At 38.5% G+C, this 72,089-nt stretch overlaps 1 pseudogene; it reads right to left on the reverse strand.

Moving 5' to 3' along the window:
* Positions 1-26,386: 26,386 nt before the first annotated feature.
* Positions 26,387-31,949, reverse strand: LOC129556605 (TNF receptor-associated factor 5-like; annotated as a pseudogene).
* Between the last annotated feature and the right edge of the window lie 40,140 nt (positions 31,950-72,089).

The raw sequence follows: 72,089 nt of genomic DNA on the forward strand, positions 1-72,089 counted from the left end.
TTGGGAAGATCCCCTGGAATAGGAAATGACAACTTACTCTAGTATCCTTGCCTGGAGAATCCTGTTGACACAGGAGCCTGATAGGCTACAGTCCTTGGGGTTGCAAAGAGTTGGACACAAATGGGCACTTCTATAATGTTTTAATGGTAAATGTAAGTCACTACAGGATTTTAATATATGTTTTGAAGTATATAATTTACATTCACATTTTAAACGGGTATATTTTTAGTTTGTATGAAATTGATACAGAAATTATACTAAAAACAAGACAATAAATATAGTAAAAAGTAATTGTATCCTACCCCATTTATCTCACCTCTACTCTATATAAAAATATATTTTAAATTATTTTATTATTTTCTTATTACCTCTATTTTACTAAGTAATATACTTTCAGTTCAGTTCCATTCATTCACTCAGTCATGTCCGAAACTTTGCAACCACATAGATTGCAGCGCACCAGGCTTCCCTGTCCATTTCTATTTCTCAGAGTTTGCTCAAACTCAAGTCCATCGAGTCAGTGATGCCATCCAACCATCTCATCCTCTATGTCCCCTTCTCCTCCTGCCCTCAATCTTGCCCAGCATCAGGGTCTTTCCATTGAGTCGGTTCCTTGCATCAGGTGACCAAAGTATTGGAGCTTCAGCATCAGTCCTTCCAGTGAATATTCAGGACTGATCTCCTTTAGGATGGACTGGTTGGATCTCCTTGCAGGCCAAGGGACTTTCAAGAGTCTTCTCCAATACCACAGTTTAAAAGCATCAATTCTTCAGCACTCAGATTGCTTTGTGATCCAACTCTCACATTCGTAAATGACTACTGGAAAAAGCATAGCTTTGACTAGACAGACCTTGTTGGCAAAGTAATGTCTCTGTTTTTTTAATATGCTGTCTATGTTGGCCATAGCTTTTCTTCTAATGAGCAAGCTTCTTTTAATCTTTTTTTAATAAAATCTAGTATACTTTACCATTATATATTTACTCTCTGTTATTATAAATAATTGGAGAAGGGAATGGCAACCCACCCCAGGGTTCTTGACTAGAGAATTCCACTGACAGTGGAGCCTGGCTGGCTACAGTCCATGGGATGGCAGAGTCAGATGTATCTGAGAAACTAACACATACATACATATACAATAAATAATAATTTAACTTATTCTAACACAATTTAGCACACCCAAGCAACACACATTATATGGTCAGTTCAGTCATAGTCGTATCCAACTCTTTGCAACCCCCTGGACTGCAGCAGGCCAGGTCTCCCTGTCCATCACCAACTCCCGGAGTTTCTCAAACTCATGTCCATCGAATTGGTGATGCCATCCAACCATCTCATCCTCTTTCGTGCCCTTCTCCTCTATGATAGATATATACTGAACTTTGCATCTTATGCTAACTCCTTTCCAAACTTTTGGAAAACATTCAAATTTGTTTCGTATGTCTACAAAACTGCATACTATCACTTTATTAAGCACAGAGCTGACTGTTCAAATAATTGCAGGTTTCAACAATTACATCTTTGGTAGCTCACTTTATGGAGAAGGCAATGGCAAGCCACTCCAGTACTCTTGCCTAGAAAAATCCCATGAACAGAGGAGCCTGGTGGACCACAGTCCATGGGGTCACTACTAGTCGGACAAGACTGAGCGACTTCACTTTCACTTTTCACTTTCACACATTGGAGAAGGAAATGGCAACCCACTCCAGTGTTCTTGCCTGGAGAATCTCAGGGATGGCGGAGCCTGGTGGGCTGCCGTCTATGGGGTCACACAGAGTCGGACACGACTGAAGTGACTTAGCAGCAGCAGCAGCAGCAGCAGTTAACAAGTGTTAGTTATTAGAGTTGCCACTCTCTTTTCGATTCTAATATGCACATTTACCTATTCCTGGATCAGGCTTTAGCTGCTAGAGTTTTCCTCTGTGGTATATAACACAACGCTGCATCTAACAAAAGATTGACTTTGAATTCCATTCTATAATGTTGTATATTACAGTTGATTGATTCAGTTTCTGTGAAATCTTTTGTCATTATTATTGATATCATTGAGCCTTTTTATTGAGTCAAATTTGAAAATGGAAAAAGCTATTCATAGTGTGAGTATGTAAATAAGGTTTATGTACTTTTGAACTGTGGTGCTGGAGAAGACTCCTGAGAGTCCCTTGGACTGCAAGGAGATACAACCAGTCCATTCTAAAGGGGATCAATCCTGGATGTTCATTGGAAGGACTGATGCTAAAGCTGAAACTCCAATACTTTGGCCACCTCATGCGACAAGTTGACTCACTGGAAAAACTCTGATGCTGGTAGGGATTGGGGGCAGGAGGAGAAGGGGACGACAGAGAATGAGACGGCTGGATGCATCACCGACTCGATGGACATGAGTTTGAGTGAACTCCGGGAGTTGGTGATGGACAGGGAGGCCTGGCGTGCTGTGATTCATGGGGTCTCAAAGAGTCGGACACGACTGAGCGACTGAACTGAACTGAACCGAAATTTATTTAAAGTACTATGATTGAATTTTCTTTTATCTTGTATTTTATTTTATTTATTTGGCCACACTACACAGCATGTAGGATCTTAGTTCCCTGACCAGAGATCAAATCTGTGTCCCCTGCACTGCAAGATACAGTCTTAACCACTGTACACCAGGGAGGTGCCCTTAACTTGTGTTTAAAACCCTTTATTCTTATTTCAAATTCTTAATCTTTAGAATGTCTTTTTCCTTGGGAAAACTTCCTCATGAAATTCCTCCATCATTCTGATATATATATATATATATATATATATATACACACACACACACACACACACACACACACACATATAATTGGAGAATAGGTGCTTTACAGGGTTGTGTTGGTTTTTGCCATATGGCAACATGAGTCAGCCATAGGTGAGCATTTGTCCCCTCCCTCTTGAACCTCCCTGTCACTTCCCACCTCATTCTGGCCTTCCAGGTTATCACAGAGCAGTGGGTTGAACTCCCTGCATCCTACAGGAAATTTCCACTGGCTATCTACTTTACGTATGGTCATGTGTATGTTTCAAAGCTACTTCCAATTTGTCTCACCCTTTCCTTCCCCTGCTGTGTCCACAAGTCTGTTCTCTGTCTGCATCTCTATTGCTATCCTTCAAATAGTATCATCAGTACCGTTTTTCTAGATACCATGCACCTGAGATCTTATTAGGAGCAGCAACAAGGCATTCTTGAAACATTATTTCACTACTGCTTTGTTGATTTGATCCTTTGTTACTTCAGTTCCATAAGGAAATTTTTGTATCACTAAAGGACATCACTCATTATATGCAAAGAAATAGATTGTGAAAGCTTTGTGTAAGGATTTCTTTATATGTATAAAAATGTCTTTATTTTGTCATTATTATTGAGTAATTTAACTAAATTTTATAAATCTAAATATCATTTTCTGATGTTTTTATTGTTTTTTATCATCAGTGTTGTTAATGGGAAGTCTAATTCCAGTTTAATTACTATATATCTTCACTAATTTATTTTATAATGGATTACTTGAGAGATTTCTTTTTTTGTCTGTTTTTGTTTTCTGTTTTCTTCCAGGATACTTTTATAATTATCCTTCTATTTGTTTTCTGAAATGCCACATTGCATGCCTAGTGATGTGTGTGTGTGTGTGTGTGTGTATGTGTTCCATGAACTAATTGACTCCTTTTATATAGAAGTTTATCTTTTGTTTCTGTGAAATTACCTTGAATTATCTTGGTATTTTTCTCCCTCTGTTTTGTCTTGTTCTTTCAAATCTGTCTATATATACAGACTATACAGATATATTTGTGTTCTACATATATTATTTTAAATATCTTTTCAGTTTTCATTTTACTGACTGTTCTGCATCAAGGAGATTTAATAAATCTGTGGGTTTTAATTAGAAGCAGACATGATCAAATTTGTGCTCTAAAAATGTAATTGGCTGCAGTTTAGCCCTTTTAGCAAAGAGTTTAGAAGAACTGAAGATAGCCAGAGCATAAGCTCAGATTAGTTTCATCCTTTATAAATCTTCCTTTTTTCCTTAACTCTGAGGATATTAATTCTTTCCCCATTGATGGAAACATTTCTAAATATACAATTTATATAAAGTGCTTCTGACAGACCTAGAAATAATATATATAGTTTAAGCTAAAAATATCATTTTTATACTATTAAGAATGTCACTATACATAGATGTGGAAGAAATGTGTGGCTGATAATTTTATCGGTTCAAATAACATTTTAATATACTACTATTTGAATGCTTAAGTAGGAGAAGGGAAAATATTTTATTGGAAATCTGTAATATAAAGTATTATGCTGGGAATAAAAGGAGTATGAATCTCAAGGAATTCATAGTGAATCGAGTCACTGGATATGTGAATGAAGTTTAATGCAATATTTAAGTGCCTTAAAGGAAATATATAAAAGTAATACTGAAGTTCAGGGACTTAATGCAGATGATTCCCAAGTTTGGCTTGTGGCGTTCAGTTAGGAGGTAAAAATATTATTAGTTTCTTAAAGGAAGCAGCTTCTGAATTAATTAATCCTTTATGGATTGATAGGAACATATATGAAGCTGGAAATCATCTACTATGGATCACACATATATCTTCTATGGTAATCATAACCAATATTAATTGAAAAAAGTATAACAAGCTCTGCTGCTGCTGCTGCTGCTAAGTCACTTCAGTCGTGTCCGACTCTGTGTGACCCCATAGACGGAAGCCCACCAGGCTCCCCCGTCCCCGGGATTCTCCAGGCAAGAACACTGGAGTGGGTTGCCATTTCCTTCTCCAATGTGTGAACGTGAAAAGTGAAAGTGAAGTTGCTCTGTCGTGTCCGACCCTTAGCGACCCCACGGACTGCAGCCTACCAGGCTCCTCCATCCATGGGATTTTCTAGGCAATAGTACTGGAGTGGCTTGCCATTGCCTTCTCCGATAACAAGCTCACTATTATTTAATGTTCCCAGGTTCTTTCACTGATGAGTTTTTAGAATATAGTGTTGTATATTATGACTGAAGAGTAAAGGTGAAATGAAATCTTAATCAGCCTTGAATGTCAGGCTAAAGACTAAGTTTGCTAAAGTGGAAAGTATTCGGATAAGTTATAGTAGTATCCTTTTGAGAAGTGTGGTATTATAGCTAGAGATGGAAATTAAGAATCTTCAAAAATAAATTTTCAGTTCAGTTCAGTTACTCAATCGTGTCCACACAGTCTACAGCATGCCAGGCTTCACTGTCCCTCACTAATTCCTGGAGCTTGCTCAAACTCATGTCCACTGAGTCAGTGATGGATCTAACCATCTCATCCTCTGCCATCCCCTTCTCCTCCCACCTTCAATCTTCCCCAGCATCGTGATCTTTTCCACTAAGACAGTTCTTCACATCAGGTGGCCAAAGTATTGGAGTTTCAGCTTCAGCATCAGTCCTTCCAATGAATGCTCAGGACTGATTTTCTTTAGGATGGACTGGTTGGATTTCCTTGCAGTCCAAGGGACTCTCAAAAGTCTTCTCCAACACTACAGATCAAAATCATCAAGTCTTTGGGACTCAGCTTTCTTTATAGTCCAACTCTCACATCCATACTTGACTACTGGAAAAAATAGCTTTGACTAAACAGAACTTTGTTGGTAAAATAATGTCTCTGCTTTTTAATATGCTGTCTAGGTTGGTCATAACTTTCCTTCCAAGGAACAAGTGTCTTTTAATTTCATGACTGCAGTCACGATCAGCAGTGATTTTGGAGGCCCCCCAAAATAAAGTATCTCACTGTTTCCCTTGTTACCCCATCTATTTCCCATGAAGTGATGGGACAGGATGCCATGATCTTAGTTTTCTGAATGTTGAGTGTTAAGCCAACTTTTTCACTCTCCTCTTTCACTTTCATCAAGAGTCTCTTTAGTTCTTTTTCACTTTCTGCTATAAGGGTCATGTCATCTGCGTATCTGAGATTATTGATATTTCTCCCAGCAATGTTGATTCCAGCATGTGTTTCATTCAGCCTGGCATTTCACTTGATGTAATCTGCATACAAGTTAAATAAGCACAGTGACAATATATAGTTTTGATACACTCCTTTCCTGATTTGAAATCAGTCTGTTCCATGTCCAGTTCTAATTGCTGCTTCTTGCCCTGAATATAGATTTCTCATGAGGCAGGTCAGGTGGTCTGGTATTCCCATATCTTTCAGAATTTTACAATTTGTTGTGATTCACGCTGTCAAAGGCTTTGGTGTGGTCAATAAAGCAGAAGTAGATGTTTTTCTGGAACTCTCCTGCTTTTTCAAAGATCTAGTGGATGTTGACAATTTGTTCTCTGGTTCCTCTGCTCTTTCTAAATTCAGCTTGAACATCTGGAACATCACAGTTCATGTACTGTCGAAGCCTGGCTTGGAGATTCTTGAGCAATACTTTGCTAGCATGTGAGATGAGTGCAATTGTGCGTTAGTTTGAGCATTCTCTGGTATTGCCTTTCTTTGGGATTGGAATGAATACTGAACTTTTCCAGTCCTGTGGCCACTGATGAGTTTTCCAAATTTTTGGCATTTTGAGTGCAACACTTTAACAGCATCATATTTTAGGATTTGAAGTAGCTCAACATGAATTCCATCACCTCCACTGGCTTTGTTCATAGTGATGCTTGTAGTGATGTTTCCTAAGGCCCACTTGACATTCCATGATGTCTGACTCTAGGTGGGTGATCACACCATCATCGTTGTTTGAGTCATGAAGATCTTTTTTATACAGTTCTTCTGTGTATTGTTACCACCTCTTAATATTTTCTGCTTCTGTTAGGCCCATAATATTTCTGTTCTTTATTGAGCCCATCTTTGCATTAAATGTTCCCTTGGTATCTCTAATTATCTTGAAAAGATCTCCAGTCTTTCCCATTCTAGTCTCTTCTTTCTTTGCACTGATCACTGAGGAAGCCTTTCTTATATCTCCTTGCTATTCTTTGGAATTTTGCATTCAAATTGTTATATTTTTCCTTTGCTCCTTTGCCTTTAGCTTCTCTTCTTTTCTCAACAATTTGTAAGGCCTCCTCAGACAACCATTCTGCCCTTTTGCATTTCTTTTTCTTGGGGATGGTCTTGATAACTGCCTCCTGTACAATGTCATGGACCTCCATCCACAGTTCATCAGGCACTCTATAAGATCTAATCACTTGACTCTATTTCTCACTTCCACTATGTAATCATAAGGGATTTGATTTAGGTCCTACCTGAATGCTCTAGTGGTTTTCCCTACTTTATTCAATTAATGTCTGAATTTTGCAATAATTCATGATCTGAGCCACAATCAGCTCCCAGCCTTGTTTTTGCTGACTTTATAGAGCTTTTCCATCTTTGGCTACAAAGAATATAATCAATCTGATTTTGGTATTGACCACCAGAAGATATAGAGTCTTCTCTTGTGTTGTTGGAAGAGTATGTTTGCTTGACTAGTGCATTCTCTTGGCATACTCTGTTAGACTTTGTCCTGTTTCATTTTGTACACCAAGGCCAAATTTGCCTGTTACTCCAGGTTTGTCTTGACTTCCTAATTTTTCATTCCAGTCCCCTGTAATGAAAAAGGACATCTTTTGGGGGTGTTAGTTCTAGAAGGTCTAACAGCTTAACAACTGAACACACAAGTGTGGACTGCAGTTTGTGCCAGGCTGGACCCAAGACAGACACATTCTTACTCTTGTTGGGGTTGTAGATGTTAGGGTGTTGGATAAAAGACCACACACTTTGCATTCCCTGCCTTTGCACATGTCCTGTCACTTGGATGGTGTGTGTTGTGTCCTCCTGTAGGCTCTGTACTGATCTGGGTACTAGACATAGAGAAACCTAGAGAGTGAAGGTTTCAGAGGAAATTCTGAACACAGTAGAATGGTTTTGGGAACCCATTTATCCTTCTGCAATGGAAGGTAAACTGTTCCCTGCCGCATGCTGGGCACTGGCTTTCCAGAAGCTGCTTGCAAGGCACAGTGCACAGAGGAAACAGTGCACAACCATTTCTACACACACATGATGATCCTGGAGTAAGAGCATATACAAATGCTCCTTGACTAGGGAAGGACCTTGGGGCCTTGATGGAATAGTTGGATCCCTTGGCCCCATGGAGCACAAGAACTTCAGGAGTGGCCCCAGCATTAACATGTCCCTTCTCCAGTCTCTGACACACCCAGACCCGCCATCTGGTTGCCTTTCATTCTACCTGCTGGTTGCGAGCAGTGATTCACCATGCCCCAGTCTGGTCCTCTGCATTACCAGTCTGGGCCGGGGCTCTGCACCCCCACTCAGTGTTCAGTAAGCTTCTGCTGAGCTGAGTGGAGGAGTTGCTGGTCTACCTGCCATGCACTCTAAGTCAAGGCCTGTGCTGCTTCCTGTCAGCCTCCCCTGGGGGTCAGAATTTGACCTCTTGAGCCAGACAGTCTGGATTTGAATCCAGCATCTGGTTTTCGGCTCTGACCTTGGACAAGCTACCTGTTTGGCACTTTGGCTTCCTTATCTGTAAAGACAGGGTGTGGGGCCACTAACCCCCATGGTGTGTGAGGAGTAGATGAGTTTATAAGATGATCAGCTTCCCAGGTGACTCAGTAGTAAAGGATCTGCCTGCAGATTCAGGAGAAGAGGGCCTGATCACTGGGTTGGGAAGACCCCCTGGAGAAGGATATGGCAACACACTCCAGTATTCTTACCTAGAGAATTCCATGGACAGAGGGGCCTAGTGGGCTACAGTTCATTGGGTTTGAAGAGTTGGACAAGCCTGAGAAACTGAAGATGAAGATGTTCTAGAAAGTCTTCATAGAACTGTTCAACTTCAGCTTATTCAGCATTACTGATTGGGGCACAGATTTGGATTACTGTGATATTGAATTGATTGCCTTGGAAATGAAACAAAGTTCATTCTGTCATTTTTGAGATTGCATCCAAGTACTGCATTTTGGATACTTTTGTTGACTATGATGGGTACTCTTTCTTTGAATGCATGCCTGCCCACAATAGTAGGCATAATGGTCTTCTGAATTAAATTCGCCCATTCCAGTCCATCTTAGTTCACTGATTCCTAAAACGTAGATCTTCACACTTGCCATCTCCTGTTTGACAACTTCCAACTTACCTTGATTCATGGACCACTTCCATCACAAATCACATCCACAATTGGGTGTTGTTTTCGGTTTGGATTTGTCTCTTCATTCTTTCTGGAGTTATTTCTCCACTCTTCTCCAGTAGAATACTGGACAGCTACCGACGTGGGGAGGTCATCTTTCAATGTCCTCTTTTCGCCTTTTAATGGGGTTCTCAGGGCAAGAATACTGAAGTCGTTTGCCATTCCCTTCTCATATGGAGCACCTTTTGTCAGAACTCTCCACCATGACCCATCTGTCTTAGCTCAGTTCAGTCCAGTTCAGTCACTCAGTCATGTCCGAATATTTGCGACCCCATGAATCAGAGCAGGCCAGGCCTCCCTGTCCATCACAAAATCCCGGAATTCACTCAAACTCATGTCCATCAAGTCGCTGATGCCATCCAGCCATCTCATTCTCTGTCGTCCCCTTCTCCTTCTGCCCCCAATCCCTCCCAGCATCAGAGTTTTTCCAGTGAGTCAACTTGTCGCATGAGGTGGCCAAAATATTGGAGTTTCAGCTTTAGCATCAGTCGTTACAATGAACACCCAGGATTGATCTCCTTTAGAATGGACTGGTTGCTCTCCTTGCAGTCCAAGGGACTCTCAAGAGTCTTCTTCAGCACCACAGTTCAAAAGCATCAATTCTTCGGCGATCAGCTTTCTTCACATCCAACTCTCACATCCATAAATGACCACGGGAAAAACCATAGCCTTGACTAGACGGACCTTGGTTGGCAAAGTAATGTCTCTGCTTTTTAATATGCTATCTAGGTTGGTCATAACTTTCCTTCCAAGGAGTAAGCATCTTTTAAATTCCTGTCTAAAATCAGCATCTGCAGTGATTTTAGGGGCCCAAAAAAATAAAGTCTGACACGGTTTCCACTGTTTCGCCATCTATTTCCCATGAAGTAATGGGACCAGATGCCATGATCTTTCTTTTCTGAATGTTGAGCTTTAAGCCAACTTTTTCACTCTCCTCTTTCACTTTCATCAAGAGGCTTTTGAGTTCCTCTTCACTTTCTGCCATAAGGGTGGTGTCATCTACATATCTGAGGTTATTGATATTTCTCCCGGCAATCTTGATTCCAGCTTGTGCTTCTTCCAGCCCAGCGTTCCTCATGATGTACTCTGCATATAAGTTAAATAAGCACGGTGAGAATATACAACCTTGACGTACTCTTTTTCCTATTTGGAACCAGTCTGTTGTTTCATGTCCAGTTCAAACTGTTGCTTCCTGACCTGCATACAGGTTTCTCAAGAGGCAGGTCAGGTGGTCTGGTAATCCCATCTCTTTCAGAATGTTCCACAGTTTATTGTGATCCACACAGTCAAAGGCTTTGGCATAGTCAATGAAGCAGAAATAGATGTTTTTCTGGAACTCTCTTGCTTTCTCCATGTTCCAGCGGATGTTGGCAATTTGATCTCTGCTGCCTCTGCCTTTTCTAAAACCTGCTTGAACATCTGGATGTTCACGGTTCACATATTGCTGAAGCCTGGCTTGGAGAATTTTGAGCATGACTTTACTAGCATGTGAGATGAGTGGAATTGTGCGGTAGTTTGAGCATTCTTTGGCATTGCCTTTCTTTGGGATTGGAATGAAGACTGACCTTTTCCAGTCCTGTGGCCACTGATGAGTTTTCCAAATCTGCTTGCATATTGACTGCAGCACTTTTACAGCATCATCTTTCAGGATTTGAAATAGTTCAATTGGAATTCCATCACCTCCACTAGCTTTGTTTGTAGTGATGCTCTCTAAGGCCCACTTGACTTCACATTCCAAGATGTCTGGCTCCGGGTGAGTGATCATGCCATCATGATTATCTTCATCATGAAGATCTTTTTTGTACAGTTATGTGTATTCTTGCACCTCTTCTTAATATCTTCTGCTTCTGTTAGGTCCATACAATTTCTGTCCTTTATTGAACCCATCCTTGCATGAAATGTTCCCTTCTTATCACTGATTTTCTTGAAAAGATCTCTTGTCTTTCCTATTCTGTTGTTTTCCTCTATTTCTTTGCATTGATCGCTGAGGAAGGCCTTCTTTCTTTCCTTGCTTTTCTTTGGAACTCTGCATTCAGATGCTTATATCTTTCCTTTTCTGCTTTTCTTTTTGCTTCTCTTCTTTTCACAGCTTTTTGTAAGGCCTCTTCAGACAGCCTTTTTGCTTTTTTGCATTTCTTTTCCATGGGGATGGTCTTGGTCCCTGTCTCCTGTACAATGTCATGAACCTCCATCCAGAGTTCATCATGTTCTCTATCTACAAGAATTAGTCCCTTAAATCTATTTCTTATTTCCACTGCTTAATCATAAGGCCACAGTCAGCTCCTGGTCTGGTTTTTGCTAACTGTATAGCGCTTCTCCATCTTTGGCTGCAAAGCATATAATGAATCTGATTTCGGTGTTGACCATGTCCACGTGTAGAGGGTTCTCTTGTGTTGTTGGAAGAGGGTGCTTACTATGACCAGTGTGTTTTCTTGGCAAAACTCTGTTAGCCTTTGCCCTGCTTCATTCCGTGCTCCAAGCCCAAATTGGCCTGTTACTCCAAGTGTTTCTTGACTTCTTACTTTTGCATTCCAGTCCCCTATAATGAAAAGGACATCTTTTTTGGGTGTTAGTTCTAAAAGGTCTGGTAGGTCTTCATAGAACCATTCAACTTCGGCTTCTTCAGCATTGCTGGTTGGGGCATAGACTTGGATTACTGTAATATTGAATGGTTTGCCTTGAAAACGAGCAGAGATCATTCTGTCGTTTTTGAGATTGCATCTACGTACTGCATTTCAAACTCTTTTGTTGACCATAATGGCTACTCCATTTCTTCTAAGGGATTCCTGCCCAGAGTAGTAGATATAATGGTCATCTGAGTTAAATTCCCCCATTCCAGTCTATTTTAGTTCACTGATTCCTAGAATGTCTTCGTTCACTCTTGCCATCTCCTGTTTGACCACTTCCACTTTGCCTTGATTCATGGACCTAACATTTCAGGTTCCTATGCAATATTGCTCTTTACAGCATCGGACCTTGCTTCTATCAGCAGTCACATCCACAACTGGCTATTTGTTTCTCTTTGGCTCCATCCCTTCATTCTTTCTGGAGTTATTTCTCCACTGATCTCCAGTAGCATACTGGACACCTACCAACCTGGGGAATTCCTCATTTAGTATCCTTTCATTTTGCCTTTTGATACTGTTCATGGGGTTCTCAAGGCAAGTATACTGAAGTGGTTTGCCATTCCCTTCTCCAGTGGACCACATTCTGTCAGACCTCTCCACCATGACCTGCCCATCTTGGGTGGCCCCACACGGCAAGGCTTAGTTTCATTGAGTTATACAGGGCTGTGGTCCATATGATCAGATCAACTAGTTTTATGGGATTATGATTTCAGTGTGTCTGCCCTCTGATGCCCCCTCGCAATACCTACCTTCTTATTTGGGTTTCTCTTACCTTGGTCATGGCAAATCTCTTCACAGGTACTCCAGCAAAGTGCAACCACTGTACCTTACCTTGGACAAGGGGTATCTCCTCAAGAAAATATCATTGTTCAATATGCCCCTCTTGATCTTGAACATGGAGTAGCTCCTCTTGGCCCTCCTGTGCCCACGCAGCCACCGCCTCTTGGACGTGGGACAGTTCCTCTCAGTCACGGCCCTGACCTTGGGCATGGGGTAGTTCCTCTTGGCCACGTTTCTGCGTGTGGTCGGTTGTGCGGAGCCGGCGTCTCTCACGTCTGCGCCGCTGGAGCCGGCGTCTCAGTGGTCCTTAAACAGCATGGCTAGTAGTTTCAAGGCTGTGGTCCATGTGATCAGTTTGATTAGTTTTCTGTGACTGTGGTTTTCATTCTGTCTGCCCTCTGATGGATAAAGATAAGAGGCTAATGGAGGCTTCCTGATGGGAGAGACTGACTATAGGGGAAACTAGGTCTTGTTCTGATGGGCAAGGCCAAGTTCAGTAAATCTTTAATCCAATTTTCTGTTGATGGGTGGAGTTGTGTTCCCTCCCTCTTCTTTGACCTGAGATCAAACTGTGGTGGAGGTAATGAAGAAAATGGTGACCTTCTTCAAAAGGTCCCATGCGCACACTGCTGCACTCAACACCCCCAATCCTGCAGCAGGCCACCACCGACCCAAGCCTCTACCGGAGATTCCTGGACACTCACAGGCAAGTCTGAGTCATTCTCTTGTGTGGTCACTGCTCCTTTCTCCTGGGTCCTGGTTTGCACCAGGTTTTGTCTGTGCCCTCCAACAGTCTGTTTCCCCAGTCTTGTGTAAGTTCTGGCAGCTCTATGGTCGGCTTAATGGTGACCTCTTCCAAGAAGGCTTATGCCACACCTAGGGCTGCAGCACCCAGAGCCCCTGCCCCTGCAGCAGGTCACTGCTGACTCAAACCTCAAACCCTCAAAGGCAGGTCTGGCTCAGTCTCTGTGGGGTCTCCTAGTGCAGACAAGGTTTTGTTTGAGCTTTCTGAGTGTCTCTGGCAGTTATGGGGCTTGATTCCATTCAGGATTTTGCCCCTTCTACCATCTTGCTTGAGTTTCTCCTTTGCCCTTGGACATGAAGTATCTTTTCTTGGTGGGATCCAACATTCTCCTCTTGATGGTTTCTCAGCAGGGAGTTGTAATTTTGGAGTTCTTGCAGGATAAGATGAGCACACATCCTTCTACTCCGTCATCTTGACTCTTACATCCTAAATATTTTCACTGTATTATTTCAGCTTACCACAGGAACAAAATAATTAACATTATTTTTATAATATAACTTGCCATCCATTCAGCTTCTATTAGTAAATCTAAAGAGAATAGGAAACATAACACTGGAAATACACATGTTGTTAGCATTGTTGTTTTCAACTTTGATCTTCAAAAGGAGTTGCAGAAATCATTTTGAAGTTTAGCCCTCTCTTTCAATAACTGGAATCAGATCAGAACCATTGCAAAGGATGCCTAAGATGATATGATTTTATTATTGTCTGTATAACCATATGGAAGTTTCATTCTCAGTAGAGCTGATTTATGTGAATATATTAGCATTATTTTCTGAAGTGTATATTTAAAGAGGGTTGCTATATGAGGCATTGCTGGACTTTGTCTCTGGAAAAGAGATGTGAATATCAAGGAAAATGCTATAGAATTGACAGTATCAGGAAGAAAATATCATTGTTCAATACGTTATTGCCTTACTTTACTAGTAGATTTCATATGGAGATATCAATAAAATGTAATTTACTATAATTTTGTAACTGGATGTCAGATGGCATTACTTGGGCTAATCAAATATGATTTTCAGTTTCTATCTGCCTACTGTTTATTCCATCTGTTTGCTTGGTTCTTGCCATATATCTTAGCATGTGAAAGCCATTTAATTTTTTTTCTTAAGCTTTAAGATTTAACGTTTGTTTTATGTGTGCTTTTCAATGGGAAACTTGAGGAAGGTCACCAAAATTTTTAAAAGTTGATTCTCAGTGAACAATGTTTAGTGCATCAGTATTTTATAACATAAATATGAGTAATTAATTATTTTGAAGACAGTGCTCACTGGATATCTTCTGGCCATGAAAAGTCTAACTTCCTTCATCTCCAGCTACAGCCACTTATTCTGGCATCTGGCAGGAAAGGACTTTCATTTTTCTTCAAATGTGCTTGAGATCAGCAGGACTTGTAGGAGGTGGGAATAAGGGAGGGGAGATTTGTCAGCATTGACTTCAGGATACACTGGAGAAATACTAAATTTGGCTGCTGAACATTTCCTTACCTGATGTCCCTGTTTGGTGTTTGGGATCAACACTATGTTCTCTGGTTAAAAAATTCTAGAGGAGTATTTGAAGGGGCTAGCATCTAACAGGACATAGTGGAGAAAGCTTGTCTCACTTTCAAGTATGTGCTATACAGTTTATATGTAAGTATCAGTTTATGTTTATATTTGCTCATTTTACTAATGCCTATGCACTCTTATAGAAATTTATCATTTTCCAGTTTCACATCTTGTGTTCTTCATCGTGTGAAATGAAGTGTTAGTTGGCCAGTAGTGCCTAAATCTTTGCGACCACATGGACTGTAGCTTGCCAGATTCCTCTGTGCATTGATTTCTCCAGGCAAGAATACTGGAGTGGGTAGCCAGGGATTGAACCCTGGTCTCCTGTGTTGCAGGCAGATTCTTTACTGTCTGAGTCACCAGGGAGGCCTCTTAATCACATGGAAAACTAATTAAAATAATCTATATCCATGCAATTAATTTGCATTTTATTTAATTTTTCTGTAGCTTATGATTAGGCTTCTAAATCCCCCAGTGTTAAATATTTTTAAACTATTCTTTCACTATTAAATTTGATAAAGATGAAATATATTAATGTTGCATAATAAAATTATACATAAATATAGATAAAATATTAATAAATAAATATAGTAATAGGTAAAGAATTAACTGTTCTGATTAATTTATTTGAAGTTATGATATCATTAAAGGTCAAATATGCCAACATTACATTTCAAACAGTTTATTTTCCTTTTTGAGGCTATTGCATATGGCTGAATTTAATATAATGTGTTACCAGTATCTGTTAAACATTTCTAGTTTATCCAGTACTAAACTGTCATAATAAACACAAGAAAAGTGTCCTTCTTCGATAGTGATATCTATCTATCTGTCTATCTAAATATCTGTCTTTCAATACTTCATATCCATGGACTTGAAAGGTAGAATACCGTTCACTTAATAATTTGTACAAGAAGGCTTCCTGGTGTAGTTCTTTGGGTATCATATTTTACGGATGGCAACTGACATTTCTAACATAAATTCTGGCACTTTTTTTCAGGGACAATCTCTCTTCAAAAAGGTGTTCTCTGTAGGGCTTCTCAATTTTCCTTTCTCTCTGATGAATCAGTTCAGTTCAGTTGCTCAGTCATGTCCGACTCTTTGCAACCCCATGAGTCACAGCACTCCAGGCCTCCCTGTCCATCACCAACTCCCGGAGTACACTCAAACTCATGTCCATCGAGCCGATGATGCCATCCAGCCATCTCATTTTTTGTCGTCCCCTTCTCCTCCCACCCCCAATCCCTCCCATCATCAGGGTATTTTCCAGTGAGTCAACTCTTTGCATGAGGTGGCCAAAATATTGGAGTTTCAGCTTTAGCATCAGTCCTTCCAATGAACATCCAGGACTGATCTCCTTCAGAATGGACTGGTTGGATCTCCTTGCAGTCCAAGGGACTCTCAAGAGTCTTCTCCAACACCAGATTTGAAGGGCATTCATTAATTTATTTTCTATTCAGTAAGTTCATATTATAGATCCATGGAAATTTAGAAATGAAAGACTGCATATCAGTGTCTACACTAGACTAACTGCTAACTACTTAAACTTTCTAAGTCTTTGTATCCTCATCAAATGAACAAAGTAATAGCTATGTCATAAGCGTGCTTGTGAGATATTCAATGAATGTGCTACAGTACCTAGGATAAATTTGTAAGCATATTAAGTGCCCAACTCATGATATTTTCTTCTTTTTGTTATTCTCTTTAAGTAAAGCAATTGGTCTAATCTAGGGAAAAATAAAATACAAGTATTTCATAAAAGTGCAGCAATAAGGGATGTTTTTAATCTTAATTTAGGGACTTCTGAGTGATGTTAATACCAACCATATCAAAATACAACCAAATTAACCATTTGATAGGAAAATACTGAGTTTATTTTTATTGAGTAAGAGAAAAACTGCAGATTTTAGTAGCATCTCAGAGAGGGGTAAAGTAAATTTGATATAATTGTGAGGTTTTACAGTTTGATTTAAGGTGCTTTTTTTTTTAAATCAAGGAGTGTGGTTGTATAAGGATCATGATATAATAGTTTAAAACTGGGGTAGGGGGAGGGAGGGGAGCAGCAACATAATGATTTTATGTGATGACTGCAAAGATTCCTGGAAAGGAAACAATTTTCTCATGATTTCTTTTGTAGAGTTGAACAGTTTGATGTTCATTCTGGGGAAGAAGAAGAATCATTGAAAGGAAAATTAAAATTATTCTCAATATTTTCCATTCTGGAGAAAACTTTTTTGTAATGATAAAGTTGTGTTGATAGAGACAGTGGAAAAACAATGTTTAGACCATCTGATATTTGCTTTGAGGTGGATTTGTCTCATTGTTTTCCCTTGTAGACATTCTGTAGCCTGAACTCAATGATACATCACTATTATATAGAGACCTGATTAATCCAGATCATCCCAACATAAGGCATCATGCTCTCAATTTAAATTCCCTGTTAGGGTTTTATGGTTGTGTTGGGTTCCCAGGTGACACAGTGTAAAGAATCCACCTGCCAAAGCAGGAGGCACAAGAAATGCAGGTTCCACTCCTGGGTAGGGAAGATTCCCTGGAGAAGGAAATGGCAGCCCACTCCAGAATCCTTGGACAGAGGAACCTGACAGACCCCACTCCATAGGGTCACAAAGATTCAGACATAACTGAACAACATATAGCAAATGTGAGCACATATGTTATGTTATATATTGTATCATTTTATAGCTTATAATTTAATGTATATACTTCTTTACATATATGCAGCTGTGGACATATTGAAGATTACAAGTTGCAGTTTTCAACCCACGTAACTAATAAGAGAAATATTATTATCAGAATTTGTAGTCCACTCTCAGCCAGACGCTAATGGTGTTGGAATAAACAAGGAGGATACCTCCCATTTACAATCAAAGAAGCCTATAGAACCAGACATGGGTAATTCACAAGATCATCAAATTTTCATTTTTTTCTTTGATTCGCAGGTCTCTTTTGTAGTAGTAAAAATCCTGGTGAGTACTTCAGGAATGTAAACACAATATTCTTCTCCCTTTAAAGTTAAAATTATATCTAAATTGGATTTCCTATAACCACTGCTTATCCAGCTTAATGAATCTCTCCAGTAAAGAGGTCTATATTCTGGATGGCATTATTTAACTCTGTTATTCTCTAATACATAACACTTGGGACTCATTCTATTTTGTGGGTGAAGAGCTTAAGAAAAACATAATACAGTCTAAAATTCCTTTTGAATACTTAGGATGCTTGTTCTCAAATAAAGGTGTAACATTTTATTCCTCTTAAATTGATATGGGGAGGAGGGAGGTGGAAGGGGGGTTCAAGAAGGGGAACACATGTACACCCGGGGTGGATTCATGTCAGTGTATGGCAAAACCAACCAATATAATATTGTAAAGTAATTAGCCTCCAATAAAAAAATTTAAAAATTTGTTATCTTACAATAACCCTCATTTTTTTCCCCCAAGACCATAATTGACATCTTTGGGAATATCTTTGGGAAAGGAATTATCAAGTTTGTGTCTGGTGAGCAGGTGGAAGCCAGTTGGCTTTTGTGCCAGAGAACTAATGCAAGAAATTGGAGGTTCCTTTATTTTTCGGGCAAAATATTCCTATTGGATTGCTAGATAGTATTATAATGTTATGGTGCTACCCATTTAGAATGGTCCAGTGCCAGGCAATTATCTTGTAATTCTGAGATCATTAGGTAGATCTAAAGCAAAAGAGAAGTCTGTCTTAGTTGTAAGATCTGTGAAAATGAGACAGACTCCAAATATTCACCATCTGTTCTCTTTCTCTTCCAAGTCCTTTTCCTTAAAAGTTCAGTTACAAAAGTTAATTCCTACATAAGGTCCTCAAGTCATATTTAATTGAAGAAACTTATCTAGTTTTCTGTATAAGATGTGATTTTTAGACTTTGAGATGTCTGACCTGTTTCATTTGCCATCTCCAAAGTCCTGCATAGGTTGAATCCAGTTAACCAGGAAATCAACTGATTCATTACAAATAACCGGTGTTACAAAAGCTAGGTGGTTCTCAGAAAAAGAAAAAAAAAAAATGTGTGCACAAATCTAATAGTCAGTTTGTTGTGTGGTTTAGCCAGTTCACAAACCAATTGCAGTCAATACTGAAATCATGCCAAAGATTGTGTAAAGAGGTAAAAAGCATTATCGGGGGTAGAAACTTTGTGTGCTATGCTCAGTCACTTCAGTCATGTCCAACTCTTTGAAACCCTGTGGGCTGTAGCCCACCAGGCTCCTCTGCTTCATAACTAGGAAAATGAACAAAAGAATGTAGATAAAATATAGTAATTTTTTATTTTATTCAGTCAAACTTCAATGAAAGCCCATTGATGACAAATTGAAATTATAATTGGGAAATCATGGTTTAGACATACAAAACTGGAGTTGTGCAGCTGCTGAAGATCTGATCTCAGACACTTGTCTGCACCACTGAGAACTTGAACTTTCTTTTTTTTTTAATTTATTTATTTTAATTGGAGTCTAATTATTTTACATTATTCTATTGGTTTTGCCATACATTGACATGAATCTGCCCCGGGTGTACATGTGTTCCCCGTCTTGAACCCCCCTCTCTCCTCCCTCCCCATTCCATCCCTCTGGTTCATCCCAGTGCACCAGCCCCGAGCATCCTGTATCATGCATTGAACCTGGACTGGCAATTTGTTTCACATATGATGCCAGACCCAAGGATACCACTTGCTCTATTCAGAACACCTGCAATGTTATGGTCTCAAGTTTTCCCTTTAAAAATATCCAAAAATTTCTGACTCTAACCAATTACTGCTTAAACACCCTTACTTCTTGTCAGTTCCAATTAAAATTATTGATAAGCAAGTCATATAGCTAACTATAATCTTATATGAGTTTTACCTTTAAAAGTCTTCCTCATTTTGTAGTTCAGATAAACACAATTTGAGTGTTTCTTGAATTTGTGTCTCCAGGCTCAAGTTCTAAGAAACCACAAACAATGCTTTTTTTTTTTAATCAGGTCTCCATCTCTGTAATTTTGATTAATGTTGTCTATATTGCATGTAGTCGTTGACCCAATCCAAGTGTCTTGATTGGAATCTGTCCCCTTACAATGGTCATATACTTCTAAAGTAGTTTTCCAAATAATTCTCTCCTTCAAGGTTCTAGAAATGATTATCTTCCAGTTTTTCAAGAATGTTATAATGTCTTCTTTTTAAGTGGGAATATAGGGACTCCTTTGAATCAAAGGTCAAGGTGTTTATTTCTCTGCTACCTTTGGTATCTTTATGCCTCTGGAATAGGTCTTCAGATATTGTTATGCAATGTTTGTTTTAAAAACATTTGAGGAATGGCTTCTCATAATTACTGACAGCAGCCTTTAATACAGTGCTTATCACTTGTAATTTTGACAATGTATTCTTGAAATAATATGGTATCTAGAATTGGAGATGATATATTTAAACACATGTTTCTGCCTGCTACTATCTTATAAGTGGATAATTAATTCATGAAACCCAGAAGGAGTTGATTTCATTGTTATTAATCCAATGGTAATAATTTAAATGCATGAAAGTTTGAGAATTTTGCTACTTTCAGTTTCAGAATTGCATTTTTTCTTTCTGCTTTTCTCAAAAGTCCAAAGATTTGTAAATTTTTTGTTACAACATTCCAATAATGAGATCACCCTTGTCACTTGAGGGACAGAATGAGATTCCTCCTGTTGGTAAGACAAACCTGAGTCACTGATGTTTTTTAATGCATTGTTATGTTATTTCTAATTATTTTTAATGTAACATATTTTTATCAAGTAATTGTTACATTTTCAGGCATTGAAAGGATTCAATCTATTTTGAGAACATGAAGAAAATTACATACACATAAACAAAAGCCATTCAGGTATATGCAATCCATTTAAAGGTAATCAAAGGATGACTGCAGTTTGCAGTCTTGAACCTTGTTCTTTACAGTTTTACCAAAATTGTGTTTGTGAAAGATGAGACATGCACCATAGACACACTCAGAAAACTTAGTAAAGTTTTCCCCTGAGTGTTAATTGAATACAAAAGCTACCTTTTCTTGTTGGAAATTTCATATAAAGTTGCAGTGCTTCTATTTGTGGTTCCATTGTTCCTGAGTGGTCATTTTCACAGATTATTTTCATTCAATCTGCATTCGTTTTTTTCTCAGTAACTTTTTTTCTGACTGTGGCACCAACTGCTGGTATATTACAACAATCTTTTGAAGCTTTTAAAAAATTTACTCTTTAGGCATATAATTAGGATGTTAATGAGCACAACCTCTTTAGAAAAAAGAGCAGCCTGCCATTTTCTTTAGACTCCAGGTTACCCCTTCATGTCCATATCTTAATGAAACACTGTTCTGTTCTGTTCTGTTCTGTTCCGTCGCTCAGTCGTGTCCGACTCTTTGCGACCCCGTGGACTGTAGCCTACCAGGCTGTTCCGTCCATGGGATTCTCCAGGCAAGAATACTGGAGTGGGTTACCATTTCCTTCTCCAGGGGATCTTCCCGACCCAGGGATCGAACCTGGGTCTCCCGCATTGGAGGCAGACGCTTTAACCTCTGAGCCACCAGGGAAGCCCTAATGAAACACTAGGGAACACCAAAGTTCATGTATTGACTAGTCTGAGATGTGGTCAGGAACCCTCCTTATTTTTATAAGCAGTCAGACATTAAAGTCTACTCCGCAAAACTTATCCTATGTTATTGTTCATATTAGTCGCTTATCTCCAGCTAAATGGAAAACTCTTATGAAGATCTGTATTTCTGCCTTCTGGGTAGATGTTGGCACTGGCAGGAAGTCATATTCTAGGGGAGAAGTCAGGTCTATCAAAAGGTACACCCACAATGTTTCCTGTTTCAATATCAAGATACAACCAATCAGCCAAAAAGACTGTATATTCTAAAGGGATTTCTATCTATCTGATATAATAAATCTATGTGAACATAGTTAATGAGCAAGAGACTAGACAATTATGAATTTTTCCCTTTTTACATAATGAAATAACAGTAGCAGGATTTTAAACATTTCAATGATGAATGGAAATGTGTGAGGGAGAAAATAATGAATTTCATAGAAGGTAAACCTGTTAAGATATGTGTATTTTCAATGAGCAACTATTGCAAAACATGAGGGATGCTCAAGGTGAAAGAAGATGCTGAAATCAAATTGGCAGAAGTCTCTGGTTATTTATTTGCTCTGGTTATCACCTTTAGACAAAGCAGTCGATATGGCTTGTGATATGGCATCAGTAAGGAATTGTAATAAAAAAATTAAGTCATATAGTGTTATGAGCTTCCCTGGTGGCTCAGACAGTAAAGAATCTGCCTTCAAGGTAAGAGATCAAGGTTCAATCCCTGGGTCGGGAAGATTCCCTGGAGAAGGAAATGGCTCCCCACTCCACTATTCTTGCCTGGAGAATCCCATGGACAGAGAAGCCTAATAAGCTACAATCCATGGGGTTTCAAAGAGTCTGACACAACTGAATGAGTAACACTTTCACTTTTTTTTCACTTTCATATAGTGTTACAGTAATTTCAGAAAAAATGAGACCCACTGTTGATAAAAGTCAATAAAATCTAGTACTTCCTTTGCCTTTTTTTTTTTTTTTTAATCTGGGAAAGTTATAAATAACTTGTAGTCAGTCAGGGATAAGAGATCTATCTCTTTGAGATAAGCCATGAACCAAGTGATAAACTTTACTAAGAAAACATTTAAATTATCTTCAGAAATCACATAATTTTTCTAAACTGTAATAGTTAATAGCTTTATACAATCAATTTTAGAATTTTTTTTTATCTTTAAAACAACAAATGGCCATGTACATCTTGAATAAGAAAAATGTAATATTTCTTAAGGTATTGATTCAGGACTTGTGAAAGTATCAGAGTTCCTTAGTAAAGTACTAGGCATAATAATCAGATGTTTTGCTGTTTGATTTTTTTCTAGGACAAGGCAAACAGATATTGTCTATATTGATCTAATTCTAAAGGGACACCAAACAAAGCACCACAGAAATCTGTGACTGCAGAGTATGCTGAATCAGGAGTCACCAAAGGTAAAACAAAATCCCAGCTTCATAACATAATGAAATAAAATTACTATTATATTTATTTATGGCTCAGTTTTCAAATAAACCTATGTCCTCACTTAGTGTATTTTAACAGAAAGGATATGCTTACTAAAAGACATGTTGAGTCCTTAGGATTTTTATGATTGAGTTTAATCTAATCTTGTTAGTCTGGCTAGAGGTTTAGATGTTTCAATGAGAACACAAGTGGACTCAAATTTCAAAACCCAACCTATGAGAATAGATTTTATTTTCAAATTCCACAAGAAGTCAGCACCTTTATTAAAATCTTTAATTTGAGATTAGTTTAGGCAAAAAAATAAAATACTGATGAGCCATTGTTCAATATAACTATCACCTCATCATGAAAATAGATATCTTCAGAAATTTCAAGAATCCCATCAAGACAATACTTAAAGTATCAATTCCATTTGCCCAGTAAAAGTCTCAGTTAAGTTAATGGATGTGGGTTCATAAATGAGGAAGAATGTTTCTTATTTAAAGGTCTGAGGTAATAGATTTGGACTGGGACATAGGCAGTGTCTGAGGATTATGATTGCTAGAGAGACCCACTATCCTTAAAATCCCAACTGTTTTAAATTTTAAGCAAAATGGCAACATAAACTTAAAATTCATATGGAGATGGGAAGGACCTAGAATAGCCAAAACTCTATTAAAAAGAGCATATTTGGAGACCTCATGCTCCTTAGGTAGTACTGTCACCTTAAAGATATTAAGTCACCTCATGTGTGGACCTGGGCTCTCTTTTATTTATTTAGTAGTTTCTTTCAGTGATGTTTTATAGTTTCCAGAGTCTCAATTTTTTACGTTTTTTTTTGCTACATGTATCTCTAGTATTTTATACGTGTTACTATAAATAAAATTGTTTTCTTTATGAGGTTTTTAGATTTTTCATTATTAGTGGATAGGAATACAATGGATTTTAAATTAAATCTATATTTTATCACATTGCTAAACCCGTTACTTCTAATAAAATGACACATTAATTATGATTTCTATAAATAATATCATGCCATCTACAAATAGAGAGTTCTTTCCAACATGGACATGTTCTTCTGTCCTTGCTTGATTGCCTTAGCTAAAACCTCCAGTACTATTTTTGAATGTAAGTGTGAGATAAGATATCCTTGCCTGGTTCCTGACCTTGGGTGTTAAACATTCCATCTTTCTCCATAAGTATGAGGTATTTATAGCTTGTTTTAATAATTGGTCTTTATCAGATTGAGGTAATTCTTTTCAACACCTTAACTGCTTGTGTGTGTGGGTGAGAGAGAGAAAGAAGTGCTTTTTATTATAGAATACCTTGTTTTGTGTTCACTGTTTCAATGATGAAGGAACCCTGAGCTTATAAGCAAATCATGCCATAACTTATACCTTTTATGTAGAGAAGTTGGTTAAAACACAAAATCAGTATTTTGATAAATTAACTTTAAAACGTTCTTCATATCAAAGGCTTAAACTAGTTGCAATCATGTGCTCTCCTATTCCTCGGAACACAAGGGTGACTTTGGACTTGATGAGAAACACTGAAGACCAGCACACAGCAGCGCCAGCGCCCAGCTGTGTGGTCCAGAGAAAGACTTGCTGACTTTGTTTGAGGGGATATGTTGATTGTCAGCTGCACCCGAGTTTACCAGCAGCTACTAGGGTCGTTCTCGACCAGATTTCTTCTGTGAACTCAGGTCTTTGAACTTAACCCTTTGGGGAAATTTGTGCATTATGAGTCTTTGGTATCTTGAAAATTTCACAGGAGAGAGGAAGAAAGTTCCAGTTAACCCAGAAACCTGCCAATACAGGAGATGCTGATTTGAACCCTGGGTCAGGAAGATCCCCTTTAGAAGTAAATAGCAACCCACTCCAATTTGCTTGCCTGGGAAATCCCATGGACAGAGGAGCCTGGCAAACTCTGGTCCATGGCGTCACAAGAGTCAGACACAACTAAACTACTACAACCATGTCGAGAGTCAGAAGGACTATGTATAGACTTGTAGTTGCACTCTCAGACCCATGCAGATAGATATAAAAGGACATGATCTTTCTGTTCTTCACAAAGTACTCAGGGCTTTGACAAGAAACATCATAAGTTTACATAAATGCCCATTTTCATACCAATTTGTGAATTCAAAATTCCTCTTAAAAAGAAAACAAGACTCTTTTTAGCCATCAGTTTCAGATGGGAGTTCTGACACCCAGAGGAAATTGTAATGGTGTTCTCCCTAGGTTTTAAATTTCTCTTATCCATATATAGCACTTTCTCCATCATATACTAAATTCTGCCCATCCTCACATTAATTTACTATAAATACCAAAATGCCTATAAACTATGTTTGCACATGTTCTTACACATTATTTATTAAATTGAATCTTATGAAATTACTAATATTTGATCATTTTGTTTGTAAACAGTTTTTTCATGTGGTTGGACCTAATAAAAATGAACTTTAGCTGGATGGTTGTATCTACATATATATACTATGCAATTGCTTTCTGCTTTACTTTAGCAGGGAGAATGAAAATGCTTACTCTATTCACAAGTTCTTTTGCAGTCTTACAAAACTGTGCTTACTAGTAAGTTTCATGAAAATATTGAAAGTTTAGTAGTTTCCCCAATATAGTATTTCACCAAAACAAGTCTGCTCCAAGCTGGGCATATTGACTTTGAAGTATACTACCCAGCTACTTGGGCTTCCCTGGTGGCACAGGTAAAAATCCTGCCCACCAAGCAGGAGACACAGGTTTGATTCCTGGGCCGGGAAGATCCCCTGAAAGAGGAAATGGTCACCCACTCCAGTATTCTCACCTGGAGAATCCCAAGAACAGAGGAGCCCAGCAGGTTGTAGTCCTTTGGGTCACAAAAAGTCAGACAGGACACAGCAACTAAACAACAACAACAACCCATCTATTTAACTGGAATAACCTACCCTAAAAGATAGCTTTTGTATGCTTTAGGTCAGGTCTAGAATCCACAGGCCAAATATAAAAATACCAAAGCACTTTCAACTGGAAGTTCTATGAATACATCTATGTCCTCAAAAACATTTAGTATTATAGAGGGCTGAGACCAGACTCTGAGACTGCATGCTAAGTATCAGTTAAAGAGGTATGCTTCAGTCCTTACCTTTAAGAAAATTAACATCTTTCAAGAGATATGAAAATATAAATAATGAGAAGAGAGTCTGACTATTGTAAGTTTCAAACTTGGACAATAAAACATAAAAAGAAGAAAGCACTTGAGAAATCTTAAAATGACTTCACACATTGAGGACAAAAAGCCAAGTACAAATGTGTACCGAGCCTAGATTCAGTCCCTGCATTAACCAAAGTTTCTGGATTCAAGAAGTTCTTTAATCACCCCAGAAGCAATGATTAGAGATCCTGTAGGTCAGTTAAATCCACAGCCACTTTCAAGAAAAAGGTGCCATGTTTAATGCAGGTGCTCTTGGCATTCTCCAGAGTGGAATGAGTCGGAAAGCAAAGACATCCAGAGGCTATGATCATCTCCCCATTGAGTTTCTTAAAGCTGCTGCTACTGGGATCAGCTTTGGAGGTCTCCATAATGCAGTTTTTTGACACTCTGGTCGAAAGGCAACAGGGTCACCCTCTGCCTGAAAGGCCATTGCAAGAGTGCGTCAGACGCCCCTCGCATCACCACAAAGTACATGGACAGGTGCATGCCCTTCCCAGACCTGACCCCGTTCAGGCAGGCTTTAGCACGGAGGCAGTAGCCATAATGGCTGGTGTAGAAGGGTTGGCTGAAGATGGATACTGTGTGTCCACATAGTGCCTCCTTCTTCAGCTTGTAGTCTGTCACCTTTCAGATGAGTTTTCCATTATAGCAGTCACTCTCTAGCAGTTTAAATCACTCTCTGTTTTAATTCAGCTGTGATTTATGAATATTAATATGGGCATCATGTTTGTTAGTCTCTTCTTCCAAAACAATGATCTTTGATCATCGGTTTCTACCAGGGTGATTTTCTGTTTCACGGTATAAATTGTTTTCACCAAATTTACATTGTTGCTGGTTCTGTTCAGTTCAGTTCATTTCAGTCCCTCAGTCCTTTCCGACTCTTTGCGACCCCATGAACTGCAGCATGGCAGGCCTCCCTGTCCATCACCAACTCCTGGAGTTCACCCAAACCCATGTCCATTGAGTCGGTGATGCCATCCAACCATCTCATCCTCTGTCGTCCCCTTCTCATCCCGCCCTCCATCTTTCCCAGCATCAAGGTCTTTTCCAATGAGTCAGCTTTTCTCATCAAGTGGTCAAAGTATTGGAGTTTCGGCTTCAACATCAGTCCTTCCAATGAACAGCCAGGACTGATCTCCTTTAAGATGGACTGATTGGATCTCCATGCAGTCCAAGGGATACTCAAGATTCTTCTCCAATACCGCAGTTCAAAAGCATCAATTCTTTAGCTCTCAGCTTTCTTTATAGTCCAAATCACACATCCATTCATGACCACTAGAAAAATCATAGCCTTGACGAGATGGACCTTTGTTGACAAAGTAATGTCTCTGCATATTAATATGGTATCTAGATTGGCCATAACTTTCCTTCTAAGGAGTAAGAGTCTTTTAATTTCACGACTGCAGACACCATCTGCAGTGATTTTGGAGCCCAGAAAAATAAAGAATAGACAATAGAATGGGAGAGACTAGAGATCTCTTCAAGAAAATTAGAGATACCAAGGGAATATTTCATGCAAAGATGAACTAAATAAAGGACAGAAATCGTATGGACCTAACAGAAGCAGAAGATATTAAGAAGAGGTGGCAAGAATACACAGAAGAATTGTACAAAAAATATCTTCATGACCCAGATAATCACGAAGGTGTTTATCACACTCACCTAGAGCCAGGCATCCTTGAATGTGAAGTCAGGTGGGCCATAGGAAGCATCACTGTGAACAAAGCTAGTGGAGGTGATGGAATTCCATTGGAGCTATTTCAAATTTTAAAAGATGATGCTATAAAAGTGTTGTATTGTACTCAATATGTCAGCAAATTTGGAAAACTCAGTAATGTCCACAGAACTGGAAAAGGTCAGTTTTCATACCAGTCCCAAAGAAAGGCAATGCCAAACAGTGCTCAAACTACCACACAATTACACTCATCTTATTGTCACCCTGTTTATTTAACTGATATGCAGAGTAAATCATGCGAAATGCTGGGCTGGAGGAAGAACAGGCTGGAATCAAGATTGCCGGGAGAAATATCAATCACCTCAGATATGCAGATGACACCACCCTTATGGCAGAAAGTGAAGAAGAACTGAAGGGCCTCTTGATGAAGGTGAAAGAGGAGATTGAAAAAGTTGGCTTAAGCTCAACATTCAGAAAATTAAGATCATGGCATCCGGTCCCATTACTTCGTGGCAAATAGATGGGCAAACAGTGGAAACAGTGGCTGACTTTATTTTCTGGGCTCTAAAATCACTGAGGATGGTGATTGCAGCCATGAAATTAAAAGACTTTTACTCCTTGAAGGGAAAGTTATGACCAACCTAGACAGCATATTGATAAGCAGAGACATTACTTTTCCAACAAAGGTCTGTCTAGTCAAGGCTATGGTTTTTCCAGTGGTCATGTATGGATTTGAGAGTTAGACTATACAGAAAGCTGGGCACCGAAGAATTGATGATTTTGAGCTATGGTGTTGGAAAAGACTCTTGAGAGTCCCTTGGACTGCAAGGAGATCCAACCAGTCCATCCTAAAGGAAATCAGCCCTGAATATGCGTTGGAAGGACTGATGCTGAAGCTGAAACTCCAAAACATTGGCCACCTGATTCAAAGAACTGACTCATTAAAAAGACCCTGATGCTGGGAAAGATGGAGGGCAGGAGGAGAAGGGAACTACAGAGGAAGAGAAGGTTGGATGGCATCACCAATTCAATGGACATGGGTTTGGGTGAACTCCAGGAGTTGGTAATGGACAGGGAACCCTGGAGTGCTGTGGTTCATGGAATCACAAGGAGTCGGACACAACTGAGTAATTGAACTGAATTGAACACAAGCTAGTAAAGTAAAGCTCAAAATTCTTCAAGTCAGGCTTCAGCAATATGTGAACCGTGAACTTCCAGATGTTCAAGCAGGTTTTAGAAAAGGCAGAGGAACCAGAGATCAAATTGCCAACATCTGCTGCATCATGGAAAAAGGAAGAGAGTTCCAGAAAAACATCTATTTCTGCTTCATTGACTATGCCAAAGCCTTTGACTGTGTGGATCACAATAAACTGTGGAAAATTGTGAAGGGGACAGGAATACCAGACCACCTGACCTGCCTCTTGAGAAAACTGTATGCTGGTCAGGAAGCAACAGTTTGAACTGGACATGGAACAACAGACTGGTTCCAAATAGGAAAAGGAGTACATCAAGGTTGTATATTGTCACCCTGCTTATTTAACTTCTATGCAGAGTACATCATGAGAAACGCTGGGCTGGAAGAAGCACAAGCTGGAATCAAGATTGCTGGGAGAAATATCAATAACCTCAGACATGCAGATGACACCACCCTTATGACAGAAAGTGAAGAAGAACTAAAGAGCCTCTTGATGAAAGTGAAAGAGGTGAGTGAAAAAATTGGCTTAAAGCTCAACATTCAGAAAACTAAGATCATGTTGCTGGTTAGCCATTTGTAATAACTGACGCACCTGAACCTCTAGCGAGCGAAAGTGTGACTTGTCAATGTGACTGGCAAGAACATGAATATTTGAGAGAAAGCTTTCATTTTTGCCAAACCACTGTATAAACTGCTTAAACTCATTTTCGAATTTCTTTCCAGTTTCTGCTAGCTGCTTTATTTTACTTTCTCTTTGTTCTAGGCTCTTACAGAAGTCAGAAATCTTTTCCTTTAGTAGGAAATTCTTTTCTAAATAAAACCAGAAGCTTGTGGTCCCGTAAGGCTGAATGCCCAGGGTCCTGCAGGTTCCTGCGTTTATCCTTTAGAGTACAGACACAGCCCTTAAAAGGCCAGTCTTGTTCAGCTTCAGGACACATGGCCAGGGGTTCATCCACCTCAGTTCTTGGAATAATCTGCAAACACTTGTTGGGACAAGATAATGGGTACTCCCAACTGCCAGGAGCCAGAGAGGGAAATCCTACCCGTGGCAAAGGTCAATTGGGGAAAAGGCCTGACGGGCAAAGGCTAATCAGGACTCGAGGAATCCCCTGGACTTACCCGAGCATCCACCCCAAAGAAAACCGGAGTCTGACTGCCTTACTATCTTACGCCTCTTACCAAGTCCTCTAATACTTACGGGGACTTCCCCCCAACCACCTTTCTCTGAAAACATTAATTCAGAGCTGTAGTTTAGAAGTTCTCCTTGGCTTAATAGGAGTGTTCCAATCCAAGCCCCTCTGATAGCTCTCTAACTTGCCTGACAAGTTTGTCCGGGCTCTTACAACTACGAGTGTGACTGTTTACAGCCTCCCAGCCATGCAAGGACAGAAAGCCTAATATTCTAAAATACAGGAATTTGTTGAAGAAGTTAAAATCATTAGAATAGTACTAAAAAAGATTTCATTGTTGAATCAATGCTTGCTGCAAAGTTTATCTATTGTATCCTTGGAAATATATTAATCACATATAGAGAAAATAAGTAGTAGCCTTTGATTTAACCACATCAGATCTTAAGTTAATAAATTCCTTTCTTGTAGCTCACTACACCCTTGTCTTATAGGAATGTAACTTTGTCATGTGTCTTTGGAGAATAGCACCTGACTTTAGGAAAATCACCTTAAAAGAATATAAGCCTTTTTCTAGCTAACTAACCTTTGTTAGGAGAGAGGGCCATAAACTGTTAGCAGGCCTCCTGGCCAGAAGATGATGTAAACCACCTAAAACTTTTGTATATCACGAGACTAACAAAAATAAGCCCTTATCCTGATAAGGGTCAAGACTGCTGACCCCGCATGATTTTGGCGTGACTCTATACCTCCCTTTCTCTATTTTTTATGTTCACAACTTAGGGTATAAAAGCAGCACTGGAAAATAAAGTTTTGGTCCTTGCTCACTGAAGTTTGGTCTCCCCGTGTCATTCTTTCTCTTTTTCCGTCCTTTTCTCTATTCTCCTTTTTCTGGTTGAGATCCTTGGAGCGCTGGGCCCTCTGCGTTTACTTATCTGCCTGGGCTTCTAAGACCCACTCGAGGGAGTGCCCTGGTGGGGTGCCTCCAGTGATTCTAGAGGGCGCCTGCGGCCTATGTAAACAGAGCAAACCCCGTGCTGGGGTTTTATTGGTTTCCTGCGTAAACCAAGGTATCATCAGCCCCTGTCTCTCTCTCTCTCTCTCTCAATCTCTTTGACGCCAATGCCGTTCATCCCGAGGATACCCTGGGCCATATCGAGGCAGGTCCCCGATACTGAACACAAGTTTTCCTCGTTATTCTGTAGACTGATGACTACCACATCCTTTTTGCAATAAAAGCATTTTCCCTCTGGAAACTGGCAGTATACACTCAAATGCTCCTTCAGATCTTTGCTGAGGATTGGCTGTGGGCAGTTTTCATTCGAGCACTGCACAGGGTCGAACAGGCAGGGCTGAAAGGGGGGTCCTGGTTAACGTCCAGAATAATCTTGGCATTACCTCCGCAAGCCTTTTTTTGCAAAATACATACAAACTGATGACTTCTCTTGTGCAGTAATTGTCTTTGAACACCTCCTGAGATTTGATCACCCCCTTATCTACAGGGCAGAGGGGGACTGCGCTCAGTTCCCTGGAGACAGGATGCAGTGTTGGAGGAAGCGTGCCCACAGCCCATCCAGGGCGGGGTGGGGAAGCACCCAGCTGCACAAGGCACGTTTGTAGCGCTCTTGTAACTGCTCCACAAACTGGTGCTCTGCGTCGGGCTCGAAGTCCAAGGAAATGGACTTGCCAGAATTCTGGCTGGTGAAACCACAGGGTACACCTCCTTGGTTCTCAGAATAGGCCATCCTGGGGCTGGTGCACGGGGTGTCGGGTGTCTGGCTGCTGCTGCGGGGGCGGAAAAAGGGCTCGGCTCTCAGCCCCGGGCCAGGGGGAAAAGGCCCCGCCCCCAGAGGGCTGTTTTTTGTTTCTTTAAATTATGAAAAGCTGTTGGATTCTTTTTTCTTTTTTTCTTTCTGTGTCTGTTGAGGTGATCATGTGTTACTTTTGGCCTTTATTCTATAAATACAAGATATTATATCATTTGATTTTGGATGTTAAGTGAATCTTGGAAGCCTGGAGTGATTGCACTTGGCTATGATATGTATTCCATTTTTAATTATTGCTAGATTCATTTTTACAGCAATATGTTGATAACATTTATCCACAAATTTATAAGGGGTATTGTTTTGCAGTTTTCTTGTGTCTGTCTAGTTTCATTATCAGCACAGAAGTGATCTCACAGAATGAGTAGAGAAGTGTTTCCTTTTCTTCTACATTTTGAAAGAAATTGTGAATGTTTTCCTATTGATTCTTCAAATGCTTCATCAATACCACCATTGAAATTATTTGGGAGAATGGCATTGAAACATGTATATTATCATTTGTGAAATGAATCGCCAGTCAAGGTTCAATGCAATACAGAATGTTCCTATTGGTATGAACTAGAGGGATGGCATGGGGAGGGAGGTGGCAGGGAGGGTTCAAGATGGGGAACACAAGTACACCCGGGGCAGATTCATTTCAATGTATGGCGAAACCAATACAATAACGTAAAGTGAAAAAAGAAAAGGAAATTATTTAGTCCAGAATGTGTCTTTATTGTAACTTTTAAGTTATTAATTCAATCAATTTACATGTTACAATTCTATTCAGATTACCTATGTCCTCTTCAATTTGATTTTTATCTTCCTAGGAATTTTTTCATTGCATCCAGTTTATATAATTTGTTAACACTTAGTTGTTAATAACATTATTTTATTTATTTAATTTTTTAAAAATTTATTTATTTATTTTAATTGGAGGCAAATTACTTTACAATATTGTATTGGTTTGCCATACATTGACATGAATCTGCCCCAGGTGTACATGTGTTCCCCATCTTGAACCCTCCTCCCACCTCCGTCCCCATTCCATCCCTCTGGTTCATCCCAGTGCACCAGCCCCGAGCATCCTGTATCATGCATTGAACCTGGACTGGCAATTCATGTCACATATGATAATATACAGGTTTCAATGCCATTCTCCCAAATCATTCCACCCTTGCCTTCTCCCACAGAGTCCAAAAGACTGTTCTATACATCTGTGTCTATTTTGCTGTCTCATATACAGGCTTATTGTTGCAATCTTTCTAAATTATATGCGTTAATATACTATATTGTTGTTCTTCTTTCTGGCTTACTTCACTCTATATAATAGGCTCCAGTTTCATCCACCTCATTAGAACTGATTCAAAGGTATTCTTTTTAATTGCTGAGTAATACTCCATTGTGTATGTGTACCTCAGCTTTCTTATCCATTCATCTGCAGATGGACATCTAGGTTGCTTTCATGTCCTGGCTATTATAAACAATGCTGGGATGAACATTGGAGTACATGGGTCTCTTTCAATTCTGGTTTCTTCAGTGTGTATGCCCAGAAGTGGGATTGCTGGGTCGTATGGCAGTTCTAATTCCAGTTTTTTAAGGAATCTCCACACTGTTCTCCATAATAGCTGTACTAGTTTGCATTCCCACCAACAGTGTCAGAGGGTTCACTTTTCTCCACACCCTCTCCAGCATTTATTGCTTATAGACTTTTGGATAGCAGCCATTATGACTGGAGTGAAATGGTACCTCATTGTGGTTTTGATTTGTACTTCTCTCATTATGAGTGATGTTGAGCATCTTTTAATGTGTTTGTTAGCCATCTGAATGTATTCTTTGGAGAAATGTCTGTTTATTTCTTTTGGCCATTTTTTGATTGGGTGGTTTATTTTCCTGGAATTGAGCTGCACGAGTTGCTTGTATATTTTTGAGATTAATTCTTTGTCAGTTGCTTCTTATGCTATTATTTTCTCCCATTCTGAAGGCTGTCTTTTCACCTTGCTTATAATGTCCTTTGCTGTGCAGAAGTTTTTAATTTTAATTAGGTCCCATTTGTTTATTTTTGCTTTTATTTCCAATATACTGGGAGGTGGGTCATGGAGGATCCTGCTGTGATTTATGTCGGAGAGTTTTTTGCCTATGTTCTCCTCTAGGAGTCTTATAGTTTCTGGTCTTACATTTAGATCTTTAATCCATTTTGAGTTTATCTTTGTGTTTGGTGTTAGGGAGTGTTCTAGTTTCATTCTTTTACAAGTGGTTGACCACTTTTCCCAGCACTATTTGTTAAAGAGATTGTCTTTTCTCCTTTGAATATTCTTGCCTCCCTTTTCAAAGATAAGGTGTTCATAGGTGCATGGATTTATCTCTGGGCTTTCTATTTTGTTCCATTGATCTATATTTCTGTCTTTAAACCAGTGCCATACTGTCTTTGTGATCCACACAGTCAAAGGCTTTGGCATGGTCAATGAAGCAGAAATAGATATTTTTCTGGAACTTTCTTGCTTTCTCCATGATCCACCAGAGATTGACAATTTGATCTCTGGTGCCTCTGCCTTTCCTAAACCCTGCTTGAACATCTGGGAGTTCACGGTTCACATATTTCTGAAGCCTGGCTTGGAGAATTTTGAGCATGACTTTACTAGTGTGTGAGATGAGTGCAATTGTGTGGTAGTATGAGAATTCTTTGGCATTCCGTTTCTTTGGGATTGGAATGAAGACTGACCTTTTCCTGCGGCCACTGCTGAGTTTTCCAAATTTGTTGGCATATTGAGTGCAACACTTTCACAGCATCATCTTTCAAGATTTGAAATAGCTCAACTGGAATTCCATCACCTCCACTAGCTTTGTTTGTAGTGATGCTTTCTAAGGCCCACTTGACTTCACATTCCAATATGTCTGGCTCTAGGTCAGTGATCACGTTATCGTGACTATCTTGGTCATGAAGATCTTTTTTGTACAGTTCTTCTGTGTATTCTTGCCACCTCTTCTTAATATCTTCTGTTTCTGTTAGGTCAATACCATTTCTGTCCTTTATCGAGCCCATCTTTGCATGAAATGTTCCCTTGGTATCTCTAATTTTCTTGAAGAGATCTCTTGTTTTTCCTATTCTGTTGTTTTCCTCTATTTCTTTGCATTGATCACTGAGGAAGGCTTTCTTATCTCTCCTTGCTATTCTTTGGAACTCTGCATTCAGATGCTTATATCTTTCCTTTTCTCCTTTGCTTTTCGCCTCTCTTCTTTTCACAGCTATTTGTAAGGCCTCCTCAGACAGCCATTTTGCTTTTTTGCATTTCTTTTCCATGGGGATGGTATTGGTCCCTGTCTCCTGTACTATGTCATGAACCTCCGTCCAGAGGTCATCAAGCACTCTATCTATCAGATCTAGTCCCTTAAATCTAATTCTGACTTCCACTGAATAATCATAAGGGATTTGATTTAGGTCATATCTGAATGGTTTAGTGGTTTTCCCTACTTTCTTCAATTTAAGTCTGAATTTGGCAATAAGCAGTTCATGATCTGAGCCACAATCAGCTCCTGGTCTTGTTTTTGCTAACTATATAGAGCTTCTCCATCTTTGGCTGCAAAGAATATAATCAATCTGATTTTGGTGTTGACCATCTTGTGATGTCCATGTGTAGAGTCTTCTCTTGTGTTGTTGGAAGAGGGTGTTTGCTATGACCAGTGTGTTCTCTTAACAAAACTCTATTAGCCTTTGCCCTGCTTCATTACGTGCTCCGAGGCCAAATTTGCCTGACTGTGTGGATCACAATAAACTGTGGAAAATTCTGAAAGAGATGGGAATCCCAGACCACCTGACCTGCCTCTTGAGAAACCTGTTTGCAGGTCAGGAAGCAATAGTCAGAACTGTACATGGAACAACAGACTGGTTCCAAATAGGAAAAGGAGTACGTCAAGGCTGTATATTGTCACCTTGCTTATTTAACTTATATGCAGAGTACATCATGAGGATTGCTGGGCTGGAAGAAGCACTAGCTGGAATCAAGATTGCTGGGAGAAATATCAATAATCTCAGATATGCAGATGACACTACCCTTATGACAGAAAGTAAAGGGGAACTCAAAAGACTCTTGATGAAAGTGAAAGAGGAGAGTGAAAATGTTGGCTTGAAGCTCAACATTCAGAAAACAAAGTTCATGGCATCTGGTCCCATCACTTCGTGGGAAATAGATGGAAAAACAGTGGAAACAGTGTCAGACTTTATTTTTTGGGGCTCCACTCACTGCACATGCTGATTGTAGCCATAAAATTAAAAGACGCTTATTCCTTTTTAAGGAAAGTTATGACCAACCTTGATAGTATATTAAAAAGCAGAGACATTACTTTGCCAACCAAGGTCCGTCTAGCCAAGGCTAAGTTTTTTCCCGTGGTCATGTATGGATGTGAGAGTTGGGCTGTGAAGAAGGCTGATCGCCGAAGAATTGATGCTTTTGAACTGTGGTGCTGGAGAAGACTCTTGAGAGTCCCTTGTACTGCAAGGAGATCCAACCAGTCCATTCTAAAGGAGATCAGTCCTGGGTGTTCATTGGAAGGACTGATGCTAAAGCTGAAACTGCAATACTTTGGCCACCTCATGCGACAAGTTGACTCACTGGAAAAGACTCTGATGGTAGGAAAGGTTGGGGGCGGGAGGTGAAGGGGACGACAGAGAATGAGATGGCTGAATGGCATCACCGACTCTATGGACATGAGTTTGAGTGAACTCCGGGAGTTGGTGATGGACAGGGAGGCTTAGCGTGCTGTGATTCATGGGGTCACGGAGAGTCAGACACGACTGAGCGACTGAACTGAACTAAACTGATACTGTCTTTATGTATGTGGCTTTGTAGTAGATCCTCTATTTTCTCATTATTAGTGTATAGGAATACAAGGGATTTCTTTGTGTTGATTTTATATCCTGCAACTTTACTACATTCATTGATTAACTGTAGTAGTTTTCTTCTAGAGTCTTTAGGGTTCTCTGTGTAGAGGATCATGTCATCTGAAAACAGTGAGAGTTTTACTTCTGCTTTTCCAATTTGGATTCCTTTTATGTCTTTTTCTGCTCTGATTGCTGCGGCAAAAACTTCCAAAACTATGCTAAATAGTAGTGGTAAGAGTGGGCACCTTTGTCTTTTTCCTGACTTTAGGGAAACGCTATCAGTTTCTCTGTATTGAGGATAATGTTTGCTGTGGGTTTGTCACATAGCTTTTATTATGTTGAGAAATGTTCCTTCTATTCCCGCCTTCCTGAGGGTTTTGATCATAAATGGATGTTGAATTTTGTCAAAGATTTCTCTGCATCTATTGAGATAATCGTATGGTTTTTATTTTTCATTTTGTTAATGTGGTGTATTACATTGATTGATTTGCGGATATTGAAGAATCCTTGCATCCCTGGGATAAAGCCCACTTGGTCATGATGTATGCTCTTTTTAATGTGTTGTTGGATTCTGATTGCTAGAATTTTGTTTAGGATTTTTGCATCTATGTTCATCAGTGATATTGGCCTTTAGTTCTCTTTTTTTGTCGCATCTTTGTCAGGTTTTGGGATTAGGATGATGGTGGAGTTTGAGTGAACTCCGGGAGTTGGTGATGGACAGGGAGGCCTGGTGTGCTGTGATTCATGGGGTTGCAAAGAGTCGGACACGACTGAGTGACTGAACTGAACTGAACTGGCCTCATAGAATGAGTTTATAAGTTTACCTTCCTCTGCAATTTTCTGGAAGAGTTTGAGTAGGATAGGTGTTAGCTCTTCTCTAAATTTTTGGTAGAATTCAGCCGTGAAGCCATCTGTATCTGGGCTTTTGTTTGCTGGAAGATTTCTCATTACAGTTTCAATTTCTCTGCTTGTGATGGGTCTGTTAAGATTTTCTATTTCTTCCTGGTTCAGTTTTGGAAAGTTGTACTTTTCTAAGAATTTGTCCATTTCTTCTAGGTTGTCTATTTTATTGGCATATAATTGCTGATAGTAGTCTCTTATGATCCTTTGTATTTCTGTGTTGTCTGTTGGGATCTCTCCATTTTTATTTCTAATTTTATTGATTCAGTTTTTCTCCCTTTGTTTCTTGATGAGTCTGGCTAGTGGTTTCTCAATTGTATTTACCCTCTCAGAGAACCAGCTTTTGGTTTTGTTGATTTTTCCTATGTTCTCTTTTGTTTCTGTTGCATTTATTTCTGCCCTAAGTTTTAAGATTTCTTTCCTTATACTCACCCTCGGGTTCTTCATTTTCTCCTTTTCTAGTTGCTTTTAGGTGTTCAGTTCAGTTCAGTTGCTCAGTCGTGCCTGACTCTCCGCGACCCCATGACGGTTATTTAGTTGACTTTTTTCTTGTTTCTTCAGGTAGGCCTGTATTGCTATGAACCTTCTCCTTAGTAATGCTTTTACAGTGTCCCATATGTTTTGTTTTGTTGTGTTTTCATTTTCATTTGTTTCTGTGCATGTTTTTATTTCCTTTTTGATTTCTTCTGTGATTTGTTGGTTATTCAGCAGCGTGTTGTTCAGCCTCCATATGTTGGGATTTTTAATAGTTTTTCTCCTGTAATTGACATCTAATCTTACTGCATTGTGGTCAGAAAAGATGTTTGGAATGATTTCAATTTTAAAAATTTACTGAGGCTAGATTTATGGCCCAATATATGATCTATCCTGGAGAAGGTTCCATGTGCACTTGAGAAAAATTTGAAATTCATTGTTTTGGGGTGAAATGTCCTCTATTAGGTCTAACTGGTCTATCTGTTTAGTTGATCTGTCCATAATTGTGATTAGGTATTAAAGTCTCCCACTATTATTGTGTTATTGTTAACTTCCCCTTTCATAATTGTTAGCATTTGTCTTACATATTGTGGTGCTCCTATGTTGGGTGCATATATATTTATAATTGTTATATCTTCTTCTTGCATTGAGCCTTTGATCACTATGTAGTGTCCTTCTTTGTCTCTTTTCACAACCTTTGTTTTAAAGACTATTTTATCTGATATGAATATTGCCACTCTTGATTTCTTTTGGTCTCTATTTGTGTGGAATATCTTTTTCCAGCCCTTCACTTTCAATCTGTATGTGTCCCTCGTTTCGAGGTGGGTCTCTTGTAGACAACATATATGGGGTCTTGTTTTTGTATCCATTCGCCAGTCTTTGTCTTTTTGTTGGGACATTCAACCCATTTACATTTAAGATAATTATTGATAAGTATGATCCCGTTGCCATTTACCTTATTGTTTTGGGTTCAAGTTTATACACTCTTTCTGTGTTTCCTGTCTAGAGATGGTCCTTTAGCATTTATTGGAGAGCTGGTTTCGTGATGCTGAATTCTCTCAGCTTTTGCTTGTCTGTAAAGTTTTTGATTTCTCCTTCATTTTTTAATGAGATCCTTGCTGGGTATAGTAATCTGGGCTGTAGGTTATTTTCTTTCATTGTTTTAAGTATGTTTTGCCATTCCCTCCTGGCCTGAACAGTTTCTGTTGAAAGATCAGCTGTTATCCTTATGGGAATCCCCTTGTGTGTTATTTGTTGTTTTTCCCTTGCAGCTTTTAATATTTGTTCTTTGTGTTTGACCTTTGTTATTGATTAATATGCGTCTTGGGGTATTTCGCATTGGATTTATCCTGTTTGAGAATCTCTGGGTTTCATGGACTTGGGTGATTATTTCCTTCCGCATTTTAGGGAAGTTTTCAACTATTACCTTTCAAGTATTTTCTCGTGGTCTTTCTTTTTGTCTTCTTCTTCTGGGACTCCTATGATTCAAATGTTGGGGTGTTTAACATTGTCCCAGAGGTCTCTGAGATTGTCATCATTTCTTTTAATTTGTTTTTCTTTTTTCCTGTTTCATTTATTTCTACCATTATATGTTCTAACTCACTTATCTGATCTTCTGCCTCTGTTATTCTACTGCTTATTCCCTCCAGAGTATTTTTGATTTCATCTATTTCATTATTCATTTTATATTGACTCTTTTATTTCTTCTAGATCCTTATTAAACTTTTCTTGCATCTTCTTGATCCTTGTCTCCAGATTACTTATCTGTGACTCCAATTTGTTTTCAAGAGTTTGAATCATTTTCACTATCATTATTTGGAATTTTTATCAGGTAAGTTCCCTATCTCTTCCTCTTTTGTTTGGTTTGATGGGCATTTATCCTGTTCCTTTATTTGCTGGGTATTTCTCTGCCTCTTCATCTTGCTTATATTGCTTTGTTTGGGGTGGCCTTTCCGTCTTCTGGTAGTTTGTGGAGTTCTCTTTATTGTGGAGATTCCTCACTATGGGTGAAGTTGGATGGGTGACTTGTCAAGGTTCCCTGCGTTATTTTATTTTACTTTTTGTTTTTAAATTTCTCTAAGACCACTCTTCTTCAATTCTTTATTTTAGTAATTTGTGTCTTTTCTTTTTCTCCTGGTCCTTGTAAGCAAAGAGTTTTCATTTCATTTTTTCCAAGCTTTTCTAAAGTATATTTTCTACTTCATTGATTTTCTAATTGTTTTACTATTATCTATTTTACCAGTTTAAAATTTAATCTTTATTATTTATTTTGTGTTGCTTTAGCTTTCTCGTTTTCTAAATTCTTGTAGTGCAAGGTTGATTATTGATTTTACATTTTTCTTTTGTTTTTCAGTAAAGAAAAATAACACTATAAATCCCCCCTGCAAGAAGTGCTTTTGCTACATCTTGTAAACTTTGGTGGATTGTACTTTGATTGTCTTATATGTCAAAATATTTTCTAATTTCTCTTGCCATTTCATCTTTGACCCATTGATTATTTAGGATGTTGATTTTTTTAAAAAAATTTTCATTTTGATCATAACACATAATATGTACCATTTTACCATTTCAATTTATTTAGAGTTATTTTATAGTAGAGATTTTCCTAAGGGATTCAAGTTCAGACAAAATATTGACTATACTCCGGATACAGTTCTTTTCATAGATCTCCAAATATCTTTAGTCCTCTCCATGGTCTGTAGTGCTACTGACTTTTATTTATCATACCACTTACCTGGGAAGGGAAAAGTATTAGAATAGTCACAAATTAAAAATTACAAAACTGGATTTCCTTCAGAGGTTTAGTCAAATTATTGGCTAGATGATTAGATTAACTGCTAGAGTTTTGATATGGTTAATTCATAGTTGTCTTGTCCATATTTTTGTTGTAGTAAGCCCACTGAGGTACTCATCTGTTCTGGAAGTTGTTTTCTTAAACTTGTCCTTATGTGTTATAGGAAAATTATCCTTTTGAGTTAAAGAACACACAATAAAACTGGGGTGCTAAATTTTCTTAGTACCACCGTCAATGATAACTAACATTTAATTTTACTTTAGCTAACACAGGAAACAAACAAACAAGAAAATAAATATCCTTTTGTGTACACTATCTAGACATGCTATTTACTATTTAGGGTGGGGATTTTTATGTTTTATTTTGTTCTAATCTCTAAAGCCATCATTTATCTGAGTTGTATTAGGCTTTGTTCTAAAGCTCCATCAAAATGTTTAAGGTAAATGCTAAAAACAGAAAAGAAAAGAATAATAAAAGCTTTCTTTTTATCACCACTGAGTACAAGGATTAAAAAAAAATGAACAAAGTATTAAAGGTTTGCAGTGGGCCAATGAACTGGTTCAAGTTTTTCTTCCATATTAAATTTCCTATTTCTGACTTAAAAACATTAGCAAAACTTGAGGAAAGAGTTGAGGTCGCATTTATTTTAGGATATACTCTTGCATGCTATATATTTAAAAGTGTGAAAGAGCTATTTCAAAAGTCTCCCAAAGATTCAACCTCCCCTTGCTTAGAAGATTGAATCACTCCTTCACAGGAAAGCCTTTGAAGATGGCCTCCGAAATGGCTTGTTAACATCTACAGTTTTTCCCAAATGTTTCTGATTGCCTGTTCATTTTGGAACTCTTTTAAGTCATTTTGGAATCTTCTCATTCTGTATTTTCAATCCAAATTTTGTCAATTGAAATTTCCACTGACATTTTAATTATCTAAGATTCATGGGTTATATATTCTTATAGCTAATTTATATTACTCTGCAAATTCCTAACTTGAAGAGGTTTTGAGAAGTCTTTGATGGTACCCGAAAGTTCAGTGCAAGACCAAATCTTGAAATATTCCTTCCTTGTTCAAAGAATGATTTAACTTTAAGAAGTAATTGAATTTGGGAGTTTTTCAAGAGGTGCAGAGGCAAGGGGAGTGGTTCAAAGGAGGATTAGGGGCACAGAGAAATGATGGAGCAAAGAATGAGAGAAAAGTAAAGAAAGATAAAAGCATTTAGCATTCAGTTTTGAGATAATTTTTTTTTTAGATTTTTTTTCCCCAAAATTTTCCCTTAGCTCAGTCCAGGAATCAGTTCTTTTCAGTCGCTCAGTCAAGTCCAACTCTTTGCGACCCCATGAATCACAGCATGCCAGGCCTCCCTGTCCATCACCTACTCCCAGAGTTCACTCAAATTTATGTCCATCGAGTCGGTGATGCCATCCAGCCATCCCCTTCTCTGTCTTCCCCTTCTCCTTCTGCCCTCAATCCCTCCCAGCATCAGAGTCTTTTCCAGTGAGTCAACTCTTCACATGAGGTGGCCAAAATATTGGAGTTTCAACTTCAGCATCAGTCCTTCCAATGAATGTCCAGGACTGATTTCCTTTAGGATGGACTGGTTGGACCTCCTTCCAGTCCAAGGGAATCTCAAGAGTCTTCTCCAACACCACAGTTCAAAATTATAAATTCTTCGACAATCAGCTTTCTTCACAGTCCAACTCTTACATCCATACATGACCACTGGAAAAACCATATCCTTGACTAGATGAACCTTAGTTAGCAAAGTAATGTCTTTGCTTTTTAATATGCTATCGAGGTTGGTCATAACTTTTCTTCCAAGGAGTAAGCATCTTTTAATTTCATGGATGCAATCATAGCTTGTAGTTATTCAGTTATTAAACCATGTCTGACTCCTTGTAATCCCATGGATGGCAGCATGCCATGCTTTTCTGTCCTTCACTATCTCTGGGAGTTTGCTCAAACTCACGTTCATTGAGTCGGTGATTCCATCCAACCATCTCACCCTCTGTTGTCTGCTTCTCCTCCAGCCTTCAATCTTTCCCAGCATCAGGGTCTTTTCCAATGAGTTGTATCTTCCTATCAGGTGGTCGAAGTATTGGAGCTTCATCCTCAGCATCGGTCCTTCTAATGAATAATCAGGACTGATTTCCTTTCAGTTCAGTTCAGTTCAGTTTAGTCACTCAGTCGTGTCCGACTCTTAGCGACCCAATGAACCACAGCACGCCAGGCCTCCCTGTCCATCACCAACTCCCGGAGTTCACTCAAATTCATGTCCATTGAGTCGGTGATGCCATCCAGCCATCTCATTCTCTGTCTTCCCCGTCTCCTCCTACCCCCAATCGCTCCCAGCATCAGAGTCTTTTCCAGTGAGTCAACTCGGATTGACTAATTTGATCTCCTTGTAGTCCAAGGGACTCTCAAGAGTCTTCTCCAGCTCCACAGTTCAAAAGCATCAATTCTTTGGTGCTCACCCTTCAGTATGGTTCAATTCTCTCATCAGTACATAACTATGGAAAAACCATAGCTTTGACTATACAAATATTTTTTTTCAAAAAGTGGTGTCTCTGCTTTTTAATACATTGTCTAATTTTGTTATAACCTTTCTTCCAAGGAGCAACCGTCTTTTAATTTCATGACTACCGGCACTGTCTGCAGTGATTTTGGAGCCCTAGAAAAGAAAATCTGTCACTGTTTCCAATTTTTCCCCATGAAGTGATAGGATCAGATGCCACAATCTTAGTTTTTGTCTGAGGATGTTGATATTTCTCCTGACAATCTTGATTTCAGCTTGTGATTCATCCAGCCAGGCATTTTGCATTATATATTCTGCATATAAGTTAAATAAAATGTGAAAGTGAAAGTATTTGTCCCTCCATCTTATCTGACTCTTTGTGGCCCCATGGACATTAGTCCACCAGGCTCCTCTGTCCATGGAATTATCTAGGCAAGAATACTGGAGTGTGATGCTATTCCCTTCCCCAGAGGATCTTCCTAACCCAAGGATAAAACGGGTCTTCTGCATTGCAGGCAGATTATTTACCATCTGATCCACAAGGTGACAATACAATGTCTTGATGTACTTTTTTCCCAATTTTGAACCAGTCTGTTGTTCCATGTCTGGTTCTAATTGCTGCCTCTTGACATACATACAGGTTTTTCAGAAGACAGGTAAGATGGTCTGGTATTCCCATCTCTTCAACTTAAGAAGTAATTTTTGGATCTTAATATTTTTAGCATTCAGTTCAGTTCAGTTTAGTCACTCAGTCATGTCCGACTCTTTGCGATCCCATGAATCACAGCACGCCAGACATCCCTGTCCATCATCAACTCCTGGAGTTCACTCAAACTCATGTCCATTGAGTCGGTGATGCCAACCAGCCATCTCATTGTCTTCCCCTTCTCCTCCTGCCCCAAATCCCTCCCAGCATCAGAGTCTTTTCCAGTGAGTCAACTCGTCGCATGAGATGGCCAAAGTATTGGAGTTTCAGCTTTAGCATCAGTCTTGCAATGAACACCCAGGATTAATCTCCTTTAGAACGGACTGGTTGGATCTCCTTGCAGTCCAAGGGACTCTTAAGAGTCTTCTCCAACACCACAGTTCAAAAGCATCAATTCTTCAGTGCTCAGCTTTCTTCACAGTCCAACTCTCACATCCATACATGACCACGGGAAAAACTATAGCCTTGACTAGACGGACCTTGGTTGGCAAAATAATGTCTCTGCTTTTTAATATGCTATCTAGGTTGGGCATAACTTTCCTTCCAAGGAGTAAGCGTCTTTTAATTTCATGGCTGCAATCAGCATCTGCAGTGATTTTAGAGCCCCCCAGAATAAAGTCTGACACTGTTTCCACTGTTTCCCCATCTATTTCCCATGAAGTTATTGGACCAAATATGTAAATATAAATGTACAATATTTCTCTTCTTTGTTTTGAGCAACAGGTTAAAAAACTCTTGGTAAACAAACAAACAAATACCAAACAAGAACAACCATTTTCTCCACAAAATGAAAGTGACAGTGTTATTGCCTCAGACATGTCTAACTTTTTGTGACCTCTGGACTGTAGCCCACCAGGTTCCTCTGTCTGTGGAATTCTCCAGGAAGAATACTGGAGTGGGTAGCCATTTCTTTCTCTAGTGAATATTCTTGATCCAGGGATTAAACCCAGATCTCCTGCATTGCAGGTGGAAATAAAACAAGAACAACAACAATAAACAGTCTTTTGATGTTATTTATTAAGAAGTTGAACAGTTTCATATATACTTAAATGTTTTGCTTTTCCAGAAGTTCCTAGGAGAAAAAATATATCAGCTTACTATTTGAATATTTCTGTTCAAATCATTTCAGGAATAAAGATGTCATATTGATGAATATAAAGGAATAATAAAGTTAAATTAAAGTAGATAGGAAGTAAACTGTGTAGGTATAAATGTTTTCAGTTTTTCAGTAGAACTATCCAGTGTATAGTTAAAGATATAAACATATGCATTTTCCATAACCAAATGTATTTTTTATAAAAATAAAATAGAAAAGATGATTTTAAATAAATTAAAGAAATTGTTTATTTAGCTTTGTTCTGTTCTGTAACTCTTACCAGATACAAGCTTTATTTGTAGAATATTGAATTAAATAAATGTGAGACATAATATTTAATATTTATTATGGTAATTTGACTGTAGTCATTCTGACTGTACATGATAGTACTTAAAAAATATGTCATTCAAAGTTATTTTGCAAGACAGTTGGTTAAGCATAAAGCTATGTGTGGTGTGAATAGGGTTAATGGAGAGATGAAGGATAAGGTCCTTTTCAATGATTGTATTGCAAAAGTGAGTTCCTTTGAAGACTATTATTCTTTTGCTGATTGACCTTCATGGCACAGCTGATTGCAGAAATTTCTAAAAGCTTGAGGCTACTCATATCTGCATGAACTTCAGGAACCCATGCTGTGTATGTTTAGCTATTAAATTAAATGACGTATTTTTATATACCTAGGGACCAAAGGCAACTCGCAATATATTTCATCCTGTCCAACACCATTCTAAGTTTCCATGTCTGTAAAATGTAGATAAAACAACTCCTGTTTAAGGACACCTTTGCATTTAAGGCATTGAGGATAAAACGCCAACCATTGTTAATTTCTAAACTCTTATCTTTATCAGTGTCCAGATGAAAGGGAATCTAACATGATCACAACTTATATAGTTATGAGACTCCATGTTCCATGGAGTTTCTTAAGGAAGAGAGTCAAACTACTTATGTCTTTGTAAGTTCTTTCATTACATTTCTTACTCCTAGTTAATCTTAGAAATTTATGGAAGGTTGACACTCATTCACCTAATTTGAGACTCTAAGAATGTTTGATATAAACTAAGAGGAAGGCCAAATTCCGTGACTTTCTTCAGTGGTTATTGTCCTTTTCCCAATCTCTGAATGTGGGGAGTTGTGCTGTGTAAAATAATTTTTTCTCATTCTACAGCTGTCTTTTATTTGTAAAGGAGCTTGTAAATAACAAGCATGTCGGAGAGTGCTTTGCCTACGTTCTCCTCTAGGAGTTTTATAGAATCTGGTCTTACATTTAGCTCTCTAATCCATTTTGAGTTTATTTTTGTGTATGGTGTTAGGAAGTGTTCTAGTTTCATTCTTTTACAAATGGCTGACCAGTTTTCCCAGCACCACTTGTTAAAGAGACTGTCTTTTCTCCATTTTATATTCTTGCCTCCTTTGTCAAAAATAAGGTGTCCATAGGTGCATGGATTTATCTCTGGGCTTTCTATTTTGTTCCATTGATCTATATTTCTGTCTTTATGCCTGTACCATACTGTCTTGATGACTGTGGTTTTGCAGTAGAGCCTGAAGTCCGGCAGGTTAATTCCCCCAGTTCCATTCTTCTTCCTCAAGATTGCTTTGGCTATTCGAGGTTTTTTTGTATTTCCATACAAATTGTGAGATTACTTGTTCTAGTTCTGTGAAAAATATCGTTGACAGCTTGATAGGGATTGCATTGAATGTCTAAATTACTTTGGGTAGTATACTCATTTTTACAATATTTATTCTTCCAATCCATGAACACGGTATATTTTTCCATTTATTAGTGTCCTCTTTCACTAGTGTTTTATAGTTTTCAATGTACAAGTCTTTTGTTTCCTTAGGTAGATATATTCCTAAGTATTTAATTCTTTTCGTTGCAACAGTGAATGGAATAGTTTCCTTAATTTCTCTTTCTATTTTCTCATTATTAGTGTATAGGAATGCAAGGGATTTTTGTGTGTTGATTTTATATCCTGCAACTTTACTGTAATCATTGATTAGCTCTAGTAGTTTTCTGGTAGAGTCTTTAGGGTTTTCTGTGTAGAGGATCAGCAAACAGTGAAAGTTTTACTTCTTCTTTTCCAATTTGTATTCCTTTTATGTCTTTTTCTGCTCTGATTGCTGTAGCCAAAACTTCCAGAACTATGTTGAATAGTAGTGGTGAGAGTGGGCACCCTTGTTTTGTTCCTGACTTTAGGGGAAATTCTTTCAGTTTTTCACCATTGAGGATAATGTTTGCTGTGTGTTCGTCATATATAGCTTTTATTATGTTGAGGTTTGTCCCTTCTATTCCCACTTTCTGGAGGGTTTTTATCATAAATGGATGTTGAATTTTGTCGAAGGCTTTCTCTGCATCTATTGAGATAATCATACGATTTTTATTTTTCAGTTTGTTAATGTGTTGTATTATGTTGATTGATTTGCGAATATTGAAGAATCCTTGCATTGCTGGGATAAAGCCCACTTGGTCATGATGCATGATCTTCTTAATGTGCTGTTGGATTCTGATTGCTAGAATTTTGTTAAGGATTTTTGCATCTATGTTGATCAGTGATATTGGCCTGTAGTTTTCTTTTTTTGTGGGATCTTCACAGCAGGATCCTCCTCCCAGAATATTGGAAATAAAAGCAAAAATAAACAAATGGGACCTAATTAAAATCAAAAGCTTCTGCACAGCAAAGGAAACTATAAGCAAGGTGAAAAGACAGCCTTCAGAATTGGAGAAAATAATAACAAATGAAGCAACTGATAAAGGATTAATCTCCAAAATACACAAGCAACTCCTGCAGCTCAATTCCAGAAAAATAAATGACCCAATCAAAAAACGGGCCAAAGAACTAAACAGACATTTCTCCAAAGAAGACATACAGATTGCTAACAAACACATGAAAAAATGTTCAACATCCCTCATAATCAGAGAAATGGAAATCAAAACCACAATGAGATACCATTTCACACCAGTCAGAATGGCTGCTATCCAAAAGTCTATATGCAATAAATGCTGGAAAGGGTATGGAGAAAAGGGAACCCTCTTCCACTGTTGGTGGGAATACAAACTAGTACAGCCACTATGGAGAACAGTGTGGAGATTCCTCAAAAAACTGGAAATCCAACTGCTATATGATCCAGCAATCACACTCCTGGGCATACACACCGAGGAAACCAGAATTGAAAGAGATACATGTACTCCAATGTTCATTGCAGCACTGTTTATAATAAGGACATGAAAGCAACCTAGATGTCCATCTGCAGACGAATGGATAAGAAAGCTGTGGTATTTATACACAATGGAGTATTACTCAGCCATTAAAATGAATGCATTTGAATCAGTTCTAATGAGGTGGATGAAACTGTAGCCTATTATACAGAGTGAAGTAAGCCAGAAAGAAAAACACCAATACAGTATACTAACGCATATACAAGGAATTTAGAAAGATACAAATGATAACCCTGTATACGAGACAGCAAAAGAGACACAGATGTATAGAACAGTCTTTGGGACTCTGTGGGAGAGGGTGAAGGTGGGATGATTTGGGAGAATGGCATTGAAATATGTATGTTGTCATATGTGAAACGAATCACCAGTTCAGATTCGATGCATGTTACAGGATGCTCGGGGCTTGTGTGCGGGGATGACTCAGAGGGAGGATAAAGGGAGGAGGGAGGTGGGATGGGGGTTCAGGAGGGGGAACTCATGTACACCCGAGGCGGATTCATGTCAATGTATGGCAAAACCAACCAATATAATATTGTAAAATAATTAGCCTCCAATTAAAAATAAATAAATAATTAAACCTTTCCCCTTGGATAAATTGGGAATGCCTAATTATCCATTTATAGTGTACTGCTTCTACTTTATGGTACCATTATCTTCTAAAATACAGGCACTTTTATTCATTAAATTACTCTTAATGTTTATTCTGTAGTCAAATTGGATGAAATTAAAATCAAATTGATTTTCATTTTAATTTGAAAAAAAATGACTCTGTAGCAACATTAATCCAGAAACTGTACTACCTCAAAAATAATTTTATCTTATAGAAATTGCTAAATAAAAAGGAGAATACTAACATGTAAAAAATGAAAAATAACAAGCATGGGCGAGCATCGTTCTCCTAGTAGTACCATCAGTTTCTATGTCCTCTTCCCTCAGTCTCTTTCTCTATCTCTCTCTCTCAGTTGTAGTAGTAATAGCTGTAGCTTTACCATTATCATCATTCTTTAAATTGCTAGATTTAAATTGTAATCTACTCTGAGAATTCCCTTGCTTCAGTAATTGCATGGTTTATTTATTTATTTATTTTTACTGGAGGTTAATTATTTTACAATATTATATTGGTTGGTTTTGCCATACATTGACATGAATCTGCCCGGGGTGTACATGAGTTCCTCTTCCTGAGACCCCTCCCACCTCCCTCCTCCCTTTATCCTCCCTCTGGGTCATCCCCGCACACCAGCCCCGAGCATCCTGTAACATGCATCTACCCTGAACTGGTGATTCGTTTCACATATGACAACTTACATGTTACAACGCCATTCTCCAAATCATCCCACCCTCACCCTCTCCCACAGAGCAGACGAATGTATAAGAAAGTTTTGGTACATATACACAATGGAGTATTACTCAGTCATTAAAATGAATGCATTTGAATCAGTTCTAATGAGGTGGATGAAACTAGAGCCTATTATACAGAGTTAAGTAAGCCAGAAAGAAAATCACCAATACAGTATACTAACACATATATATGGAATTTAGAAAGATGCAAATGATAACCCTGTATACGAGACAGCAAAAGAGACACAGATGTATAGAACAGTCTAATTGAATGGTTTAAGTCTGACCTTCCTAGCCAGCAACTTAGACACACACCTACCATTAAATGGTATCCTTTAACAATAATATCTCACCTTGCATTCTTCAGCATCTAAAATTAAATTTAACAAAAGTAGTGAGGTGTAACAGAATGATCAGTGAACATAATACAGGAAATTTTTAAGCTCTTCTCACCTTCCCAATTCAAGTGTTGTTATTTAAGACAAGGAGAAAGTCATAGGAAACATTTTCTTGCCTTAAAATTGGCACAATCTTGATATGTTGATGTTGCACTGCAGAAAGAGGAAGAAATCTTTCTAGAAAGTGAAGCACTTGGAAGGATTATGTTTTGAGGAAGAACAAAGTGGAAATCTTTAAGAAGTGCAAATTGCACACTCCAGTAGGTACTATTGGTTTGGGGGAAGAACAATTCTTTGCTGTTTTAACTGACCTATATTGCAAACCGTTTAGTTTTATCAACTCCCAACCCAACCCAACAGTGACACCTCTCTCCAGTCATTGTGACAACCTAGAATACTACACTTTTTCCCTTGGATAAACATAATTCCCAGGTGAAGAAGCCCTATCAAAGAATAATTGGAAAATACTTACCAAATTAAATGGGGGTCGAGAAGAAGTGAAATGAGAGAAAGGGTTGGGTTTTTTAGATTGGGTTAATAGCACATTCCTTGAAAATGAAAACAACCATTAAAGGGTGCTTTTAAACTGAGATTGGGAGTTTAGACTTCCTTTCTTTTCATAGGAGAATGATAATAGAATGTTCTAAATTAGAAGAGCAGGTATGACTTTTAACGACTATTCTCTGGAAGAGAGAATCATGGGGAAAATTCTTTAAATTCAAGGAAAAGTGAGTAATGGAATTAGAGGCTGCATTATTATTTGTCTTCCTGTTACAGTATTCAATCTTCAGGAAGGTAGAGACCTATTTTAATGTATTCATATTTGTATATTTAGGGAATACCAAAATGCCACAAACATAGTAAATGTTCAATTAATATATTCAATAAATGAATATTTGATCAAATAATTGATGAGTTCAAATTATTGTTATCACTTTAAGCTAATTCTCCCATTTTCAATGATGATGATTATTTTATTTATTTATTTGCAGCAAAACTCCATCCCTGGATGTGTACAAAAAATTAGTCCTCAACTTTGCCTACTGGTACAGCTTGTCTCTCATCTTTAGAGACTTCCTTTGAAAGTCACCTTCCTTGAGCTACTTTCTGAGGTCCCAAGAAGTTGCTAATGATATTAAGGGTATTCTTCTATTCTTTTTACTGAGTCCTAAAGCTTGGTGATTTTGTTCAACTGTAATGCAAACATTTATAAGTCACACTCTCAGATTTTTTTATTCGTTTTAATTTGTATAATTAACTTTCTAGAATCTTTCATAATTACTTTAAGAAAGAGATGACATAGAGAAAGAATCCCAAAAGTCAACAAGGAGTTTAAATAATAATTTAGTTTTCTATTAAACTGTGATTATACTTAAGATTTTGTTTCTAAAATAGATTATATCATTTTATTATGAGAAAACCAAAACAATTATACAATGTAACAAGAAAGCTATTGCTTTCAAATTAAATACCACCTAGACCTAGGTTGTCAAACTCAGTTCAGTTCAGTCGCTCAGTCGTGTCCGACTCTCCGTGACCCCACGAATCACAGCACGCCAGGTTCCCTGTCCATCACCAACTCCCGGAGTACACTCAAACTCATGTCCACAGAGTCGGTGATGCCATCCAGTCATCTCATTCTCCGTCGTCCCCTTCTCCTCCCGCCCCCAACCTTTCCCAGCATCAGAGTCTTTTCCAGTGAGTCAACTCGTCGCATGAGGTGGCCAAAGTATTGCAGTTTCAGCTTTAGCATCAGTCCCTCCAATGAACATCCAGGATTGATCTCCTTTAGAATGGACTGGTTGGATCTCCTTGCAGTATAAGGGACTCTCAAGAGTCTTCTCCAACACCACAGTTCAAAAGCATCGATTATTCGGCGATCAGCTTTCTTCACAGTCCAACTCTCACATTCATACACGACCACGGGAAAAACCATTGCCTTGACTAGACGGACCTTGGTTGGCAAAGTAATGTCTCTGCTCTTTAAAATACTATCAAGGTTGGTCATAACTTTCCTTCCAAGGAGCAAGTGTCTTTTAATTTCATGGCTGCATTCAGCATCTGCAGTGATTTTGGAGCCCAAAAAAATAAAGTCTGATACTGTTTCCACTGTTTTCCATCTATTTCCCATGAAGTGATGGGACCAGACGCCATGATCTTTGTTTTCTGAATGTTGAGCTTCAAGCCAACCTTTTCACTCTCCTCTTCCACTTTCATCAAGAGGCTTTTGAGTTCCTCTTCACTTTCTGCCATAAGGGTAGTGTCATCTGCATATCTGAGGTTATTGATATTTCTCCCAGCAATCTTGATTCCAGCCTGTGCTTCTTCCAGCCCAGCGTCCCTCATGATGTACTCTGCATATAAGTTAAATAATCAAGGTGACAATATACAACCTTGACGTACACCTTTTCCTATTTGGAACCAGTCTGTTGTTCCATGTCCAGTTCTAACTGTTTCTTCCTGACCTGCATACAGGTTTCTCAAGAGGCAGGTCAGGTGGTCTGGGATTCCCATCTCTTTCAGAATGTTCCACAGTTTATTGTGATCCACGCAGTCAAAGGCTTTGGCATAGTCAATGAAGCAGAAATAGATGTTTTTCTGAAACTCTATTGCTTTCTCCATGATCCAGCGGATGTTGGCAATTTGATCTCTGGTGCCTCTGCCTTTTCTAAAACCTGCTTGAACATCTGGGAGTTCACAGTTTACATACTGCTGAAGCCTGGCTTGGAGAATTTTGAGCATGACTTTACTAGCGTGTGAGATGAGTGCAATTGTGTGGTAGTTTGAGCATTCTTTGGCATTGCCTTCCTTTGGGATTGGAATGAAGACTGACCTCTTCCAGTCCTGTGGCCACTGCTGAGTTTTCCAAATCTGCTGGCATATTGAGTGCAGCACTTTCACAGCATCATCTTTCAAGATTTGAAATAGCTCAACTGGAATTCCATCACCTCCACTAGCTTTGTTCGTAGTGATGCTTTCTAAGGCCCACTTGACTTCACATTCCAAGATCTGGCTCTAGGTCAGTGATCACATTATCATGACTATCTTGGTCGTGAAGATCTTTTTTGTACAGTTCTTCTGTGTATTCCTGCCACCTCTTCTTAATATCTTCTGCTTCTGTTAGGTCCATACCATTTCTGTCCTTTATCGAGCCCATCTTTGCATGAAATATTCCCTTGGAATCTCTAATTTTCTTGAAGAGGTCTCTTGTTTTTCCTATTCTGTTGTTTTCCTCTATTTCTTTGCATTGATCACTGAGGAAGTCTTTCTGATCTCTCCTTGCTATTCTTTGGAACTCTGCATTCAAATGCTTATATCTTTCCTTTTCTCCTTTGCTTTTCGCCTCTCTTCTTTTCACAGCTATTTGTAAGGCCTCATCAGACAGCCATTTCGCTCTTTTGCATTTCTTTTCCATGGGGATGGTCTTGGTCCCTGTCTCCTGTACAATGTCACGAACCTCCTAGTTTGCTCAAAATGTGCGTGTGTGCTAAGTCACCTCAGTCATGGCTGAGGCTTTGCAACCATATGGACCATAATACACCATGCTCCTCTGTCCATGGGATCCTCTAAGCAAGAATACTAGAGTGGATTGCCATGCCCTCCTACAAGGGAATTTCCCTACCCAGAGATCTAACCTTTGACTCATATGCCTCCTGCATTGGTAAGTAGGTTCTTTACCACTAGCGCCACCTGGGAGGTCCACAGATAAAAATCCTAGTTGGTTAAAAGTAACTCTTACCTTCAACAAAGCTACAACGTGATAATTCAACTATTTTAAAATTTTCAATCATATTATAGAAAGTGGAGGTATAAAGGATATTTTCATAAGAAAAAACTAACTTTATGCTGTCTGGATTTGTTAACATAGAAATATTTTTTTTTCTAAAACTGTCTATTTATTTAATTTTATTCATTATTGTTAGCTTGTCATATAGCCAGGCATTTGGTCTTTCTTTTAAACTTGTTTCTTGTATTTTTTCTATTTGCATTCATTTTCACCATGTAGCTATTTAAGTATGAGAAGAAAGTGAAAGTTGCTCAGTCATGTCCTATTCTTTGATTTCAGTTTAGTTCTGTTGCTCAGTCGTGTCTGGCTCTTTGTGACCCCATGAATCACAGCACACCAGGCCTCACTGTCCATCACCAACTCCCGGAATTCACTCAAACTCATGTACATCGAGTTGGTGATGCCATCCAGCCATCTCATTCTCTGTCGTCCCCGTCTCCTCACGCCCCCAATCCCTGCCAGCATCAGAGTTTTTTTCCAATGAGTCAACTCATTGCTTGAGGTTGCCAAAGTATTGGAGTTTCAGCTTCAGCATCAGTCCTTCCAAGGAACACCCAGGATTGATCTCCTTTAGAATGGACTGGTTGGATCTCCCTGCAGTCCAAGGGACTCTCAAGAGTCTTCTCCAACACCACAGTTCAAAAGCATCAATTCTTTGGTGATCAGCTTTCTTCACAGTCCAACTCTCACATCCATACATGACCATGGGAAAAACCATTGCCTTGACTAGATGGAATTTTGTTGGCAAAGTAATGTCTATGCTTTTTAATATGCTATCTAGGTTGGTTAACTTTCCTTCCAAGAAGTAAGCGTCTTTTGATTTCCTGGCTGCAATCAGCATCCACAGTGATTTTGGAGCCCCAAAAAATAAAGTCTGACACTGCTTCCACATCGATTTCCCATGAAGTGATGGGACCAGATGCCATGATCTTGTTTTCTGAACGTTGAGCTTCAAGCCAACCTTTTCACTCTCCTCTTCCACTTTCATCAAGAGGCTTTTGAGTTCCTCTTCACTTTCTGCCATAAGGGTGGTGTCATCTGCATATCTGAGGTTATTGATATTTCTACCGGCAATTTGATTCCAGCTTGTGCTTCTTCCAGCCCAGCGTTCCTCATGATGTATGTTGCATATAAGTTAAATAAGCAGGGTGACAATATACAACCTTGATGTACTCCTTTTCCTATTTGGAACCAGTCTGTTGTTCTATGTCCAGTTATAACAGTTGCTTTCTGACCTGCATACAGGTTTCTCAAGAAGCTGGTCAGCTGGTCTGGTATTCCCATCTCTTTCAGAATGTTCCACAGTTTATTGTGATCCACACAGTCAAAGGCTTTGGCATAGTCAATAGAGCAGAAATAGATGTTTTTCTGAAATTCTCTTGCTTTCTCCATGATCCAGCAGATGTTGGCAATTTGATCTCTGTTGCCTCTGCCTTTTCTAAAACCTGCTTGAACATCTGGAAGTTCACGGTTCACATATTGCTGAAACCTGGCTTGGAGAATTTTGAGCATGACCTTACTAGCATGTGAGATGGGTGCAATTGTGCAGTAGTTTGAGCATTCTTTGACATTGTCTTTCTTTGGGATTGGGAAGAAGACTGACCTTTTCCAGTCTGTGGCCACTGCTGAGTTTACCAAATTTGCTGGCATATTGAGTGTAGCACATTCACAGCATCATCTTTCAGGATTTGAAATAGTACAGCCCCATAATTCTCCAGGCCATAATACTCGAGTGGGTAGCCTTTCCTTTCTCCAGGGGATCTTCCAAATCCAGGGATCAAACCCTGGTTCAATCTTGCATTGCAGGTGGATTCTTTACCAACTGAGCTATCAGGAAAGCCCCAACTATTTAAGTACATTTTTAACAAATTATTTATTTTACTAATTCTTTTACATAGTAATCTATATTAAAGTTAATTTATTTTCACCATATAAACTATCTCTTCCCTAAATGAAAGATGATTTTAATATTTTTTATTTTCTAAAATTAGAGATATCAAGGGAACATTTCATGCAAAGATGGGCTCGATAAAGTACAGAAATGGTATGGACCTAACAGAAGCAGAAGATATTAAGAAGAGGTGGCAAGAATATACAGAAGAACTGTACAAAAAAGATCTTCATGACCAAGATAATCACGATAGCATGATCACTCACCTGGAGCCAGACATCCTGGAATGTGAAGTCAAGTGGGCCTTACAAAGCATCACTACGAACAAAGCTAGTGGAGGTGAAAGAATTCCAATTGAGCTATTTCAAATCCTGAAAGATGATGCTGTGAAAGTACTGCCCTCAATATGCCAGCAAATTTGGAAAACTCATCAGTGGCCACAGGACTGGAAAAGGTCAGTCTTCATTCTAATCCCAAAGAAAGGCAATGCCAAAGAATGCTCAAACGACCGCACAATTGCACTCATCTCACACGCTAGTAAAGTCATGCTCAAAATTCTCCAAGCCAGGCTTCAGCCACATGTGAACTATGAACTTCCAGATGTTCAAGTAGGTTTTAGAAAAAGCAGAGGAACCAGAGATCAAATTTCCAACATCTGCTGGATCATGGAGAAAGCAAGAGAGTTCCAGAAAAACATCTATTTCTGCTTCATTAACTATGCCAAAGCCTTTGACTGTGTGGATCACAATAAACTGTGGAACATTCTGAAAGAGATGGGAATCCCAGACCACCTGACCTGCCTCTTGAGAAACCTGTATGTAGGTCAAGAAACAACAGTCAGAACTGTACATGGAAAAACAGACTGGTTCCAAATAAGAAAAGGAATACATCAAGGTTGTATATTGTCACCCTGCTTATTTAACTTATATGCAGAGTACATCATGAGGGACGCTGGGCTGGAAGAAGCACAAGCTGGAATCAAGATTGCTGGGAGAAATACCAATAACATCAGATATGCAGAATACACCACCCTTATGGCAGAAAGTGAAGAGGAATTCAAAAGCCTCTTGATGAATGTGAAGGAAGAGAGTGAAAAGGTTGGCTTGAAGCTCAACATTCAGAAAACAAAGATCATGGCATCTGGTCCCATCACTTCATGGGAAATAGATGGGGAAACAGTGGAAACAGTGTCAGACTTTATTTTTTGGAGGCTCCAAAATCACTGCAGATGCTGATTGCAGCCAGGAAATCAAAAGACGCTTGCTCCTTGGAAGGAAAGTTAACCAACCTAGATAGCATATTAAAAAGCAGAGACATTACTTGCCAAACAAGGTCTGTCTAGTTTTTGGCTATGGTTTTTCCCATGGTCATGTATGGATGTGAGAGTTGGACTGTGAAGAAAGCTGATCACTGAAGAATTGATGCTTTTGAACTGTGGTGTTGGAGAAGACTCTTGAGAGTCCCTTGGACTGCAGGGAGATCCAACCAGTCCATTCTAAAGGAGATCAATCCTGGGTGTTCCTTGGAAGGACTGATGCTAAAGCTGAAACTCCAATACTTTGGCCACCTCATGCGACGAGTTGGCTCACTGGAAAAGAGTCTGATGCTAGGAGGGAATGGGGGTGGGAGGAGAAGGGGACGACAGAGAATGAGATGGCTGGATGGCATCACCGACTCGATGGACATGAGTTTGAGTGAACTCCGGGAGTTGGTGATGGACAGGGAGGCCTGGCATGCTGTGATTCATGTGGTCACAAAGAGTCGGACACAATTGAGCAACCGAAATGAACTGTTTTATTTTCTATTTCAGTTAATTTTTAACTTCTGATGTTGTCTTTTTTTTTTTTTTTAATTTTTCAAGTTTATCAATCTGAAAAGACAAAATAGCAGTTTGTACAAAAATCATTCTTATTAAAAATTCCCATTATTATTATCATTAAAGGAGCAGTCCACTTCCAATGAAACCAGTAAATCTTAACAAAAGAGAATTCCTATACAACTTATTTTACCATTATCCTTAATATAACACCTCCTTCTACGTTTGGGTGTATGTTTGCATTCTGAATAAGAATTATTCAGTGAATCATCAATTCCCTGTCTCTAAGCTGTGATATTGGAATACTGATTTTTCTTGTTCATCACATTTATCTCTAAACAGAGAATCGTATTTACTCATTAGTTCTCATTAGCTGGAAAACCCATTTCAGAATGAGTAATGTTAGATGAAGACATACCATACTGTCCTATGAGCCCTGGAGAGCTTGTTGGAAAGAGGTATTGTTAAGTGAACTGGAAATTATTTCTTGCTTGCACTTATAGTTCTGATGAATGGTATGACGAGAGCTTTCTCATGTGTCTGTACATATTTAAGTACATTTTTGACATGCAGCAAAGGTGTGTAAGAATGTCTATAGTTACAAAATTATTATTATGAAGAAGTAAAAGGCATTGGAAAATCATAAAAAGTTGGAAATGTTAGCAAATGAATAAACAGCAATTCTCTAACAAAGAACATGGACAATAACTTTTTAAACTTGTTTTGAAGTAGTTTACCTGAGCAAAGTATTCCTTAAAATGTTTGAGTGTGTTGATAATGGAAATATTCACTTTCCAAATATCAGAGTATTATTTATATGTTTGTTGATCACCTAACATGTAGTAATTCATGTCTGCTATTAATATAATAGTACATAGTATTACATATTTATGCTCATTAATTTCTTACAGTGTATGAATCATAGGTTTCTAAAGGAAAAGACTCATCATCTAGATTTGAATCTTAATTTGTCAGGAAGAAAATTAAACATTTATTTACTTCACAATGTATATTTTTTTCCTTTGGAGTATTTTATAATATGTAAAACAATATTATATTTAAATCTTGGAAAATAAAAGATGAGTTCACTTTTGAACATTTTGTATAACTTTTTGCTTTTTATTTTTGAAGGTTTAGTAGGTTCAGAAAACATGTATATTTTACTTTTAACTGAACTCTTTTAGATGTATACTTACCAGTACAAAAAATTTTCTTCTAGCTCATCGGTCACTGAATTGCTGAGGTATACTCAATAATTTGTTTCTTTAGATTAATTTTTCTTTTAAATTTTATTTGCCCTTGAAAGCGGAGAAGGCAATGGCAAGCCACTCCAGTATTCTTGCCTAGAAAATCCCATGGATGGGGCAGCCTGGTAGGCTGCAGTCTGTCGGGTCGCTAAGGGTCGGACACGACTAAGCGACTTCACTTTCACTTTTCACTTTCACACATTGGAGAAGGAAATGGCAACCCACTCCAGTGTTCTTGCCCGGAGCATCCCAGGGACGGGGAAGTCTGGTGGGCTTCCATCTATAGGGTGACACAGAATCAGACACAACTGAAGTGACTTAGCAGTAGCAGCCCTTGAAAGGTAACTAAAGACAATTTTTTAAGACATTAGTGAAAATAAAGATAGTAACTATGTTATATTTGCATCTATTTTGTCTTCAGGCTGATTGAGTATTTCAGGTCTTGATATCCCTCTTGCCTACATTTGCAAGTCTTATACATCACTACTAAATGTTTATTATCATCCTCCTTATTTGTTAATAAACTCTATGCAGAGTACATCATGTGAATTGCTGGGCTGGATGAATCACAAGTTGGAATCAAGATTGCTGGGAGAAATAACAACTACAGATATGCAGATGATAGCACTCTAATGACAGAGGAGGACCTGAAGGTCTTCTTGATGGGAGTAAAAGAGGAGAGTGAAAAAGCTGGCTTAAACTGGACATTCAAAAAACAAAGATAATGGCAGCCTGTCCCATCACTTCATGGCAAATAGAAAGGGAAAAAGTGGAAGCAGTGACAGGTTTTATTTTCTTGTTTTTTAAAATCACTGTGGACAGTGACTGCAGCCACAGAATTAAAAGATGTTTGCTCCTTGGAAGGAGCTATGACAAATCTAGATAGTATGTTAAAAAGCAAAGACATCACTTTGCTAAAAAGGTCCATATAGTCAAAGGTATGATTTTTCCAGTAGTCATGTACAGATGTGAGAGTTGGACCATAGAGAAGGCTGAGCACCAAAGAAAGATACTTCCCAATTGTGGTGTTGGAGTAAACTCTTGAGAGTCAGTTGGATTGGAAGGAGATCAAACTAGTCAATACTAAAGGAAATCAACCCTGAATATACATTGGAAGGACTGATGCTGAAGCTGAATCTCCAATGCTTTGGCCACCTGATGTGAAGAGCCGACTCATTGGAAAAGACCCTGATGCTGGGAAAGATTGAAGGCAAAAGGAGAAGAGTGTGGCATAGGATGAGAGGGTTAGATAGCATCACTGACTCAGTGAACATGAATTTGAGCAAACTCCAGGAGAGGACAGAGGAGTTTGGTGTGCTACATTCCATGGGTCACAAAGAGTTGGGCACGACTTAGCAACTAAACAACTAGAGGAAAATATTCTTGGCAGGAAGAGAAGTTCTTACATATAATTCTACAAAATAAGTAAAACATCTTGAATTGGGAAATGCTTCCTTTTCTGTTACATAAACACAGTGTGTGTGTGCACTTGTGCGTATGTGTTCTCAGTCATGTCTGACTCTTTGCCACCCCATGAACTACATCTGACAGGCTCCTCTGGCCATGGGATTTTCCAGGAAAGAATACTAGAGTAGGTTACCATTTTCTCCTTCAGGGGATCTTCATGACCCAGGGTTTGAACCCACATCTCCTGCCTGTGTCTCCTTCATTAGCAGGCAGATTCTTCACCACTTGAGCTACCTGGGAAGCCCAGACTCCTTGCCCAGCATGAGCAACTGTGTCTACCTAGGGAAATCATTGTTTCTGAGGTGACATGTGACGTCTGGTGGAGATGAGAAGGTATTGGGACAAAGACAAAGAAAACTAGGGATCACATGAAACATCATAATTTTATTTCTTGAAGACAATATTTTTTATATTATGGATAGGTAAGGCAAAATCATGAAAGCTCATTTTTCCAAATTACCCAACAGAGCTGACCTATTTCAACATTTGAGAGTAGTGATTACAGATATTAACTCTAGAGTCAGTTTGCCTTGTATATTCTAGATTTACCACTTTCTAGCACTGTGATTTCTGTGCCCTAGTTCCTTAATATTCAAACAAAAAGAATAATCAGGGTAATAGTATTTCTAATTGATTAAATGTGATATTATTGGTAGAATAATCAGTATATGGCACATTGTTGCTATTCAATAAATTTATCATATGTATGATTACCCCTTTGGTACTTACAAAGTTCCAAAGGCATATAGCATGCTACATAAATCACTTTATGTCAATAAAATGACTAGTTTGAAATTCCAAAGTCATTATGGATTATAATCAACTAATTAAAATAAACATAGTACAGAATATTTTAAATTCTTATGTACATGCTCTGCTAGAGCTAAGAAAATAGGATAGCTGAAATAAAGTTATTAGTAAAATAGAAGTATATAATGTCCATCTATAACATGGGCTTCCCTGGTGGATCAGAGGCTAAAGCATCTGCCTGCAATGAGGGAGACCTGGGTTCACCCCCTGGGTCGGGAAGATCCGCTGTAGAAGGAAATGGCAACCCAATCCATTATTCTTGCCTGGAGAATCCCATGGACGGAGGAGCCTGGTGGACTACAGTCCACGGGATGGCAAAGAGTCTGACATGACTGAGCAACTTCACTTTCACTTTCATAACAATCTGTAATAATACTTCTCATTACACATGATTGCATTTATCTAGCACTATTAACTGGAGAAGGCAGTAGCAACCCACTCCAGTACTCTTGCCTGGAGAATCACATGGGTGGAGGAGCCTGATAGGCTGCAGTCCATGGGGTCGCAAAGAGTCGGACACGACTGAGTGACTTCACTTTCACTTTTCACTTTCATGCATTGGAGAAGGAAATGTCAACCCACTCCAGTGTTCTTGCCTGGAAAATCCCAGGGACAGGGGAGCCTGGTGGGCTGCCGTCTATGGGGTCGCACAGAGTTGGACACGACTGAAGCGACTTAGCAGCAGCAGCAGCACTATTAACTTGTGTTATGAAGTTATTGAACGCGAAAAAAATGAAAAATGATTCTAGACTATCCTTCTTATATTCTAATAATGGGTAAATATTCATTCATCATCAAGCACTGAAACTACTGGATCAGACATCACGCTACTTTACTGGGTCACTAAAAGTGAAAGAAAAAGAAAGAAAGAAACTCTAACCTTATAAAAAGGTAGCACTCCTTAATTGACTGATACATTCATGGATGCACAATAAGATGCTGTATTATATCAGATACTAGTACAAATACTGCAAGGAGGTCCAACCAGTCCATCCTAAAGGAGATAAGTCCTGGGTGTTCATTGGAAGGACTGACGCTAAAGCTGAAACTGCAATACTTTGGCCACCTCATGCGACGAGTTGACTCACTGGAAAAGACTCTGATGCTGGGAGGGATTGGGGACAGGGGGAGACAGTGACGACAGAGAATGAGACGGTTGGATGGCATCACCGACTCGATGCACATGTGTTTGTGTAGACTCCGGGAGTTGGTGATGGATGGGGAAACCTGGCATGCTGCGATTCCTGGGGTTGCAAAGAGTTGGACAAGACAGCGACTGAACTGAATTGAGTACAGATACTGAATGTTCAAACAGATATAACTACATTTCTTGCTGTCCAGTAACTCATAGGCCAGTTGCCAGTACACAAAACATGTTGTCATATATTTCAGCAGAACTCAACAAATATGAAGACTGACTAGAGGAACAATTACTCCAGTATGAGAAGATTATAAACAATTTGGCAACATAGTCCAAAAAAGGAGTTATACAGTCTCTTGGAGGATAAAGTGGACCAAATAATACCCTATCATAAAGCATTATTGTGTATCTCCCAAAATTAAATGAACACAAACCAGTAAGTTGAATTTGCAATGTTGTAATAAATATGATATTTTAAAGCCTTGACATCCTTTTTAATCTGATCAATGACAACTTCCAGTATAAAAAAGACAAGAAAATGCAGAGTACTTATAAATATGTACACCATCAAGTTTTTCAAAAAATTAAAAAATGCTTGCTCCCTGGAAGAAAAGCTATGACCAACCTAGACAGCATATTAAAAAGGCGGACCAGCAAAGATCCATCTAGTCAAAGCAATGGTTTTTCTAGTTAAGTATGGATGTGAGAGTTGGACTACAAAGAAAGCTGATCACTGAAGAATTGATGCTTTTGAACTGTCGTGTTGGAAAAGACTCTTGAGAGTCCCTTGGACTGTAAGGAGATCCAACCAGTCCATCATAAAGGAAATCAGCCCTCTTGAATATTCACTGGAAAGACTGATGCTGAAGCTGAAACTCCAATACTTTGGCCACCTGATGCGAAGAACTGACTCATTAAAAAAGACCCTGATGCTAGAAAATATTGAAGGTGGAAGGAGAAGGGGACAAGGCAGAGGATGACATGATTGGATGGCATCACTGACTAGACTGACATGAGTTTGAGCAAGCTCTGGGAGTTGGTGATGGACAGGGAGTCTGGCATTCTGCAGTCCCTGGGTTTGCAAAGAGTCAGACACGACTGAGTGACTGAACTGACTGACGTCTATTTTTACAAATGTTTTATTCTAACTTGTTGTAAAGTATGATATACTCTTCTTAGATTATTGTCTTAATAAATAATTTTATATCAAGTTCACAAGACTCAATTATTTACTGTAGCAATGTTTTTACCACCCAATGTGCAAAGAATTGTCTTAGACATTTTGAGTTGCAAATATAAAAGTATATGACATTCTTACCAAGAGACAGAATTTGAGATTGAAAAAATAGTAAAATATTTAATGGTTGAGGTATTTCATTTAAAACTAAATTTTCTATGCAGTTTTTATATTATAATAAATACTGATTTTGTATAGCTTCAGTTCAGTTCAGTTCAGTCACTCAGCTGTGATCGACTCTTTGCAACCCCTTGAATCACAGCACGCCAGGCCTCCCTGTCCATCATCAACTCTCGGAGTTCACTCAAACTCATATCCATCGAGTCGGTGATGCATCCATCCATCTCATTCTCTGTCGTCCCCTTCTCCTCCCGCACCCAATTCTTCCCAGCATCAGACTCTTTTTCAGTGAGTCAACTCTTCGCAAGAGGTGGCCAAAGTATTGCAGTTTCAGCTTTAGCATCAGTCCTTCCAAGGAAGACCCAGGATCGATCTCCTTTAGAATGGACTGGTTGGATCTCCCTCAAGTCCAAGGGACTCTCAAGAGTCTTGTCCAGCACCACAGTTCAAAAGCATCAATTCTTCAGCGATCAACTTTCTTCACAGTCGAACTCTCACATCCATACATGACCACGGGAAAAACCATAGCCTTGACTAGACGGACCTTTGTTGGCAAAGTAATGTCTCTGCTTTTTAATATAATATCTAGGTTGGTCATTCTAGTACTCTTGGTCAATACTCTAGATCAGTACTCTTGGTCAGTACTCTAGGTCATAGGTCAGTACTAGGTTGGTCATTTCAGTACTCAAGCCACTCCAGTACCTTGCCTAGAAAATCCCATGGACAGAGAAGTCCATGGGGTCGCTACTAGTTGGACACAACTGAGTGACTTCACTTTCACTATTCACTTTCACACGTTGGAGAAGGAAATGGCAACCCACTCCAGTGTTCTTGCCTGGAGAATCCCAGGGATGGTGGAGCCTCGTGGGCTGCTGTCTATGGGGTCGCACAGAGTCGGACAGAACTGAAGCGACTTAGCAGCAGGTTGGTCATAACTTTCCTTCCAAGGAGTAAGTGTCTTTTAATTTCATGGCTGCAATCAGCATCCGCAGTGATTTTGGAGCCCAAAAAAATAAATTCTGACACTGTTTCCACTGTTTCCCCATCTATTTCCCATGAAGTGATGGGACCAGATGCCATGATCTTTGTTTTCTGAATGTTGAGCTTCAAGCCAACCTTTTCACTCTCCTCTTTCACTTTCATCAAGAGACTTTTGAGTTGCTCTTCACTTTCTGCCATAAGGGTAGTGTCATCTGCATATCTGAGGTTATTGATATTTCTCCCGGCAATCTTGATTCCACCTTGTGCTTCTTTCAGCCCAGTGTTCCTCATGATGTACTCTGCATATAAGTTAAATAAGCAGGGTGACGATATACAACATTGACATACTCCTTTTCCTATTTGGAACCAGTCTGTTTTTTATAGCTTAAATAGGATTAAAAATATTTATTTCCAGTCAACATAATCCAAATGTGTAGTGCCCTTCTGGTAATCTATAGGAAAGGAATTGCCAATATAAATGTCATACTTACACCAAGTACTTGTAAAACATTTTAAATACTGCATCATCTGAAGGTTCATCATTACCAGTTTGTGTTTATGAGTGTTTGGTAGATATAGTTACCTTTGAATAGTAAGAAAATGAGCACTTAGAGATATTTTAATTTTTATGAGTAAATATAAAGTCAATACTAGAGAGTAAAACAATGCTAGTGTAATACCTAAGTTTGTATTCTTCTTAATACTGCTGCAGATCAATACTTACTTGTTATTCTATAAAACTCATGCATTTCTTTCACAGAATATGCCAATGAATATCTGTTTTCTCCACAACAGGGAAATGAGTGTTCACTTATATTTCATAGAAAATTGATATTTTTATACTGTTCTAAGCTAGATTTGTAATACTTACTTTGTAATGGAGTATGCATATTATGGATTTCATATTTTGTGTGAGGTGACTACCAATGACATTGATGTAGAAAATATTTTAAAATAAATTACAGTTTTAAATACACATTTGCTCTTTATCTTTCATGCAAAATATACTTAAAGAGTGTAGGTCTTTGTGAATATATGTTTATAAGACAAGATTCTCAGAAGAGTATTCTGACAGATTTAAGTAAGAAGAGAATTTACTGGGTAGCTCATAAATTCACCAGTAAAAGAAGAAAACCAATTTGGGGGAAGAAAAACGGGAATCTAGATAATAAGTGTTAATGTCTGAATCACACCACAGAAGCAGTCTGTAACGGGCATCATTCATATAGATTGTCTCAGCTTGTACCATTACCATTCCTGATGTTGCCAAGCATCAGTTGCCTGTGTTAGCACACTTGTACAGATACCTCTCAAACTGATGGCTGTTGTTGCTGTCCTTGCTGAATTAGATCCTTGTCTCTCATTTATTTTAAACACTAGATCAGATTAAAAGTTCCAAATAAGGATATCTGACTGGCAAAAACTCATACAATGGTAAAAGTCCCAATGTATAAGAAGGGGGTTACATTGTTTAGCACCTAAACAAGTCAAAATATTCACTATATTCCATATTTGGGGTGTCATAATCAATATAAACCATTTTTCCAGATTGCAGTTCCAATTTAAAAAACAAGCAAAATATGTTCCTAATAAAATGCAATGGTAACTGTTCAACTAACCCTTATAAAAGGAAGACAATGAAATTCATGAAGCCAGTGACGTGAAAGTCTTTCAAGTGAAAGTCGCTCAGTTGTGTCCCACTCTTTGTGACCCCATGGACTATACAATCCATGGAATTCTCCAGGTCAGAATACTAGAATGGGTAACCTTTCCCTTCTCCAGGGGATCTTCCAAATCAAGAGATCAAACCCAGGTCTCCCATATTCCGGGAGGATTCTTTACCAGCTGAGCCACAAAAGAAGCCCAAGAATACTGGAATGGGTAGCCTATCCTTTCTCAAGTGGATCTTCCAGACCCAGGAATCAAACCGGGATCTCCTGTATTGCAGGCACATTCTTTACCAACTGAGCTATCAGAGAGGCCAACCCTCATATGACTGATTAAAACTTTATTCCTTTTCCAAAGAAGAGACAGGAAATAAGAAAGGAAGGAAGGTAGAGAGACAGGGAGGAAAGGAGGCAGCGGGGAAGGAAAGAGGAAGGTATATAAAGAAGAAGGAAGAAAAGGAGGAAGACAATCAGCCTAACAAAGATATATAAATATTTATCTCTTGCTGTATTCAGACCCAATTTCAGGAACTCTACGTGATATTTCACCTCTGATTTTGGTCCTTGAACTATATCATGGTATCCAACAGTCTATTACATTAATAGAAAAAAAAAATGAAGAAGTTATTTTATTCATCTACTTTTATTTTTCATCAATTGTAAGTTTTTAGTGGTTTAATTTGTACAGTGTTAAACTTTTATGACCATTTTTCTATAATCCACAAGGACCTACCCTATAGCTAAGGGAACACTACTCAATATTCTATAATAACCTATATGGGAAAAGAATATGAAAAAGAATGAATAAATGTAGACATGTAACTGAATCACTCTCTTGTGCCCTTGAAACTACGTATCAATACATCAACTAAATGCCTATGTAAAATAATTAAATTAAAAATGCATTTTCCTATTGTTATGCCCTGAGTCCGGTCCCCCTTAACTGGTAGAATAAGACACTCGCAGCAATGCAAAAGCAAGAATGGGGTTTATTTCTAGCTCGAGCTAGGGCTCATGCCTCCTCCAGTGCAGTGGAGTGGGACAAGAGCCCCGAGCCCAGGTCACAGCGGTTTTTATAGTCTCAGGTTACATAAGCACCTATTTCTGTTCAAAAGATCAAGCTGGCAGAAACTCATTGGCCAGTTCATGCACGCACGGAAGCTTATTGGCCAGTTTATACGCGCGTGGGGTTTTTCTGGGGGATTTCCCTTTTTACTCTGATTGGCCCGACTTTTGGCTCCGGCGGGACTTTTCTAGGGAGGAGTTTCTTAATTTTGGCGCCGGCGGGATCTTCTTAGGGAGGAGTTTCTGTGGACTTAGCCTCCACCCTCTCTCCAGGAAATCAAAACTTAGGCCTAAGCAAGGTCTCAGGCCTATCCTGGCTACTCAGATGTTAGGGCTCCTAACATCTCCCCCCTTTTCTGTTGTTCAAACGGAGGAATCTTCCTCCGTGGGTAGAGTTTGATCCAGGGATCTTTATACAGCCTTACTCAAAAACAATTTTAGGAATCTTTACTTAAAGACAACCTTACCTAAAATGGAGTAATTTTGGTTTTATGAGCAGCAAGCAGCAAGCAAAGTACAGAAGCAAAAATTGCATTACAGAAGTATTAAGTTCTACATTAGGTTACAGCGTCTAATCTGAAATCACACCCATAATATCATTTTTCAGGATATCTGGGAAATAGTTATTTCCCAGGATGTCTGAACCATAGCTACTCTATTTTGACTTTTAATAGTAAAAAATTTTTAATAGCCAAAGCAGATGTCACCACTAATGACGTCAGTGTTTTTCTAGGTATGAGAAGATGCAAGAATTGGAACTCATAAAACCTTTTTCTGAAAAGATCTGACTATCTGAAGGCCTGTTCTGCCAGGTTTTTCAGAGCACAGAGTGCCTCATTCCTGATTTTCACCCTGAACTTCTTTCAGGGGGTGTTGAAGTTCAGCAGCTTGCAACGGTCATGACATAATCTTTGTAGAGGCAACTGGCAAGTACCAACTTCTAGTCAGCAGGGTCTCTTCATAGCCACATATCCGACCATGTGACACCATTTTATGGCAATTGTGTCCCGCAGTGCTGGGAAGGCTCATTTCCCAGGTCTAGGGAAGCGATGGGCCACTCAGTGTGCTAAAACTGGACCAGGCCTTGCAAGTAGCAAAAGTCTCTGGACCACTGTCTCACTAGCCTCCTGGTCCAGGAAAATATTCCCTCTTGTTGCTTTTTCTCATACCCAGAGTCACATTATTACAATTATTGATCTCATATAGAACTGCATATCAGCATTATATCACAGGCTCAGTGAAACAAGTGACATAGAAAATAATATAGCCATAGCTAGCAGTTAAGAGTAAAATAAGAATTATAAGTCAAGAACTTTCCTTAGATAAAGCCTGGTATACCCCAAGTCACCTGACTTCATTTGTTAAATGACTATAGCCTGGTGTTAATCTCCTGGTTGTACATTATGGAGCATCTGACCTTTATCTGAAGACTGGTTACTGACATAAGCCTTAGAAACTAACCTAGAGTGTCCTTTTTAATAACTTAATTAAATCTTTTAGCAGTATCACGTAACAAGGAACTGTTTCAGCCATGAGTCTTAGTAAACACTAGACATTAACAAAACTAGAAACTTAATTTAACAATTTACAAACTTAATATTCCATGATTTTTCATTATGGAGGCATTAACCCTGTAGCCAGGAAGGCTTTAACCCATCAAATAAAAAATGAGGTTTGTCAGGGAGCTGAGAAAAGCCAAGCAGCCATCTTGGATTTCCCATAGCCCTGACTCTGATTTCCAGCTATTGTTTTTCATTTTCCAATTTAGAAGCAGACTTTTGCCATGGTTTAAGGACATTAGGATGACACAAGTCTAACAGAGTTTTTGTATAAGCAGAATGAGCTTTTACATGTCTACAAACCCGACAATTGGATTAATTTCTAAAACTAGCATAGAATCAGGCCTATGGTAGAAAAGCATTTGATTTACATGCAGAGATCTAAGAAGTCAAGAAAACATCATAAATAATCATACGAATCAGGTCCAGCATCTTGGGCAAGCTGTCTACCTCTGATGTCGTCGTCTTCTCATCCTGGTGTAGTGTAGTTTCTTCTGAAAAAATGTCCTTCCATCCAGGTTGGAGACAGTCCCTTAAATTACATCTTTTTCTAGTCCTGGTTGCAGGTCATGAGGCATCTGATCTGCATCCAAAGAGAGATCACTGAGACAAGCTTCAGAAACAAACCTAGGGTGCTCTTCAAGAACTCAACCAAATCCTATATTAATATCAAATAACAGCAAAGATCCATTCAGGAAATGAGTCTTAGTAGATACAGACTTCCATTAACAAACTGGGATTTAACACTCATTGAAACATCATTTTTTTCCCTAAAATTACTCTAATTTTTACCAAATATAACCAAATTAAGACCTGTTTACAAAATAAATCTGTTCTCAATAAACTTGACTTGATTATTTATATAACCATAGACTTTTCTTTTTTTTTTTTTTTTGCTGAAACTTTTATGGGGTCTCAAACTTAACTTTAAGACCTTTCAGGGTTAGAGAAAGTCATCTCAAAGGCTTATCACAGATTTTGCCTAACAGATGTGAGTGAATTCCTCCCTTTCTTAAGGTCTCCGAAAATGAGATTTCTGTACCTGTTAGTGAGATAACCTTCTTAGTTTATCTGATAAAGTTACTGGAAGCCTAAGAGTTTCCAGTCTCTGAAGGGGTCAGACAGAGAAAAATGTTAAATGCTTCAATTTGTCTATTAAATACCATTTTACCAAATTACTGTTAAGTCATAATTAGTTTGAGGGGAAGGTTTCCTAAAATCTGGAAAACACAGATTCAAACCAGTAATTTTTCAGAAACCATAAAAGTTATAAGCATATTTGCCAGTTCATTTGGTCCTTTTGTTAACCTTTGTACAGTCATCAGGTTTCTCACTAGAATCTTTTAATTTCTTACCCAGTTCAGAAACTTGTATTTATCCAAAAGTCCTTTTTATAAATCTTCTGGAAGAGGAAGCATTTTCACAAGAAACTTGGTTAGTGCTGTGACAACACTTTAAGATAGTAATCAGAATTACGGCAACATTTTACCTGAATATATCAGAATTTATATATAAATTGTTTCTAGGATATCTGTATTAGTAACATTTACCATACAATATACCCGGGACTTATTATTCACTTGACAATACTTCCCATGTAATTTAACATGGAAGTTGAACCCAATTAGTGCAATATCTCCCTTTGGGATGTTTCAGGGGCCCTCTGAAGCATCCCAAAGTCAGCTAGAAGCCAAAAGAGGTTCATCAGATTGATTTAGGAAGTTTTGTCAACAAATATCAGAAAGGTTTAGAACACTCAGTCAGATGGGATTATAGGTCACTGAAACAATAGCTATTCACTCAGCCATAGTAACAATATAGGATTTCAGAGGCAAATATAGAACAGACCATTTAAGAGGCAAATAATCTTAAATCTATTGTCAAATGCAGTTTAACATCTCAAGAAAACGTTTGTTTATACACAAAACTCTTTCCTTTGGGTCCACTTTCCACAAAACCATTTTATCACTTTCTGTACCCATTTGTTCTCTCATCCTGGAACAGCCAACTGTAAGTCAGACCTACTACCTTTTTCCTTCATAAAATGTAACTTCATTATTCATACCTTCTTTACTGAACACACACATCTTACTTCCCTTAAGCAACCAAGAATTGACCTTTATATTAGCATTCTATAGATTGGTGACCATAAATACCAGTGATAACTTAAAAAATTTCAGCAAACATCTCAGGATGGCATCAAACATTATTTGTTAATAGTCTAAAATCTTTAGTTTTTCTGTAAGTTAGTATTCAGTAGTGAATGTTTCAGAACCTTATTTTATTTGGAAATGACCTAGCTATTCAATAAAGTTTTGTTACTTAATTTAGCACAACCTTAGAAATTCAGGTTACCAAAATCTAGAGAAACTGTTTTAGACAGATATTTTTAATCTTAATAGAGTTTATCTAAAAGCTCATGTCTCATTTACATTTCTTAGAAGTTTTTTTTTTTTTTTCACTCAAGGTAATTTCTTTGTCGACAAACTTGTAACAGATATATTTAATTTATATTGAACCTAGGTACAATGAAAATATTCTACTTAATGTTAATTACTCTAAGACATGTCTATATTAGATAGATCAACAAACATTAATATCAGGTATTTAATACTGAATATTTTCCACTTTACTTGAACCTGGAATTTATTAATTTAGAATTATCTGATTTGTAAGCGCTTACCCTTTAAGCCAATTAAATAGAGCTCATTTACAAATTAACTTCAAAAATATTACTCAGAGACAAAGACATACCAAGACATATTAAGACAGACACAGTGTGAGTCTTCAGTCATGAGTTAGACATTACAATATAAAATTTACTAGTTTATAAAACAGTTGGACCGATTCTATAGGGGGTCGGCGGAGGGACCCCATAAACAATAAAAGGGCATAAGGAAGGAGAGTCACCCAGTCCCCGCCAGTCTCTATTGCCAGTTTTGCCAATGTTTCCTTTAGGGTCCAATTCATTCTTTTTACTTGAC

Source organism: Moschus berezovskii, chromosome 13, assembly GCF_049115385.1.
Source record: "Moschus berezovskii isolate FMDL1 chromosome 13, NW_MosBer_1.0, whole genome shotgun sequence".
NCBI lineage: Eukaryota > Metazoa > Chordata > Mammalia > Artiodactyla > Moschidae > Moschus > Moschus berezovskii.